Below are 63,694 nucleotides of genomic sequence, written 5' to 3'. Positions count from 1 at the left end.
CAGAAAGAAAGTGCATGTCTGGCTGATACAAAGCACATCACATTGTGAAAAAGAAGGCTCGAATAATAACTTGCCTTGGCTTTGGTGAGCCTTTTGGCCGACAAGCGTGTACGCTAATAAGGCTGTCTTCATATTCCTAACAGCTAACAATGCGTAGCCTACCGCAGAAGACACAGCTGGCCGGTCTCCATTAGTCATTGACTATTGTGTCCAATTACATGATTAGCTTTTGAAAATCCCTAAGCGAAGCGCGCCGCGTGGGGAGACGATGATGGGGCCCGCGCGCCAAGCTCGCGCAGAGAACGCGTTTTCATTCTGCTGGCTCCCATGGAAGCGGCGCGCGCCGTGCACCTATCAAATACCAAACAGATGGCCGTTACACAAACAAGCTCATTTATCTCAGAGCCAGCGGTGGGGAACAAACAAAGGTATTTTTACTTACTGTAGCAGCTTAAGACTGTCTCTTTTCATTCCCGCAGTGCAGACAGCTGGCTAGCAGAGCTTCCAAATTAACTCCGTGAAAGACAATCGTGTGTTTTCATTAAACCCTGAACAGCGAAATCTGTTTGAGATAAAAGAAACTAGATAAGGCGTGGACTTTCTTTTTTTCCTCCACATGTGCACTGGCGCATAGAATTTCAACAATCTCTCTGTCAAATAGGCCTAAGAACTAAGTCTGAGAGCTGTGAGCGCAAAACAGTGAATAATGAATTAGCCTACTACATTCAAAGGTAGGCCTATGTTTCCGGAGCAGATCACTGCAATATACCTTGAGACTATTTATGCCCATACAGCGAAACCTATTGGATTTTGATACACTGAAGAAGTGAGACAGTGGACAAAAATGCATTCGCTAGATTTGTCTAATTAAATTTAATATAATAGAGACAAGTGAGTCTTTCCAGGCCTGTCTCATTTTTGGATGTTGTGATGAACCACTTACTGTAAACCTGTTTTATGAAGAAGTGGGAAAGTGGAGTGGCCAGCACTGCCATCTTGTGGAGAAAAAAGAGCATGGCAAACTACATGAAGGAACAGGCCATTGCAGACCAGTCAACACAGTCTTATACTGCTTCAGTAAATGCTCAGGTGTAGGCCTATTGTAGTCTGGTTTGATTGGCTGATTTGTGTTGATGCTCCATTGGAAAACAAAACGCATGGCTCATTTTTAAAGTCCCTGCATATATAAGAATATCCACAAATCTCCATTTTGGATAGGATGCAACCATGTGAGTTGTTTTACTTTCATGAGGTGAAGTGAAAAGTAAAAGCTGAAGCTCACCTGGGACGACTCCCATTGTCATTGTGACACAGCACTCCACAGCAGGGCCGCTGACAGCTGTGTCTGTCCCTGGACAAAGACACATGAGGGGGCGCCAAACCCAATACATAAAATGCAATGTGGATCCAATTATGGGTCTCCCCATTTCCCTGGGCCAGGGACACGAGACCCCTTTGTCACACCCCCCCGTCGGCGTCCCTGCTCCATAGCACACACATGCACACTGCACACAACAAAATTGCATTTATGCCTCACCTGTGTAAGAGAGCACCCCCCAGTGACCCCGCCCCCCATCCCAAAGGAGCAGTGTGGCGGGATGGTACCAGTAGGCCTACTGGTTAATTACTTGCCGCACCAACCTGGCGGGTTGGGAGTCGAACCGGAAACCTTTTGGCTAAAAGCCTGATACCCTGTCCACAGCTAATGCCACTACTCTATGTATTACATTTTTGTTTTTACTGATTTACCTATGAACTAGGCCTATATTTATTGTTTACACACACCAATTACTAATTAATTTATGGGTGTTGGCTACTAAAAACACAAGTTGAAGGTAAAAAAAACTCGCACATCCAGGCGTCTGACCTGGGAGCAGGACCAAAAAGTATCCAGATAAAAAAGAAGAGAAGTCCGCTACAACCAGGATTTCATGCTCCCAATTATTTTTTTTATTTTACCGTGACGTTTCGGGTGCGTCACGGTAAAATAAACAAATAATTCGGAGCATGAAATCCTGGTTGTAGCAGCTACTAAAAATACGTCATTGACCCTTGCACTTCAATAGCATAGGCCAGTGTGTATGGGCATGGGCATATGCATGGGCAGCCATGGGTAAGCAGTTAGGGCATCAGACCAAAGGTTGCCGGTTCGACTCCAGACACACCAGGTTGGTGGGGGGAGTAATTAACCAGTGCTCTCCCCCATCCTCCTCCATGACTGAGGCCTCGGCCAGATGACACCGCAAAGCGATATTGTTTAAAACTGAGATGCAACCGTGTTGCAACCATACAGCATGTTTCAGTGAAAAGATCAGGTCCTACAACGACAGGCTTGCTTCAGACTAGGATAGGATAGGATAGGATGAGCCTTTATTGTCTCTTCTAGAGAGAAATTTGGTATGGGCACAGAGAGTCTAAGCGTTTACACAGAACACATATCAACACATTAGACAAACACAAAAAACACACTTAACATGCAGGACTGAACCACAAAACATGTAAACATGTAGCCTACATCCAAACATGCACATATACACACAATTATATCATACCATGACTCTTTCAACCACCCCCAACCACACACACTCCCCAATTCAATAGACCTAGAACATTTACACAAAAAATAATCCTGAGTATACAACCTTAGCAGCGTGGAACTAGGAAGACCCAGAACACCCCCCCACACACACACACACACCTACCTACTGTTGAGCAATCTAATAGACCAAGGAACCACTGAAAATTTAAACCTGTTTGTCTTGCAATTAGGTAGCCTATATCTTCTACCTGATGGTAACAGTTCATATTCACCATGCAAGATATGCTCCTGGTCCTCTGCGATTGTCTGTCCCTGCCTCATCACTGATTCATCAAATAAAACCTGAAGTGATGTGGGAGGGGGCATGCCCATAATTTTCCCTGCTCTTTTTATGAGGGTTTGTAGTTGGGCCTTCGATTTAACAGACAAGTTCCCAAACCATACTGTGATGCCATATCTAAAAATGGATTCAATTGATGCTCTGTAAAAAGCCATCATTATGTCTTTGTCGATCCCAAACACTCTCAGCCTTCTCAAAAAATGAAGACGCTGACTGATCCTTGAACATAAAAACTCAACCTGCTGGCCCCATTTTAGGTCAGAGTCAAATAAAATACCTAGGTATTTGAATGTGGCTACTTGTTCCACCGCCTCCCCATTCAATGTCACCACAGTATGATTTCCTATGGATTTTGGGTCAAAGATTATTTCTTTTGTTTTAGTCGCATTTAAGACCAGTTTATTAGAGTCACACCACCTCACCACCCTGTCTATTTCTTCCTGATAGCCAGAGATATCAGAGTCCTGCATTAAAAGGCTCAGAATTGCTGTGTCGTCTGAGAACTTAATTATAAAATTATTTTGATGGTAATTTCTAGATTCGTTAGTGTACAAAGTGAACAATAACGGGGAACTTACACAGCCTTGTGGGACTCCAATATTGATAGTCAAAGAGTCTGATAGTGTGGAGTTAAGCCTTACTTACACATTTCTTAATGTGAAGTTGTTGAGAAAAAAGGCCTTTCAGTTTCGCATTTCAGTGATTCCCACACCTTTTCAGCAGGGAGCCCCTTTTGGACCTAAGAATGTTTTTTGCAACCTGTGGATTTCCCAGTTTTATGCAATGTCCCTTTTGTCCGCAACCCCTCTTCAGTATCACCGCGACCCTCTGATCTGAAGACCTAGTCTAACCAGTAGGCCACGTGTGACGGAGGTCATCTTGCACCTGTTCACCCCCCTCGGGGATCGAACGTGCGACCTCGTCAACTACAACGGTTCGGTAATGGAGACACAGTACGATACCGCTGGGCCAAGAGACTAGTCCCAACGGCCCAACGGCCCAACGGCACGACTGTATGAGGCTATCGGAGGGAGGTTTTACCAACGTTCCACGCCAACTCTGTGCTAGTTAGCCTCCGTTACACACGGCTGCCCAAATATTACTGGCTAGCCTCGTAGTAATAACTAAGTAATAACAAATTTTGACATACAGTAACAACGCATGTGTTAGGACATGAAGTCCAATTATTTCAATGTATGTATTTCAATTGTAATGTATGTTCAGTAGGCTATGTTATCATATAGTGTATCATTGTGTACATAGCATAATCCTTAGGGTGGTGTAGTGTACTTCACTTCAGGCTATACTGTGTACAGCATGCTATCATGGCATAGTGTATTGTTGTGTACATAGCCTATTCCATAGGGTGGTGTAGTGCAAATGTATGCTCTTTCACTTCAGGCTGTACTGTGTCTTCTTAATCATGTTGTTTCTGTGTGGAGGCGCATGCGATCAGATCCTGTTGTGACTAGCCTGTATGTTGATACATGTCTACGGCAGTTAAATGCTCCCAATTGAGCAAACAGAGAAACAAAAGAGTGTATTTGCCCAGACAGCTGTCTTGACATCAGATAGACGCGATATTTACACTCAGTGTAACAGATCTGCTTGCAGAAAACAGATAATTTCATGTAGCACACACACACACACACATATACAGTAGGCTACAGGCTGAAACACATTCTCATATTCACCAGCTGCTGTTTATTACAGTAATGCGATGAATGAAGAGCTCAGGGGTTGATAGATATTGAATAGATATTGAGTTGGTGTTTGGCGTGTAGCCTGTCGGTGGGCTGGGTGCAGGGCCGTTTCAAGGTGTTTGCGGGGCCCTAGGCAAAGAGAGAGTTGGGGCCCTTCCCTTCAAGCTATGTAGGAGGGAACACCTCAAGAGAGATTTCGATTGCAGTGTGTCATTGCACTTTTTAACTATATTAGTTCTGTGTTTCTGTGCTCTATTCCTTGCTGTTTTTAATTGATCCATTTTTATTGTTAGAGCACTTTGAGCTACATTCCTTGTATGACAATGTCCTTTACAATAATTAAATAAAATTATAATTATTAAATTATTATTATTATTATTATTATAATTATAATAATTATTATTATTATTATTGCACTTTTTGTTCATTTAATGTAGGAAAGTGCTTTCATGTACATATAGTGGTGAATTCAGGTAAATTGGGCCACTTTGGGCCATTCGCTTACATGAAAAAAAAGTGGCCCAATTTACCTGAATTCACCATACATAACAGTCATTACCAGGGTGCCCCCTCCAGCTCGGGGCCCTTGGCAATTGCCTAGTTGCTTGTTTGGTTGTGACAGGCCCGGCTTCTGGGTGCACCTTCTGTGTAAACAGTTTGGCAAAGTGGGAAGACCAATTGAAAACCTGATATGCCCTGCCCTGACCTGAGCTGACTTGAGCTGAAATGAGATGATGCGTATGTTCTAATAGCCTCCAGTTAGAGAGAGGACCTATTACTCACCGATTACCCAGTAACACAACCCTCAAAGTCTTTAGTTGTCTTCAGGGACGCGACTCTCTTAACACGCACACACACACACAGACACACACACACACACACACACACACACACACACACACACACACACACACACACACACACACACACCTTATTTGGCCTTCTATTGTACACAGTTGCTCCACTTGTCGTTAACATAGGCTACTAATATAATTGTCTCCACGGGCACATGCCGAAACGAAAAGACCATGGCCTAAGCTTACATGATTGTGTATTATTATTATTATTATTATTATTATTATTATTATCATCATTATCATTATTACTACATTTTTGGCCTCTGAAATTTGGTCAAGATTATGCCAATGGGATGCTTTATCCTAAAAAATGAGCACAGGCAATGTAGGCCTATAAATGCCATCCACATTGTTCTTACTTTCACACCAGTAGAGATGATAATGTTGATGAGTGCTGCTGATGATTAACTTTTTGGACCCACCCTGCCCTGTCTGCAATTATTGCCCAACCGCACAACTGTAGGCCTATCTCTGGTCTGTCCTGTGGGGATGGGAGAACAAACTCATCATTCTCCTAAGCTGCAACATCAGCAGAAATGTGGAGTGGGTTTTCAAACCATTGCACAGTGTTCTTTGCACAGTGTCTTCTAAAAGGGTAATCGCTACATATAATGGCATTAATGGATAATAGTTTTGGAAAGTAGGCCTACCATAATTTGAATGTGTTTATTCTGTCAAAGTAGGCTAAGTCAAAGGTGGAGGACGGTGAGGACCGGTTCTAATTCCTTTATCTGGTTAATGATTGAAACACCCATTTATCAACTATATGATAATACGTGCCAACGCGCTTTGCATGGTGTAGCACCCTACCTTTCCTTATCAAATATTTTGTCCTGGAGCCAGAGAAAGGATCTCCAACAACAAACGCGCCAGCTCCAAAGAGAAACGCGTATTTCGTTGCAATCACAAAGAAGTTTGATCCTTCGCAGCTTCCGTCTTAGATTCCCTTTCCCCTTCCCTTTCCCACACTGGCTACATTCTTCAACTTTTGTTTCAAGTTTTACATTTGACGTTGTGCCTTGGTGGCTTTCTGCCTATATTGCATTATTTTTTCACTGTTACTGTATCTGTGTGTCCGTCGGCAGAATGTTCACGACCACGGGGTCACGGGGAATGTGTAAGTAAACTGTCCACCTTCCACCCTCTTTGACATGGACCCATGGCCATTGAAAAGCTGTCATGCCTCGACTTTGCATTGTCATTCATTCATTTCCACGCCTTCTTGGTATTAAACGAAATAGAGCAAAGCGATGTCCGTCTCGCGTCTGCTAGAATAACTAGACGGCTAAATGAAAAATTGAAAGTCAGTGTTGGAAAGTGGAAAGCATGACTAACGTGATAGGATAGGCTACTCCTCACTGACAGTCGCTGGATAGAAGAGCAAGCTAAATCGCCCAGCCAGTCATTCATTCTCACCCATCCTCAGGCCAAAAGCATCCACCCGTCACCCTGTCGTTTTGCGAAATGCCGCTTTCCTGTTCGTCATCATTTGCGTTATCGTGGAAATCAGCTTGAGTGCATTGTCATTTTCTGTCATAAACGTGTTAGCCTAGCACCGACAGCTAAACACAGAGTGCAAAATGACAACAACAGTGTTGGTGGACTAGTTCTACACTGAACTGAAACTAACGTGATTTCCGAAAATGCAGTGAACTGGCACAAAAAAGCTACATGCTCGAGACAACATGTCACGAGACACAACAGAAACGCCTACTACCCTGCTGTCTGCGAAGCACTATTGAATAAACATTGTCAACATATCAAATAGCCTTCATGCCACATTTCGTAGCCTATTCGTATTGTGGCTGGCATTTGACCCGTTTGTGTCAAAGTATCTATATGCCCTCAAGCAAGGAACTATCAGACACAGAATTATCAAAACAGATTACAGCCAGTCAATTAGTGTTGTTGATGTGATATTATATTGGTCTAGTGGTCTATTCTTCTGCTATTCTGCTTGTACGCCATGCACTGCTTGTGCCATTACACAAAAACTAGCACAAAAACACATTGCTATTGGGGTTGTAATGTATTGTCTGTATTGTCCAGATTTAAGGGGACCCTATTGAAAACGAGCTGTCACAAGAGACACTTTCTATGTGCATATAAATGAATCAAACAAGTGTGTGTGTGTGTGTGTGTGTGTGTGTGTGTGTGTGTGTTGTGTTTCCAGATAAAGCGCCCCTGTCCAAGAGTCTGCTGCTGGTGCCCTCTGCTCTGACCGTGCTGCTCACCCTGCTCCTCCCCCAGTACCAGGGCCTGTTCGAATACAACCTGGACGCCATCACAGACGACCACCAGGTGAGGCAAGGAAGGAAGGGGTGCACTTTTTTGGGGGACTTTTTGCCTTTATTTCAAGATAGGACAGTGAAGACTATTACAGGAAACGAGTGGGGAGAGAGAGAGATGAGGAAGGGTTGGCAAAGGACCGGGATTCCGGAATCAAACCTGGGTCAGCCGCACAGCAGACGGGTGCCCTACCGTTAGAGCCACGGTAGGGCCATGGATTGCACTTTGATGATGGGGTGAACGTCCGTTCGAAACCCTGTGTAACCCTGTTAAAAAACATCAAAAAACCTAACCTTACTTAACTTCTCTAGTTGTTGTTCTGTATATTTCCTGTACACTTTGTTTCCACGAGGGATGTCGTCTATTATTATGTCCTTGATTGTAAGTCGCTTTGGTTAAAAAGTGTCTGCCAAATGCAATGTAATGTAATGCCCTTCCATTTGTCAACAATGGTCTGAAAATGAGGACTCCATGCTCTTCTATTAGATGATTTACCACTACCTCAAGGTTAACTGACCCTGGCTACTACTAAGTCAGGTTTTCTGAATACCTCCCAGCACCTGTGTGACTGATGTGCGCGCATTCTCTGCCTTTCAAGAAATGAATGAGAGCATCCGTTACTGTCATAGGCCACTTAGTATAAGGCTCTTTTGAGTCAACTATTCTTATTCTTACTTGTTATATTTTTGCCTGTCATAGTCTGTGATGCACCCTCTCTAGCGTGTGTCTTAGCGTGTGGTTTGTTTTCTGATGTGGGTATTCAGTTCTTTTTTTTTGTGTTTTTGTTGATTTTGTCTTTCTGTGTCCTGTTTGAAGTGGCATGTGTGGTGTACCGTCTCGTCTTCTCTTCTGACTTAACTCATCTATGCAGAGTTGTTGAACTTGCTGTGCAGTGGGGGCTACAGTCTATGATTAACTTTGGTAAAATAGACTTTGCACTCACAGCACTTAATTAATTAATTTATTTAATCCTTTATTTAAGCAGGATTGTCCCATTGGGACTAAGTTTATCTTCTGCCAGGGAGTCCCTTTCAAAATGGCAGCCAACAAAAAGTTCCAGATGCAGAGAACACATTAACACATCATAAGGAAAATAAACAAAAACAAAAAAACATAGATAGTTTCTTTGATCCCAATTTGAGCATTTTAGGACAATGAGAGAGTGTGACAGTGAAATGAGTGGGGGAGAGGGAAGTATCAGCAGAGGACCTCGGGTGGGAATCGAACCCGGGTCGCCAGCGCAATGGAATGGCGTCTAAGCTCGTTGACCCACGTTTACCCTTTTAAGCCCAAGGCACCTGCAAAATATAAAGCCTAAATATCTCAGCCTCCGAAGCACATGAAATAAGTTGCATTTAAAAGCAGGGACCCTCATCTTGCATAAGAATGTGCTCTAACTAACATACCCACTTTTGTAATAAAAAAACTCCAATCTCAAGAGCCTGAATGCAAGAGCCTGAATGGCAGTGTCTATGACGCTCCTGGCGCCTGGGTCAGTGCAGCGCATGTACGCAGCATCAGGCTTAAATGGGTTAATGCTTTATTTGTGCTGTATTTTGTGTCTGCGTGCCCCGTCTCAGGTGTGGAGGATAGTGTGTGGGAGGGTCATCTGTTTGGACCTGAAGGACACCTTCTGCAGCGGCCTCCTCATCTACAACTTCCGAATATTCGAGAGGAGGTTCGGCTCCCGAAAGTTTGCCGTAAGCTTTCTTTTTTCTTTTATTTCTCACGTTGATGCAATTTCCTCTTTTCCAAGTGAGCCCTAGCCAAGAAAACAGTGAAGACACAAAACACACTATATATAGGACACACATTCAGACACACACATCTCACAAAAGACAGCATATCCACAACTAGCAAGGCATAAAAGATTAAGACATAAAAGATGCAGGACATAACCATGCAGATATAAACATGTGGGACATTACCAAAACATGCAAGCAAGACAAGCAGAGCTCAGCGAAATGGCATTGCATTTTCAACATTTGTAAGTGGATTTGCTACTCTGCCTTTTAGCCATATTTCCAATCTTACAGCTTCCCACTGAATGCACAAAGATGGCTTCACCTCTTTGTTCAGTAATACTTTTTCACTTTTAACATTAGTAATCTACTTTGGACAGGTGTTTCTCCCTTATGTTCCTTTTACTTCATAACCTTTATTTCACTGGGACAGCATTACCGTAGTAAAGATGTGGAATTTAAGTCATGTATAATGTGGAGGGACACTCCCCAGCATTAACAAAGTGTACATAATAATCTCTACTGCCCCCTACTGATGACTCTACATACTCCGCACATACCTACCTTATTTTATGTGACCTATAAAATGCGGCAATTAGTCTGTACTGTACATACTGCTTTTAATTTTTGCTATGCTGATCGGATGCTAAACTGTATTTCGCTACCATGTATTGTAAGTGTAATGACACTTAACTTAAGTTGAATCTAATCAAGGGAAGAATAGTTATGTGAGGTCTGAAGACGTTTACTGTTGTGACAATGAGACTACAGTCAGAGAATCGTATATATAGGGAGATAAAGCAGGCGGGTTCTTTTCCGGTATCCACTTTACGTCGGGTGAACGCCCCTTTAGGAGACCTTCGATTAGGAGACCTTCGGAGTCTTGAGGTTGAGAATAAATGGAGTCCTCTTAGCGCTGTAGATGGCGGTAGCGCACGTCTTGTGCAAACACCACGAAAAGAGAAGAAGAAGAAGGAGTGACAACGCCCCCTCAGGAGACCGAATTTTGAGCACACGCTTTTGCATTGAGTGGGCGTGTTTCGATTCCTCTTGTTATATATCCAACCTCTTTGCTACAGTCTCCTCTGTCCGCAGTGCTTCCTGCCTGGGATGTGCGTTCTCTACATTACGTAGCCCCTGAATGCGCACCATACCTCCTGTGGCACGCTGTAATAGACATTGAAAGTTAACTACTATGGTACTACACTACTATGACAGTGCACCGGATCTTTAGTAATACATTACGACTTGGTCATTGCCATTCTGGTAACAGCTAATTTATAAAGCCGTGTCTTAAGGGGTTAATATGTTATTACATTGCATTACATTACATATTTCATTAAATGATGTTAAACATTTCACTTCCTTAACATGTGTCTCCTGTCCGCAGTCCTTCCTGCTGGGTAAGTGGGTTCTGTACATTACATTACATTACATTAATAAAGTTACTCTAGCCTAGCGAAGCCAGCGGTCGCTAGGGGCGTCTAGATTTCTAGGCTAAAGTTACTCTGCTCTGGGGCAGTCGTGGCTCAGTGGTTAGAGCACTGGGCTTGCGACCCAAGGGTTCCCGGTTCAGTGCCCGACCGAACCACGTCCTAACCCCCACATTGCTCACCGGGCGCCGCTCAGCAAGCAGCCCACTGCTACGGACTAGTGTGTGTACTTCAATGTGATTCACTAGTCCAAATGGGATAAATGCAGAGAAAGAATTTCCCCTACCTAGGGGACCAAAATTGGCTCCAATCCAAATTGGCTCCAATTGGCTTCATTACCTCATTACATGTGTCTGCTGTCCACAGTCCTTCCTGCTGGGGACGTGCAGAGAGAGCAGAGAGAGAGAGAGGTTCCATTGGCCCATTGTTTCCGCGTTCTATTATTGCAAGAGGGATTGGGGGGGGATCCCCCTTTAGGCAGACCTAGGCAGACCTAAGGACTGTTCTATTCAATGCTAGGAGTATTATGACACGCCCCTTTAGGCAGACCGGAACCTGGTCATGTTAGGTGCCCATAGCAACCTATTACAGTGGCATATCTCTACATACTGAAAGAATCTCTGGTACGTGGGTTCTGTACATTACATTACATTACATTAATGAAGTTACTCTGCTCTACATGTGTCTGCTGTCCACAGTCCTTCCTGCTGGGGACGTGGGTTCTCGGTGCGGTCGTCGACTTCCTGTTGGTCCAGGCCCTCCACTTCCTGTTTGAACTGGAGGTGGACATGCTGCCCGCTGGCCTGTAAGTCACTTATTACATTATATTACACTACACTACATTACACTACATTGCATTACATTACACTACATTACACTACATTACACTACACTGCATTACATTACACTATATTACACTACACCACATTACATTACACTACACTACATTACACTACATTACACTACATTACATTACACTGCATTACACTACACTGCATTACACTACACTACTTTTCATTACATTACATTACACTACACTATATCAGTGAATTTCAATTTTTTTAGCAACACTCGAATGACTGGTTGCAGGCTACTATCTCGCATAAACATTCAGATTTTTTTTTTTTTTGCGAATCAATGAATTATGCTTTTTTTTTTTTTTTTTCACCACGGCTCCGCGACCCACATTTGGGTCGCAACCCACCAGTTGAGAAACACTGTTCTAAATGACCTTTTACCGGTCCAATTCAACCAGGTGATCATCCCACCAGCCACCGGGCTGAATTGGACAAGTCATTTGAATATGTGGCATTGGATTGTAAGTAATGAATTCATTTTGCCCATCACTGCATTTAACAAAGTTTTCAGTTACTGGGTCTTTTGTCTGGTCTTGCTATGCTCTTGTACTCATTTCGTACAGTGAACACTGTGTGGAGTGCTGTGTCATAATGTTGATGGGAGTTGGAGTGTCCCCAATTCAGCTTTCACACCTGAATTTCCTTCGGGATTAATACATTTCTCTCTACTCTACTCTACTCTACTTTCCAGCAGTCTAGTTTTTACCGTTTGGCTACGACAGGGCCACGAGACATATTGTTTAGGCTACCTCTATGGTCCAGGATTAAAAGCTCACCTCCCCCAATGTTCACGAGCCGCGTAGCCATTAATTAAGCTTAACAGACCAGAAAGTCAAACAAACCACTTTACAAACAGTAACCACCGCTGTGAAACTGAAACATGTTCAGGAAAAAAGAGACATAATTCACTGTGTTGGTTGATTTTGTTTCTGGCGATGCTATGATGACATGGCAAGTCTGTCTACTCTACACGCATAGCTGGCAGCTAGTTGACCATGCCGGCGTGAAAAAAACAAGCCTGTGCCTCTTATGCCCATGCCTCAAACTGGTGCTGTATGTTGCTGTAACGTGCCATTTCACCATCTGGCAACGTGCTAAGATGATTCACGAACCTCAACTGTTGCCTAAGGGGTTTGTTGCTTAAAACTTGAAAACAATAGCACAGTGTATTGAATATGCCTGAGTGATAATGATCAGCCTTGGTAGTAGTAGTAGTAGAGTTGAATAACTTTATTAATTACTAAGGAATTTAAAGTGTCTTGTCAGTTTAGTAACTAAGTGTTTCTCACCCTTTTTTGAACAAACACACCTTTGGCTTCATCATAAGCCTCTCAACGCCTTCTTGACCTCGTCATAAGCCTGCCAACGCCCCCTTTAGTATTAAAAAATAAAACGGACCAATGCCCCCCAATGGCAACTAAGCAACACCTCCTCTCAGCATGCCCCCCATGGTTCCACAATGCCACCTGGGGGGGTGTAGAGAGAGTTCAAGTCTAACATGGTAGACCGTCTACGTATTCTACGCACAATGGATGGCCAAGTCAGTCCAAATCAAGCTTATCGTCAAATACAATGGCATTGAAGTCAAAGTCCTGTTGCTAGTATTTCCCTTTTCCCCCCATATCAAGTCATCAAAAGTCCCAAGTCGGGACTTGAGTCGAGTTTTCATCTCTGATTCATAGATCCCTGAAGCTGATGTGAGTTTGGATGCAAAGTGTTATGGTGCCAGTTGTGTACCAATGGTCTGGTGGTGACCAAAGAGACACAAGGCGAATAAAGTTGGCATGTGAGATATGTCAGTGTCTTGAAAGATAGGTTTCAATCCTGCGGCTTTTGTGCTGTCACTACCAGGCGAAAGAAACCGTGATGAAATAAAATGGAATGCTGACCAATGAGAGAGGCTGGTTCCATAATCAGTTCCCTGACATAATGGGTTCATTCGACTTTTAGTATCTATTTTTGTGTCATTTCTAGTAAATACACTAGATGAAGGCTTGATAAAGTTTAGATTTAGATAAAGGATTGCAATAACCCTGGAAAAAGGAAATACTTAGTTTCAGCTGCTAATTTCCTCAAATCTGTGGGTAGTTTTGGGCAAACTCACTAGTTGGTCTGAAAATGATGTTGCAAGGTTGTCATCGTCAGCCACTGGTGGTAAACGTTTGGCAAGCCTCTGGTGTATGGCAACCTTACAAGCTGCACTAGCCTCGAGTGTTTACATTTTGATGAGCGTTAGGGTACTCGTCCGCTATGCGGCCGATCCGGGTTCGATTCCTGGCCAGGGTCCTTTGCCGGTACTTCCCCGTCTCTCTCTCCCCACTTGCTTCCTGTCATCTTCACTATGCTATCACAAATTAAGTCAAAAAGACCAAAAAAATATCTTTAAAAAAAACCAAGAGGGAATTATTTAGTGGTATTCATACAAGGAACTACTATATACAGAGTCCAAAGTCCAATAGATCACTAGGGCAAAAAAAAAGTGCCATAGTTAAGTGGGCTAAAGGGCGGATTATGCTTCTTACTTCTGCCACAGAGTGAGCTTGTCGCAGCCATGATGCAGTTAATTTTGGTTTATGCCCTGTTTTGAAGCACGGTCTGCGCGATGTCATTCCACGCTCAAACTGCCTTCAATACAAAGAGTAAACTAGACGTGTCGGTTGTTTTTTAGCATCACAGACTCGACGACAATGAAAATGAAACATTAAATCTTTATATCACGTGCATGTTTGATCGCACTGGCAGCCACAGTGGTAGTTTGGAACAAAGAAGTGGCTCATTTGTCGAGGACGAAGCGGAATGTTTCCTCGACCTCGGAACCACTGTTAAACTGTCCAAATAACTTCAGCGTCGTAACTTGCAAGCGCATGTGTTGTCTTTGGTTCGTGTAAATAAATCAAACAACAAAGCACGGGCAACTTATTTAATGAAGAGCTCACAGTCCGTAGACCGACGAAGGTTAGAACAAGGAAGTAGCGCTTGTTCTCGACTCGAGGACAGAGGGAGCAGGCTGGTCGAGAGGACCAATCAGAGACCTATTTTCGCACTTCACGCCGTCGCTCCCTGCGTCGAGACACAATTTTGGGGAGGTGCCCCAGAGTACCTGCGTGATGGGGGGGGGGCTTCACTCCGTTAACTGCGCGGCTCACTGCATCACGACGCAGGGACGCTGGACTGGAGGCATAAACCACCCTTAAGGCGTAAATGCAGGAACCAGGGTTCGAGTTTGACACAAAGGTAATTTACTGACCCTTCCCCATATCCCCCCGTCGGCTATTCAAACACAGACGTAAGAAGTACATTTGGCTGTTACGTGTTTATGTACCTGTATTTGCATGCAGAGAAGAGGCCTCAAGGTAAGATCAAAACATATTGACGCACGCACAGGAGAACATATTTGACTGCTAAGTGTGTGCTCTACAGACTGTTAAATACCCCTTTGTGTCTGTCTGCGAGCACCAAACAGGTTTGTTTACTTTCAGTTAAATGATGTAGTGTTTAGCTGACCCCTGGTCGCCCTTTCAGAAGACACTGTTTGCCTTCAACTGCTCTTTCTAGAAAATGACTTAACTGTTGTCTAGAAGTAGCATTAACAGACTTATAGAAAGGCTTAAAGAAGAGCAGAAAGGTTACAGTCAATTACATTCATGTAGTAGACAGATAGTAATGGGCAGGTGACGATGTGTGTCGTTATCGTTACCCGGGCGATGAGATGTGTTTATGCAGCAGGTGCGGGACAGACAGGGTTAGAACGAGCTCTAGGGATGGACAGCTGGTAGTCTTTTAAGAGCCTCGGATATGCTGGATTTAACTGCTCAGCATACAATAGGACAACATTTTCATCTCTCTCTTTCGTTCTCTTTCACAGTGCATTGCTCTCTATCTCTGTCCCTGTTCCTCTCTCCCTCTCTATTTCTGTTTCCTACTTTGTTTTTGTCTTTTTGTCTCTCAGTCTCAATTCATCTTTTTTGTATCATATTTTCTCCCTCTCTCTCTGTGGTCCTCAATAATATGTCATCCAAATATACATCAGCCCAGACATCAAGTTATCATTGTACAAGTTCAGGAACTGTGATGGTACATTAGTGGATGTGCATTCATTTATGAAACATTTAAGTTACTGTAGCTCAGAGGGATTGATCTACTACGGAAATATATTGACTTGTGCTGCTGATATGCTGAGTTGACATTATCAGCAAATGGCTGATCAATGGAGGAGAAAGCCAACGCACACCAGAAGTTTCGAGGTGTACACTCTTGTCCATCCAATGCTGAATTTTATTGAACAAGCAAAGTTTCAGCCTGTGTGGCCCTTCTCAAGTTTTTCTTGTCCGAAATGTTGTTTGGACAAGAGTGTGCGGTATCTTCCCTTCTGAAGTCATCAATTTATACTTTGAGCAATGTTTTTTTTTAAGGTTAAAGGTTTCTGTTTCAAATCGGCTAAACCCCAAAAAGTGTGACTGTGGTTATTCTGGTGTTGTTTGTGTTCATCGTCACTACTTGTGCGTATGTGTGCTTGTTCCTCCAGTTCCTTTTTCTGCTTCTCAAAGTAGGCTTCTGGCTAGTTCGCAACAGGAGAAGTTGTTATGCAATGGAAATGAGGATACTTTCACAATACCTTGGTACTGTAGCACCAAAACATATAGTTTGGTTTTGCAGCAGTGTTTTGTACCTGTGCATTTGACAGGACTGTATTATGCCCCAGTGGCAACAGTTAGTACTGCCATTATGATTAATATGAGGCTGAACGAGCATCGTTGTGACTGGTACAACATCTGTCACTCTTTCGTTGAAACACACATTCCTCTTCAAAATAACACAACTTTTATCACGCTAACTTGAAATGTAGCATAACATGTTCGCTGGGAGGGAAGCCGGCACTCATCTGTAGTGGGGAGTATTCCAAGAACATGATTAAGTGATAAACCTGGCTAAGTTAACCTGAATAAAGTGGCAAACTTGCTAATAGATAGGCCACGTGTCATTTAGTTGAGAAAATGAGGACTCCAGGCTCTCCTCATTTTCTCAACTAAACTAAACTCAACTAAACTTCTTAACTTAAAAATTAGATGATTTACCACTACTTCAAGTTTAATTTAACCAGGATTACTACTTACAGTAGTCAGATTCTTGGCATAGTGCCCTGTGTACTGTGTGTGTAGCCTATCTGTTTGCATCAGTACTGTTGTAATTTTTAAAACGAATTTGACGCAGTCATTGCACGAGCGTCATCAATCCAAGATGGCCTCCTGGTAAGAGGACAAAAGATTGCGCAGCTACCCTGGGGCATGACTCAGTGTTACCAAGACTCAATGAGCCCACAGCATTTTCACAACCACATACTGTTTTAAAATCATAATAACAACCTGCTTCAGTATGAGTTGGGAGGAATAAACCCCTTTTTTTAATCATTCAAGCTTGTCAACAAAAAACGGAGTGCTTATCAGCACAACAGGGCAAGTAAGCTACAGTATAAAATCAAACACGTGTAACAGTAAAGCTTATTGGAATTGAAATAGCAGCCTAACAAAACCAACAAATGTTTTTATATAAATATGTAACTTAATGTTGAAAAAAAAAACACATTTTGTTTAAAGCTCAGATGGGCACAGTACTGTGACATGCAAACGCTGATGCCGAAACATATCCCCAGTAACAACACGTCCAAATCATATTCCCAGTAACAACAGTGTATGACCACGCTTTCAACATATGCAGAAATCATATTCCCAATATCAGCATTCCAGGGGATATGACCACCAGGCCTTCAACAAGTGTATATAAAATAAGGTTTTGAGATATTCTAACTCCATGTAACACCATACAAGACAGAGACAGACTAACCACGTGCCAGTAAGAGAAGTGAGACCTTCTGAATCATTTCAGAACTCCAATATAATGTTGAGGAACCACATGCATTTAGGGATGTCTGGAAAATGCATTTGCAATGGAGGGATCAGTCAGGAAAACCAGTTCTAAATTAAGAAAATGTAATCTGAATCAAAAATGTTAGTCTCCTACGACGCGTTCAACAAGTCACATGTTTACATGTTTACAAGTCAGAAAACCAATTTTGGATTTAAAATGAGCAGCATTAAGAAGCTGCTGTGACGTTTTCAGCATGTTTACACAGTAAAAACTGCAGTGTTAATGCAACACTAACAGAGTCTATTTAACACCTTCTAGAGTTTATTTGGTCCCAAAACACTCTCTAAGTGTTGAATTAACACTGCATTTTTCAGCATGTTTAGTAAAAGGAATTCTGAATGCTCTTCTTCTACAAATTGGTGAACTCCAACCTGTAGGTGCTCTTGAAGTGTGAAGACTACAGTCCTTTCATTTAAATAAGGCCAACTTCAGGCAACTCCTCAGTGCAACAAGGACTTTCCACATGAATAAAAACCTGCATTTTTATTGAAACGGAAAGTCCTTGTTACACTGTTGAGTTGGCCTTAACACGCTTTAAGTCACATGTGTGCTTATCGTTTGGAAAAAAAGCTGTGTGCAGGTGTCTGCTGTTTTGTCCAAGGTGCCATTGCTGTGTGTCGGCTGACTTTTTGAGGAAGTATGATTTCTTCTCTTTCCTGTGAACGTTATCTGTCACATCGGTCACACTGACCTTCCCTATCCCTTTTGACGAGGCGAAAAACACATTACTTGTCTGTAAAGTGTTGTCCTTCTCCATTCTGAAATGTTGGCCTACACACAAAATGTTGTTCTTAAAATGTTTGACTAAGCACACATTACTTGTCTGCAAAGTGTGCGTTCTTTCGAAGACAAAGCGAAAAACACTTTACCTGTCTGTAAAGCTTTCTCTATTCTAAAGTGTTGTTCTTGAAATGTTTGGCCTTTTAAAAGAAATGCTCAAATACTCAACATGTAAACACATTTTGTAATATGAAAAGATCTATGTACAAACCCATGTATTCACAAAACCTTATGGTGCACGTGGCCAAGCCACTACAGCAGTTAGAATTTGTCTTTTCGTTTACCCTGTTGCATTTCAAGTTTACGGAATATACAGGCGTTAGACATTCTGTTTCATTTTCACAGACTTGCATAGCTTTTTATTTTTTTGACTGTTAGCCTTAAAGTCCTTGACAGCATGCCATCCTGTCCTTTAAGTCTCTTGAGGTTCTTGCGTAGATTTTGTAACATATTGTTCCCTGGCAGAACCTACAGTGCTACCGTATTCTTGTGGTAATTAGAAAGTTGCAGGTTCAAGCCCTGCTCTATCTGACCCCCATCAATGTGTACTTGAGCAAGATCACTTACTTCACCCCAAATTGCTCCTGGTGGCAGGGTTGCTACCTTGCTTGGAAGCAACGGCCACCAGTGTGTGAGTGTGAGTGTGAATGGGTGAATGTGAGGCAAGCGATGTCCTTTAAAACGTTTTGAGTGCTCGAAGGAGTAAAAAAAAAGCAATATATAAACTCCTCTGATTGGCTGAACGGGAAGCTTGTAGAGTCTTTTATCCAACACGGTAGAACAGTCAGTGACACCACCCTGAGAAATATTGTCCTGCTGTGAAACGACTTCGCATGTTCTGCAACGGCCACAGTAGAAGACGAAATGAAAGAACCCTACAAGTTCAGCCTCCATTAGACAAAAAACACTTGCCAAAGAGTCGTCGTCATTGTCAAGGCTCCCAAAATTGTTTGGGTTGATTTGCATGTTTTTCCTCGAATCCTCTTTGAGTCATGGTGTTGCCATGGTTGCCATGGTGTTGCCATGACTCCTCTTTACCCCTTGGCACTGTTCAGTCGCACGCGGACACTACCAGCTGCTTCGCTTCTGTTTGCAGTTAGAGATCTCTGGTGATATTCAAAATGGACAGTCATGGGTAAGCGGTTAGGGCGTCAGACTTGTAGCCCAAAGCCAGCTTTGACTCACGTCCTGCCAGGTTGGTGCGGGGAGTAATTAACCAGTGCCCTCCTCCATGACTGAGTTACCCTGAGCATGGTACCGTCCTGCCGCACTGCTCCCTCTCGGGCGCCATTGGGGACTGCCCCCTTGCATGGGTGAGGCATAAATGCAATTTCGTTGTGTGCAGTGTGCAGTGTTCTCTTGTGAACTGTGGAGTGCTGTGTCATCGTGACAATGGAAGTTGAAGTTTCCCAGCTGGGCTTTCAAAATCATATTCTATTACAGAGCAGGCCTGTTATGTCTCTGTTATGTCCTGGAATTTAGCGGAGGCTTCACTGCTGCTTTGATATAAAAAAAAGTCAGAAGTCCGAGATTTCTCTCAAAGAACCCACTGACAAAGCCTACTTCAGCGTTAGGCTAGGCTGCCCCCATGGCTGGAAGTTGTAACTGCGCACTTGATGCAGTTTACCGTGAGGGCCCCTACCGTTTGGCCGCAGGCAGGCACGTGAGCATTCTGAACTCTGGCAACGACGGTATGTATGTATGTCGAGTCCTATTTTGAGTCATCACATCACGACGACTCCTCTTTTCCCTTGGCGCTGTTCAGCCGCACGCGGACGCTGTACCTGCTGTCTCGGTTCTGCAGGGAGTTGGAGCTCTCTGGCGACGAGTAGATGCTCTTGGAGAACACGTTGCGCTTCAGCACCGTCATGATCTTGCGCTTGTAGCCCTGGCAGGCGAAGAAGTAGACGAAGGGGTCCAGGCAGGAGTTTAGGTTCATCAGGCACACCGTGACGTGCAGGGACACCTGGTACGACCAAAAGGTTGTAGGTTTAGGCTTGGAAAGTGGTGGGGACATTACAATACAATGGCAAATTAAATTGTTCGGGTATGCTATTTTCGCATTATAGTTGTGGAAAAAGGGGTGGGGACAAGCTTAAAAGTTTATCTCAAAAGTGATATGGACATATCCATGATGAAGGGCATGCTGCCCGAAATGTCACATTAAAAAAAGAGCAACGGGAGCTTGGTATCGCAGACTTTTCTTTCAGTTTTTCATGGACATATCCATCCCTATCCACACCTGAAATTACACCCTTACCAGATTTGCTATGAGAGAGACTGATGATTTCCAGCCCAAAAAATGCTCAAAACCCGCCTGGAAGCAAGAAATCCCGCCCCATTTTGAACTAATTTCTACTGATGTCTATGGTCATAATTAGGCAGAAAAACCCTCCCAAACGCCTTTTTTTTACCCCCCGTGAAACCACCTAATCTAGTAACACCGTCCCTCACCTGGAAGGACCGCAGCTGGTCGCAGCCGGGCTGGTAGATGAGCTTGCGTATCATGTACTGCAGTATGTCCAGGTGGTACGGCGTGAAGCACACCAGGAACACCAGCACCACCGCCGCCGTCACGCCCATCGCCTTCTGGCCGCGGCCCGAGCGCTCCGACAGCTGGTTGCCGCGGGTGACGCTGCGCAGCTTACGCCACAGCACGGAGTAGCAGACGAGGATGGTGACGGTGGGCACCACGTAGCCGAGGCTCACGGCGCCGATCAGCGTGTAGGGCAGGCTGGCGCCCGCCGCGGCCTCCAGGCTCGGGTACTCCATACAGGAAATGTGGCCGTCCGCTTCCTGCCGCGTCATCTGCATGGTCAGCAAGGGCAGCGTCTGGCCGCCCACCAGCAACCACACGCCCAGGCAGATCCAGCGCACCGTGCCCACCTGTACGCACAGCAGGTTTTTTAAAAGAAAGCACTATATTAGATATTTTTATATAAGGTCACACCTTTTAAAGGTTTTAAACTTTTAGTGGGGTCGTAGGCATGTGCATTTTTTCTCAGTCATTTCAAATTTGTGTTAAAGTTTGGTTTTCACTCCCAGGTTGAAGTTTAGGGTCTATAGAACAATTTGAGTTCGAGTGTCAAACACACAGATAACAAAATGGCCTGCGGGGGGCACTCTAAAATATATAAACTGCTATTACCTTTTATTAGTTTAACCAAATTTAACATATTAGGTATGCATGGATTCAGCATTAAGAGGAGGAGCTGGTGAGCTAAGTATTTGGTTACCAGATTAAAGACACACTATGTCATAAACACACTTTTAGTCCATGGACAGCAAAATTCAGGGGTTTTTTTTAAGATAAAGGGTGGAAATGCCCTCCAAGTTGTAATGAAGCATCATTTATTGTTACAAGTTATTGTAAATTGAGCCTGGTATATCATTCAACTTGATTTGTTCAGAATATCCCTGAAGCACAAAGATACCTAGGATACTTATATGTAAATATGGTTGCATAAAGCCTATGTGATATTTAGGACCCAACTTGCAACTTTGAGTTTATGAATTTAGGATCACGAGTATCAACTTTTTTCGATGAAGTCATATTCTATTCACACATAAAATCACAAATAAACGTTATATCTGGAAGAAAATAAATCAATAATAACAATAATAATAATAATAATAATAATAAGACTGCATTTCTTGGAGAGACGATGCTATTGGTATGCTTGCGGATTATGCATACACACACACAGAGCTGTTGTATACACACACAGAAACACGAGGGAAAGAGATAGAGGTGTGTGTGTGTCTGTGTGTGTGTGTGTGTGTGTATGTGTGTATGTGTGTGCGTGTGTCTCTGTGTGTGAGAGAGAGAGATGTGTGTGTGTGTGTGTGTGTGTGTGTGTGTGTGTGTGTGTGTGTGTGTGTGTGTGTGTGTGTGTGTGTGTGTGTGTGTGTGTGTGTGTGTGCATGTATGGAGATGCTTCAGGTGCCTTTCAGCAATGGGTGGGTAGGGAGAGGTAAGGGTGGGATTCGAACCTGCAACCCTCTGACAGACCAACACCCTACCCAGTAGGCCACTGCCACTTACTGACAGCAGAGGTCTAAAGTTCTACAAGGCTGCATGTGTGTGTGTGTGTGTATGACTGAAGATTCTAAAGGTGACAGTTTGGCAGTCAATAGCTGAGTAATATGTGCAGCCTTATTTTTACGCTGTCATATCTCCAAAAGTGTTGCAAGTTGTCAGATGATATTGACACACAAATGGCACAAACCTGCTCTTCATGTCAAAGCTGAGATCACTTTTCTTGGCCAAATGGTTCAGTCAAAAAATGGACATATTCAGGCCTATGCGCTGAGCTGTTCACACATTTTTTTTGTAAGTGAATGGGGTCACATCATAGGGATTTTAAAACTGCTCTCTTTGAAACATTTTTAAGAGTTGGCTTATGATCTTCACACAGTTTGTATTCAGAGCCAATACCTCTCTGACAATGCCTTTACCTAGTTGATACAAAAACCCCAGGACAGGTCACCTCTCACTCTAACTGCCACAGTTTGTGACATTATCATCTTGACCATTCTACCATTCATTTCAATGAGGGGGAAAACAGAGAGAAAACTGAGGAAAAACAAGTCTGGTGAACGAATGAAAGGGGGTAGGCCAGCGAAAAATACTCCACCCTGAGACATTTTCGAGCCGTTCGTTTTGGCACTCGAACCGTGTCTCTATCTCAAACACTGCAACGATTCAAAGCCGCCGTACTAATGAATGACGATTCCCATATGCCGAGGTGAATGGAAAAATGTAGAATAATAATAAACTGTTGATGAACAATTAATATGCTTTCCCGCAAGCATTCTAAATAAACTGTTGGAGTAGAATTTGTATGCTTGCTGTGGGCAAGCAGATTCCTTTGGCAAGCATACTAAATAATACTATAGTACTATTTCATACATGGTAGACACAATCATCTGCTCTGGGAACTGTCCATTTGTTACCAGCGTAGTTGACAGGAATGAAAACCGTTCTTATTATCTGCATTTGCCAGAAATGCCTGCCAATCTGGTAACAAATGAACAGTTCCCAGATTTGGACTACACTACCAAAGCAATGCAGTTGCCAAAGATGTTTTCCATCTAGGTGAAGTGCAGCTGTTTTTGTACTTGTACAAATAGACCTGCCAGATCTCGGTGCAAGTGCATGAAGGCAGAGTTAAAGTGCACACGTCTGTGCAAGTGCACATACAATTTCTAAGACTGACCACTGACTGTTTTTGCATGTGTTCTCTGTCATAGTTATTGTAGAGTGGAGTATTGGAATAAATGTTAGCCCTAATGGTCTTCTGTTTACTTTTTGAATGCAAGAAAAAATGATGTTCCCCATAGTATTTATCATCATCATCATCATCATCATCATCATCATCATCACTATTACTATTATTCTTATTCTTATTCTTATTCTTATTCTTATTATTATTATTGATTTACTTTCTTCCAGATATAAAGTGTTTAAGTTGTGAATAAAATGATGGCTTGATTGAAAAAAAGCTGGTACTCATGATAAACTCAAAGTTGCAAGTTGGGTCCTAAATATCACATAGGCTTTATGCAGCTATATTTGTTTATATGTATCCTAAGTATATGTGTGCTTCAGGGATATTCTGAACAAAGTTAAGTGATAACCCAGGCTTTATTTACAATAAATTATAACAATAAATTATGTTTCATTGCAACTTGGAGGGCATTTCCACCCTTTATCTTAAAAAAGCCCGGATTTAGCTGTCCATTGGCTAAAAGTGTGTTTATTACATAGTTTGTCTTTAATCTGGTAACCAACTATTTAGCCCACCGGTTTCTCCTCTTCATGCTGAATCCATACATACCTCATATGTTAAATTTGGTTGAACTAATCAAAAGTTATAGCAGTTTATATATTTTAGAGCGCCCCCCGCAGGCCATTTTGTTATCTGTGTGTTTGACACTCGAACTCAAATTGTTCTATAGACCCTAAACTTCAACTTGGAAGTGAAAACCAAACTTTAACATCAATTTGAAATGACTGAGCCTATTACGACCCCACTACTATATTAGGTATTTTTTAAGATATTTTTTTGGTATTTTATGGCTTTATTGATGATGGGACAGTTTGAGAGGTGGACAGGAAGTGAATGGGTACATTGGGTATTTTTAATAAGGCCCCACCTTTTGAAGGTTTTAAAACTTTTTAAAGTTTACTGATGTGAACCAACAACACTTAGGCACTAGTGGAAGATCCCACTGTTGGATAGAAACGTTGCTTTTTGTAAAATGAAATAAAGCTCATGACACTAAAAATCAAAACAAACAAACAAACAAACAAACCCACCTGCCGCAGCTTCACCAGGTGACGGGGACCCACCACCGCCACCATGCGGTCCAGTGCCAGGCACGTCATGAAGTTGACGCCTGCATACGTGTTGATGTAGAACAGCAGACCCGTCACCTTGAAGTAGGGAAAAGAAGATTATATTCTATATATGTTGTTTCGTCAAATATTTTCTTAATTCTTCTGAATAGAGTCAGTCTCTGGTTTCGTTGCAAAACAGTGTAACCACCATTTTTGACTTTTGCACTGTATTATTGGAAATTATTATATGGTGTGACGTCATCGGTCTAATGCTCCATTCATTTCAACGGGGCTCCCCAACGTTCGCACGTCTGTTATTTTTCGATAACGGACGGGTTGGTCTATAACAGACCGCTGTCAATGGCAACAAGACTTTTCACTGCTAAAGCGACTTTTCAACAAGACGCTAATCAGCTGCTGTGATAGACAACACCTGTTGTCCTGGCTACCTAGCTGTTGCCTAGCGGTGTTCCACAACGGTACTGTTTTGTTTTGCGCAGCAACAGTCTTTTGACATTAAAAACTATAATAGACTTAACATTAAATAGGCCTAAAGAAATGTCCCCGCCATGTGTGAATCATTTAAGTATATCCATATAATAAGCGGGTTAACTTTCGGCGAGTCGGTCGCTTTGTGGAATAGCAGCACTTCAGAGTCTAAAGATTCTCTCTGTCGTGCTGCTATTCCACGGTAGCGACCTTCTCGCCGAACGTTAACCCTTACTTAACATACTTTTTAAATCCATATAAAATGCATCTCTCTCTCTCTCTCTCGCTCTCGCTCTCTGTCTCTCTCTCGCTCTTTCTCTTTCTCTTTCTCTTTCTCTTACTCTCTCTCTCTCTCTCTCTCTCTCTCTCTCTCTCTCTCGCTCTCTCTCTCTCTCTCGCTCTCTCTCTCTGTCTCTCTCTGTCTCTGTCTCGTGCTCTCTCTGTCTCTCTCTCTCTCTCTACCCCCCCCCCCCCCACACACACACACAAACACACCCACACACACCCCTCCCTTACCTTGCATGCGACCTCTCCGAGCGGCCAGTGAAAGCCCATCCCGTAGTACAGTCCTCTGAGAGGCAGCGAGAGCGCGAACAGGACGTCGGAGGCCGCCAGGTTGGCCGAGTAGGTGGTGGTGGCGTTCATCTTCACGCGGCTCGTCCAGATCACGTGCAGTGCCAGGCTGTTGCCTAGGAGACCCAGGGCGAACACCACCGCGTAGTGCACGGGCATCAGGACGCGTGCCACGCTGCGGTGGTCGTACAGCCCCGTACAGTTCGCGCCCCCGTCACCGTCAGTCACGTCGCCCCCGGCAACTGCAGCCATGGCGGCCATGGCAGCCATGACGTCGTCGGTGGAGCTGTCGTTCCCCACGGCCTCGAGCATTTTGTGGGGTGGTGTGGTGTGGAGTGGAGTGGTGTGGTGTGCGTACGCGGTCGGGAGGAACAGGAAAGGGGCCCTTGTTCTTTTTACGGATCTACGGAAAAGAGAGAACACAAGACCAACTTAGAGTCAGAGAGAGAGAGAGAGAGAGAGAGAGAGAGAGAGTTCACACCTTTCCCACACTGTTATGAAATAGTTTGTAGGACAGCGTGTCGTGCCACGTGTGTGCCTCTGTGTGCCGTTTGTTTTTCTAATGTACATCCTGTACTCAGAAGTCAGTGTTTTCTTTTTTTGGGGGGTAGGGGGGTAATGCATGCAAGCAAATGAGCAGACAAGCTAGCCGAGCTCGCACAATCAACCAAACCACAAGGCTGAGATGTGCAGCACTGGCAGGGAAGTCCTTCTCACGCACCCACACCAGACAAGTCTTCAAGTGCACAGTGTTCTCAAAGCCGCCTTTTTTTCTTTTTGGGTAGGGGGCACATTCAAGCAAGCAAATAAGCTGCCCGCCGTGACCTAGTGGTTAAGGAGGTTGATGGTCTGCAGATCAGAGGGGTGGGGTGTACAGGTTCGAATATCACCCTTTACCTCTCCCTACTCCTCCATCTCAAGTGCCCTTGAGCAAGGCATCTACAGTAACCCTAGTGTATCTGGGGACTGTAACCAATACCCTGTAAATAACTGTTTGTCGCTTTGGATAAAAGTGTCAGCTTAGTGTAATGCACAAGAGGGCAAGCTGTCTAGCACAACCAACCACAAGGCTGAGATGTGCACTGGCAGAGAAGTCCTTCTCACGCACCACACCAGACAAGTCCTCAAGTGCACAGTGTTCTCAAAGCCTTCTTATTTTCAGGTAGGGAGCATATTCATGCAAGCAAATAAGCTGGCCACCTTGGAGTGGTCGTTAAGGAGATTGATGGTCTTCAGATCAGAGGGATGGGGCTCTTATCTCTGGGGACTGTAACCAATACCCTGTAAATAACTGTAAATCGCTTTGGATTAAATGTGATGCATAGGATGGCAAGCTAGCTTACACAACCAAACCACATTGCTGAGAATAATGCTGCCCTACAAAGTCAAAGTGCAGTAACTACGCCAACACTGAAACAGAGGAAAACACTTTCAAAGTATTGAAATTGGGTTGGATATTGTAGTTACTGCAAATGTGTCATATCAATATCTCTAAAACGGGACACATTTGGACCATAAGGCTTTGTCACAAGATAAAGGAGGTTTTATTAAGACCATTTTCAGTCTAAAGTACAATTTTGATAAAATATGTAGTTACTATGCTTTGCCTTTGTAGGGCTGAGATGTGCACTGGCAGGGAAGTGCTTGTCACACACCACACTAGTCTTCAAGTGCACAGTGTTCAAAGACTGAAAGTAATACTGAACCATTTTTTTGGAAATAATCTCATATAACACCAAATGATTGAGTTTTAACTTTCTCCTATACTTCCTGCCGTTCTCTGAGTATGGCAGTGCACATTTTACCTCCAAGATAGCAGTTAACATTGAGTCCTATGAGACCAGCTGGCGGCTAGATACACTGTAGTCTCATAGGATTCAATGTTAACTGCTAACTTGGAGGTAACATTTGAACTGCCATACTCAGAGAACGGTTGAAAGTACAAGAGAAAGGTAAACTTCAATCATTTAACTCAAGGAGAGATGTAATATGAGTTTATTTCCAAAAATGGTGCAGTACCACTTTAAGTTTACGGGACCAAAAAAAAAGCCCATGTAAATGTTTAGTCAGCAAAATAGCGCCTCTGTGTTCTTCAGAAGACTTGCTACTGATTTTGTCTGGGCAAGCAAGCAGAGGAAACTGTCATCTAAAATCTAACCTCACAATCACACACCATCAGGGAAACACCCTGATGTGGCATCTAAGCTAGTGTTTCTCAACGGGAGCTCTACAGGGGGCGTTGAAGACCCCTTTGGGGGCCATACTAGAGAGCATGACGTCTGAGAGGGGGCCACAGTCACAAATGGAGTTGAAAAGGTGCTGTCAAAGTGAATGGAAACTCTTACATCATTTTAGACCGTTGTATAATAATCATACAGCATAATCAATAACAGTATACTGAGTTTAGATTACACCTTCTTTATCTTGTGATGAAGCCTTTTGGTCCAAATGTGTCCTGTTTCAGAAATATTGCTATGTCAAATTTGCAGTAACTACAATATCAAACCTAATACCAAGGCTCTGAGGCATTTTTCTCAGTTTCAATGTTGGCGTAGTTACTGCACTTTGCTTTTGTGTGGCAGTATACAGAAAGTTATTATTATTGGGCTCCGCTGTTTTCATAATCTTTAACCTCATGATGTTAGATGGGGGATGTTGGCATGCTTATGATGAGGTTAGAGGAGCATTTCTTCAAAAAGGTTGAGAACCAATGATCTAAGCTGATGCCTACCTGTATACTATACATGATGATCATGCAACACTTGTTTACGATGATTTTTATGAAAGCTACCAACACAGGACATATTTAGAGTAACTTTTTTCATTAACAGCATGATTTTTTGAAAATATGACATAACTTGACTCAGACAGAGAAAATCATTTGATATTAATGATTTGTTTGTGGTGATGTTGTTTCATGCAGTTGAATGTACGTCTTTCAAAAAGGTATCTTCTACAGATTTTCTATTGCCTAATCTAAGAATGCAAAACGTTTTTCCCTCCAACATGCGTGTTGTACCCTATTAGTTGAGGCATGGTTACCCAACACACACATGGAAGCACACCAAGTTCAGCATTTCCACATTGATAGCAGTCACAAGAGCACTAACATTCATAACTGAAATTCTTACGATGAAAATAAGCACACACACAAAAGGAACGAACAAAGGCAAAGAAAGCAAACAAAACCCCCAAAACAATAGAAGTTTCTTAAAACTTTGCTATTTTGACCACCCTTGTTTGTTTGGAATAATAATAACCATCAAATAATAACCATCAAAGGCAACACACCACTAACACACCAACACACCACAATGAGACAACATAGCACTAGCATAAACACTTTAAAGTACTCACCTATAGTTTGAGCAGGTCTGGTCCCTTGAGCGCTAGGTATGTATTCATGCGTCTTGTACTTCAGAGGCAGTGCATGGTGTATGGAGGTGCGCTGTGCGCGGAGCTGGTAGTTGATAGATGATTGTTGCGCGGGCGAGGCGGGGCAGGCGCTCCTGAAAACACGCAGCAGCTCTCTGCTGGCCGTTAGCCACGTGTCTGTCAGTGTGACGAGTGTACTCTCAAAAAGAAGAAGTCTGATGGGGAGCTGGGCGCGAAGGAGCTATTGAGGTAGCGCCGCGGCAACAGACATTGACATCATTTCCTTTGCCAACCACCCCCCCAGCCCCCTTCCTCAATATATCTGCTTTTATGCCTTTTTCTTTCTATCTCTGTTTTTCTTTGTTTGTTTGTCTGTCGGTCTGTCTCTCTCTCTCTCTCTCTCTCTCTCTCTCTCTCTCTCTCTCTCTCTCTCTCTCTCTCTCTCTCTCTCTCTCTCTCTCTCTCAGTCCCCCTTCTCATCAATTTGTTTGTGTGGTTCTCTCTCTCTCCTGTGCGGTCTTTCTTTTTCTCTGTCTGTCTCTCTCAGCCTCTGTCTATGTTTTTCCCTCTCTGTCTGTGCCTCTCTCTCACTGTTTCTCTCTCTGTCTCTGCCTTTCTCCCTCTCTCCAGCTCTGTCTCTTTCTCTCTCTCTGCATCTGTCCTGCTCTCTTCTCTCTCTCTCTCTCTCTCTGCCTCTCTCTCTCTGTCTCTCCCTCTCTCTCTCTTCCTCTCTCCTCTCTCTTCTACTCTCTCTTCCTCTCTCCTGCTCTCTTCTCTCTCTCTCTGTGTCTCTCCCTCTCTCTCTCTCTTCCTCTCTCCTCTCTCTTCTACTCTCTCTTCCTCTCTCCTGCTCTCTTCTCTCGCTCTCTCTCTCTTTGTCTGTGTGCCTATCCCACTTCTTGTTTACGACCAGAGTGTTCTGCACTTGTGTTCTGTGCTTGTGTAGTGTGGTGTAGGTGTAGGCGTCAAGGAACTGCTAAAAGACCTTCAGGCTTGACGTGAAAAGTCAGATTTTTTGTGCTGCTGTCTTGACTTGTGTGAACCTGATAAAGGGGCCCTCTCTGCTGGATCTCTCCTTTTGTCTGCTGCTGCGCTCGCTGAGTCAGATACGCATGGCATACGCGGTACTACACTGAGCCTGACCTGCAGCCTGGAACAAGTTGTGACTAACAACTCTATATTTATTAGACTTTAGTGTGTGTGTGTGAGTGTGTGTGTATGTGTGTGTGTGTGTGTGTGTGTGTGTGATGAAAGAAGGGGCTGATTTTGGAACAATTCTGCTGCCATAGCCCCAATAGGTTATATTGGTGATGATGATGATGATGATTGTGTGTGTGTCTGTGTCTGTGTCTGTGTCTGTGTCTGTTTCCGTCTGTGTGTGTGTGATGAGAGAATGGAGGCATTTTGGAACAATTCTGCTGCCATAGCCCCAATAGGTTATATTGGTGATGTGTGTGTGTGTGTGTGTGTGTGTGTGTGTGTGTGTGTGTGTGTGTGTGTGTGTGTGTGTGTGTGTGTGTGTGTGTGTGTGTGTGTGTGTGTGTGTGTGTGATGAGAGAAGGGGGGTATTTTGGAACAATTCTGCTGCCATAGCCCCAATAGGTTATATTGGTGATGTGTGTGTGTGTGTGTGTGTATGGGGGGGCATTTTGGTGCATTCCCGCTGCTCTCGCCCCAGTGCTGGTGATGCTGATGACGATGGTACTGACTGACTGACCACATGCTCAGCGCCTGTTCCCTCCATGCGTGTTGCCAGATTGGGCATTTTCCCACCCAATTGGGCTGCTAAGGATGGCTGTCTGGGGGTAAATACGGGAAAAAGGGTATTGAAGTTGGTTTTTGTACAAATTTATGGCCATAGAAATCAGTAGGATTTAGTTCAAATTTAACCCCTCTCCAGGTAGGTTTTGAGCATTCAAATTTTTGGACTGGAAATCATTAGTCTCATCTGGCAACCTTGTCCTCCATGCGAAAGGAGAACTGTATCCGTTGTTGCTATCCTGTCATCTTATGCAGGAGTTCCCCTAATGCAAATCAGTAGTGGCTGCTCTGCTGCTACTGCTGCTACTGCTACTGCCTCTTGTCCTAGTCTGGCTAGACTAGTGGTTCTCAAAAGCCTTGAAAGCCTTTGAATAAACTCAGTGCACCCTTCTTGACCTCATTGTAAGACCGCCAATGCCCCTTTGACCTCATAATTAATAAGCCTACCAGCGCCCTCATTATTAGTATTAAAAAAATAAATTAGACAACCCCCCGCCTATTTGCAACTGAGTGCCTACATCTTTCCTCTTCAACTGCCCCCAACATCCCTCCTTGGGGGGCTGTAGAGCCCCCGTTGAGAACCGCAAGGCCAGACAGTCGGCCGAGATGGTGAGGTCTTAAGGGAGTTAAGAGCACACAGCACAGGGAGAGTGCGTGTGGAGGCTTGAGCAAACATTTAAGACGAGTTCTACCACTTTGCCACTCGTAACCGTCTACCGCAAAGCATTTACTGGATTTATCACCTAGCAAACAAAGAAAAAAAAAACTCAAATGCACCAAAGCGAAGCTCTGTCTGTCTTTCACTGCAGCCCTGGGGCACCTTTCCTCAAACCATTTTTGTGTCTGCAGTTTCCTCAAACCAAAGATATAAAGTTTGATTGATTATATAAATAAAAATATGCATGATGATGTTCATACGGCATTATTAATCTTTGTCATGAAGAGGTCTGTGGTCAACCTCTTTTCCTGCACTTCACCAGTGGTATGAGCTACGCCACTGTGAAGCAATGGCACAGAAGCAGTCAGCTTTTTTGCCCTTCGAAATAAGCTTATTTAATGTATTTATTCATTTCATTAATGTCATGCTTTTCAATGTATAGCCTGTATTGGCCATGAAATAGCCACAGCTGCTTAAGTGGTTATAAATATAAACTAGTTACTCGTATTGGTCCATCACTGTTACTTGTCCTGTCTTGCACTTTGATGTCAGTCTGTAAATGTCAGTCCTGTGTATGTCTATGTCCTTTCATGGTATAGAGAGAGAAACGTTATTTCAATTTCCTTGTATGACCTGTGCACATGAAGAAACTAACAATAAAAGCTGACTTGACTTGACTTGAAATGAAAACAAACATACAAACTTTGTCCCTTCGATTATGGCACAATCTTGTTTATTAATGACACTGAAGCAGTCAGCTCTTTTGGCCCTTCGATTACGGCACAGTGATGTTTATCTGCAGAAGACTAAGCTGCCAGGAAGGTAAGATAGCATCCATGTAGCGTGCTTGAGCTGAGGGGTTGCATCATTTGACATTTCTTGTTGCAGGGAAGTATTATGAGTGAGTTGTTTGTGTGTGTATGTCTGGATTTTGGGCTTGTGTGACGAGTTTCGTGTGCTTTGATCTCGTCTCAGGTTCTCTGTCTCCTTAGTCTGCATGACCCCTGTACTGCCTTACACTACCAAGCCATTGGCCTAAGCAAACATGTACGGCTACTTGTATAGCAAATGGGTGTGTTTGTGTCTGTCTGTCTACTTGGCCGGTGTGTGTGTGTGTGTGTGTGTGTGTGTGTGGTGTATGTGTATGTGTGTGTGTGTGTGTGTGTGTGTGTGTGTGTGTGTGTGTGTGTGTGTGTGTGTGTGTGTGGTGTATGTGTATGTGTGTATTTACATCATGTATGCATGTCCGTGTGTGTTCCTGGTGTTCCTGTCTACCTGCCCCCTGCCTGTGTGTGTGTGTGCGCGTGAGTGTGTGTGTAGTGTTTTACACACACACACACACACACACACACACACACACACACACACACACACACACACACACACACACACACACAAGCACATACACATGCACACACACACACACACACACACACACACACACACACACACACACACACACACACACAAGCACATACACATGCACACACACACACACACACACACACACACACACACACACACACACACACACACACACACACACACACACACACACACACGTCGTGTCCTGTTGATCCAGGGGATTGGCGTAGGGAAATGCCTAAGGGAAGGGGTGGGGTGGAGATGGATTTTCAACATGTGTAGTTAAGGTTTGACTTTCAGATCAGTGGAGACTTGAAAGACCTTCAACCGTCAGCACTTACTGTATATCTGAAAGCTTTGCATTTTTGCATTTATTTTATCTTTCTATTTGCCTATGCACATCCAACATCAGCCTGATTCTACATCAGACTACTCTAGGCAGTTGTAGCTCCTCTTAGAGTATAACTTATTGAATGGCAAAATACTTCCTAACTGCGTGTAACTGTGACATCAGAGCAAAACATTTGTGGTGTAGATAAGAGTAATTTGTTTTCTTATATTTTGCAAGTGACTTACAACTTACTTACATGCAATGTACACTTAAATGTGGTGATAACAAAATTCTCTGTACCTACCTCTGTAAGTCATTAATAGTTATGACTTACACATCATTTCTTTGTCAAATAAATTCCAATTTTTCGTACCTTATCACACAATCTGCTTGTTCAGGATCTACATTTGCAAGCTTGTTTTATTGGGGCTTTGCATTAGTTCCTGCCAAACGATGCTGTAAAAAGTGTTGTTTACTAGTTGTATTGAGTAGATCCTAAATACACACGGCGGCAGTTGTCACCTTGGCAACGGTGGCTGGCTGGCTGCCAAACAGAGAGACATGTAACTACTAGCGGAAATGTTTTCGCACGCATGCTGTACTGTATGTATGAGTGAAAGTATGTGTCTGAGTTTCAGTATGTTCTGTCTGTTCCCTTTATTTATCTTCCTATATGTCTGTAAAGGTCGTCATTCATCATCCATGGTCATGGTGTCCATAGGAGTTCAAGTTCAGAGTTCAACTTCAAAGTTTTTCTTTGTGTCCCAAAAAGATGCCAATGTTGTGTCACAATGGTGTTGTCAGCCTGTCATGAAAAATGTCAGCAAACATAATTGTATGTATTGTTTTTTTTTTCTTTCTTTTGTCTCTGTCTCTCTCTTCCTTGCTCTCTCCCTCCTTCTCCGTCCTTCCCCATCTCTCTCTTCTCTCTTGTGCACTCTTTCTTGCACTCAATCTCTCTTTCTCTCTCTCTCTTTCTCTCTTTCTCCCTCCCCCCCCCCCCTCTCTCTTCCCCCCCTCTCCTCTCCCTCTCCTCTCTCTCCCCCTCCTCTCTCTCCACCTCTCCCCTTCTCTCTCTCTCTCTCCCCCCTCCCTCTCTCCCCTCCCTCTCCAGGCTGGGTCCAGTCTTCTCTCTCTTCGTGCCTTTCTTCAGCTCCATCCCGCGGGTGCCCGTTACCCAGCTGCTGGGCCACATCTCCATCACCAACAAGTCACTCGTCTACATCGTAGGGCTTCAGGTGAGACATTACATTTACATAACATTACATGACATTACATTACATTTAATAACAATTACACTTAGGTGATGACATGAAATATGACATGTTTTGTAAAGCAATCTTAGAAGTTACATTAAGGTCAATGATCTCCTGGTCTACATCGTAGGCCTGCAGGTGAGACGTTACATCACACACTTAGGTGATCGATAGGTGTAGGGACAGGTTAGGGTGGGATTCGAACCTGCAACCCTCTGATCTTAAGACCACCTCCCGAACCATCAGGCCACTGCAGCTCAGTAGGGTCAATAATCTCCTTGTCTACATCGTGGGCCAGGGCTTGGCGCTAACTTTTTTGCTCACCGGCCACTACGGCTAGTGGTTTTCCTGAGATACTAGCCATTTAGCCTTTCTGCTAGCCAGAGTGTGTTGTCAGTTTTTTTTTTTTTTTTTTAGAATATTCTTGCATTTAATGCAAACAATCGATGCAATTACTGATTTGTCACCCCAAAAGAATAAATTACCTGTCAAAGTGGTTAGTGAGACTGAAACTGTTACTAGCCCCAGTCAAGTTTTACCAGCATTTGGCTGGTTGGCAGGTGCCAGTGTCGAGCCCTGTCGTGGGCCTCCAGGTGAGACATTAAATGATGGGAGGTGTAGGGACAGGTAAGGTTGGGATTCGAACCTGCAAACCTTTGATCTTAAGATCACCTCCTTAACCTGCATCACTCTCTGGCCCCTCAAAGTGCTGCATGGAGACACTTGTTATTACAGTTATTATTTACAGGGTATTGGCTACAGCCCTTGGAGCAGTGTAGGGTTAGGTGCCTTGCTCATGGGCACTTCAGCCCTGGAAGGAGGTGTAGGGAGAGGCGAGGGTGGGATTCGAACCTGCAACCCTCTGATCTCAAGACCACCTCCCTAACCATTAGGTTACGATTGCTTCGTGCCCCCCATGGAAAAGACTACACTGCCCTATAGAGCTGCACTATGTGACTTCATGCAACTAATGCCACACAGTCACTGTATACCACTAATAGCCTGCTCACTGGAAACTCTCTCAATGGCTACGTTTACATGATGGTTTTATTTTCTGAATTAAATAGTTCTGTCGAGTTTACTTTGCACTTTCATTTAATTCTGAATTGTGAAGTGTTTACATGATGTTTTCAAAGCGGAATTAAGTTTTATTCGGGATTAACCCTTTGAGGAGTAAGGATTTTCCCCCAGTTCTAGAATTTTGCCTGAGCATTCTATAGCTCCCATAGAAATCCTGCAGAAGGTTTGTGACATCACAATGACAACTCAAAATTCTAAACACATATACGTGATGGTACTCCTCAAAGGATTAAATTGAGTTAATTCTGAATTCAGTGTCCCATGTAATCAAGGTCAATGACTAGTTTGTTTTATAAGAGACATGTTTCAAACCATATGTACATCTTCAGATACTATAGGACTGCTATGCTTTCAAGAGGAACATTGTGGTTTGTCTGAAATGTCAATCTCAACGTGGGTTGAAGTGTCAAGTAAATAAGCCAGTGAGTCATTCTGAGAGTTTTCAATGTGCGGATGTATATTTCCAACTCCTTTGGTACTCCTACTCGTCCTCCACATGACCTCTGTGAGGTGCAGGATCGGATTAACCCACAGGCTAGATATGGCTGCAGCCTAGGGCCCCCCACACAGGCTAGATATGGCTGCAGCCTAGGGCCCCCCACACAGGCTAGATATGGCTGCAGCCTAGGGCCCCCCACACAGGCTAGATATGGCTGCAGCCTAGGGCCACACCACACAGGCTAGATATGGCTGCAGTGTAGGGCCCCCCACACAGGCTAGATATGGCTGCAGTGTAGGGGCCCCCACCTGCCAGGGGGTCCCCGATTGTCCAGAAGTTAAAAAGTGCAGAATTGTGACAAGATGCAATATTGGAAAATGTACCTTTAATGTACTGTAAACTCAAATCTCAAGAGCCTGAATGCAGCGTGTACAGTATGTCGCTACAGGTGTCTTGGTCAAAGTAGGTTTAAAGGTTTAAATGGGTTATATTAAATAGAGCCTGTCATTTTGAAACTGTCTAGGTGTTTTGTCGCAAAATGTGCTTTCCAGTGGGGCCCACAGCAACCTGTAGCCTAGGGGCCCCTTTGCCATCTTAATCCGGCCCTGTGGGGGCCCACAGCAACCTGTAGCCTAGGGGCCCCGGGCCATCTTAATCCGGCCCTGTGGGGGCCCACTGCAACCTGTAGCCTAGGGGCCCCAGGCCATCTTAATCCTTCCCTGTGGGGGCCCACTGCAACCTGTAGCCTAGGGGCCCCGGGCCATCTTAATCCGGCCCTGTGGGGGCCCACAGCAACCTGTAGCCTGGGGGCCCCTGGCCATCTTAATCCGGCCCTGTGGGGGCCCACAGCAACCTGTAGCCTGGGGGCCCCTGGCCATCTTAATCCGGCCCTGTGGGGGCCCACAGCAACCTGTAGCCTAGGGGCCCCGGGCCCTCTGCAAGGCGGGACATGCATGTGTCTGTTTTGACTAACTTTGCTTGTTCAGTTCACCGTACATTTGACTGGCTTCCTCAGAAAGGCCCCTCTTGAACACTGGCAGTGCTAAAAATGGCACTTGTCTCTGAATGGATTATTGCACTGTAGACACAACACAACATTCCTCCTGGAGTAATCTATTGAAATACTAAGAGGAGGAGGGAGCAAGAACTGTGGAAGATTCTTTTGTGTGATATGATTGGTTTTGATATTGTTTATTGACACAGCATAAGGTTAAAATAGAAGGTTGCTTATGTACAGTATAATCTCTAGGCCCTGTAGGCATCACAAACGGTCCATATAAAACAACCTGAACGGCTGTGATGGAAATGCACTCATCAGATTTCTTTTTTCATTTTTAATCGCCTCACATCACAGACATTTCGGACTTACACCCTTCTTCAGTGTGAAATGGCGATTTCACATTGAAGAAGGGTGTAAGCCCAAAACGTCTGTGATGTGAGGCGATTAAAAATGAAAAAAGAAATCTGATGAGTGCTTCTTTATTCACTTTCTTTTGAGATTTGAGTTCATTCATTGACGAAGTTAAGCACCCAGTGTAAAGTATAAGAAGACAAGGTGTTGAGCGCGCTTCCTGATCTTTCTATGTGATGGAAATGCAACCACACATGCCGCAAATAGTAGTGAAATCATAACGCAGCCTATTTGTAGCTCAGCAGTAGTTCAGCAGTCACTTACGTCACAACCAAATGGCAGCGATTGGTTAAATCGAAAAGGTACAAGCCTTGGAACGAAGTGGAACGAACAGATCCTAATACTCCGAGGTCAGACCGTTTTTCCACGAAGTGAAATGAGGCTAGCGGGTGCAGACAGGTTAGCCTGTGGTTTTACTGTGTTGTTGCTGTTGCTACTGATGTTCAGTGTTGCCAGATTGGGTTTCTTAGGATGGGCGTCTGCGGGTAGAAAGTGGTGAAAAAAAGGCATTTGGGCAGGTTTTTCTGCAAATTTAGGGGTCATGGAAATCAGTAGAATTTAATTCAAATTGGGTGGAATTTAATGCTTCCGGGCGGGTTTCTAGCTTTTTTGGGGGGCTGGAAATCATCAGTCTTATCTGGCAACCCTCTCTGCCATTTCTAGGGTGCTGTGAGTTGGAGAGGCCAACGTGTGCTGATGGTAAACCATAACCTCAGCAGTGTAGAGTAGCGACACAAACACACACACAGGAAGGTTGCCACGGTTACGTAAACCGAGATGGAGGGAAGAGAGTGTGTGTGTCAAAGGTCAAAGATGAGCTTGTGATGCTGTTGTAGACCAGACAAGACAAGTCTGGAAGTTTGGGGTCTTTTTTCTTTCTTTCATTTTTCTGTCATTGTTTGATCTCATGTTCTGTATTTGTCTTTCACGTCGAAACCACGTCACAAACCACGCACTGAAACAAAAAAGAGGGGAAAGCAGTAGTGTTGTCTGTTGACGCACATGACGAGACGAGAGGTATTAAACATCCAGTTCCCCCTTCTGCCTTCACTTTTTCCTCTTCACCACGTTTGTTTGTTCCCTCTCGTTGCTCTCGCTGTAATGAGAGTCTACTTAACATGTATCGTGACAAACATGTGCTTTGATGAGAGTCTACTGAACTTTGTCACACATCATGATGTCGTGACAAACATGTGCTTTGAGAGCCAGCTCAGCTTGTGGCATAACGTTGAGGTGTGAAGTCAACAGTCCTCGCTCGCGTGTGTTGTTGTGTATCCACAGGAGGTGTCTGAAGAAGCACACTAGAAGTAGAAGTCAAATCATGATGCAAACAGAGCTGATGGTATTCAGGCTCAGGGCCCGATTTCAGACTTGAGTTTGTTTGAAATTAATCAATAAAATATTGTCTGCATTGAGAATAATTAGTCATTAGGTTTTTCTTATCTCAAAAAGTGTTTAAAGGGACACTGTGTGAGATTTTTAGTTGTTTATTTCCAGAATTCATGCTACCCATTCAATAATGTTACCTTTTTCATGAATACTTATCACCACCATCAAATTCTAAGTATTCATTATGACTGGAAAAAATATATTTTTCATATATGAAAAGGGGGATCTTCTCCATGGTCCGCCATTTTGAATTTCCAGAAATAGCCGTTTTTAGCTGCAAAAATGACTGTACTTGGGCCATACTATAAAATATTCATTTATTACTTAGTAAACTTTCATGGAAAGATAAAAGAAACACATTTTCAATGAGCAACATAGTTGCAGTACCTTTTTTGACCATTTCCTGCACAGTGTCCCTTTAAGGTTAATTCTCTGGGGTTTCCTCTATCAGTCCTGTGCAAGTCCTGTGCAAGTCCAGCCCTACTACATTAGCCTGGCTGCGCCCTCCTACAGTTGTGAAAGTCTATGATAATCACCCTAGTATTACATAGTTATTACAGCAGTTATTCCACTGTACCTAGTGAGGATTTAACGTTTCTTCTACTTATACCTCTATTTTGCACTTGATACATATTTATTGCTTTTACTTTTTCAGTGGGAGTTTCCCAGGTGGGCTTTCACCTCAGTATCCTGTAATTGCACTCTCACTTTCTGTCACCTCTCTCGCTCTCTCTCTCTCTCTCTCTCTCTCTCTCTCTCTATATATATATATATATATCTTCCCCTCTCTATCTCTCTCTCTCTCTCTCTCTCTCTCTCTCTCTCTCTCCCCCTTCTCTCTTCACTCTTTCCTTCTCTCTCTCCACAGCTGCTGACCTCCAGTCCCTTCATGTGGGTGATCGCACTCAGTGGCCTGGTGAGTCAACTCACTACTGTCTATCTGTCTGTCTCTATAAACACAAACACACACACACACACACACACACACACACACACACACACACACACGTATGCACACACACTGACAGGCCCAAGTCACTACTGTCTATCTGTCTGTGCGAACACACACACACACACACACGCACACACACACATACAAACATGCACACACATACACACATGCACACACATATGCACACACACACATGCACAAACACACACACACGCGCACACACACACACACACACACACACACACACACACACACACACACACACACACACACACACACACACACTCAGTGACCGGCACAACTCACCATACTCTCTGTCTGTCTGTCTGTCTGTGTCTCTATGATAACGCTTCATGTGAAGAATGAAAAGTTGATAGTGGACCTTTGCATACACACAACACTCTCGTCTGTAAATGTCACAAAAGTTTCGTCGAATGACTGATGCTTTGTTTATCTCCTTGTATATCGCAGAGGTAGTCAAATTGCAGTGATGACCGTTTCAGAAGTAGTAGGCTACGCAGAGAGCACGTCTCGCATGCCTGCAGTTGAGGCAATGCTGTAGCATTCAGCATCCCCTGACACTATGGGTGAATTCCGTTATCCAATCTCCTGTCCTCCCTTATGCTTGTGGCCTCGGGATGACGTCGATAGATTGAATTGAATGCGGTTTTGCATGCTCCCGGCATGTTACAGGCCCGTAGCCAGGGGGGGTTCGAGGGGTTCGTTCGAACCCCCCCCCCAGCCCCCCACCCCCACTTGAACCCCCCAACTACGTTGCATCCCCCGACTTTGACTGGAAGGCCATTTCACCCCCCTCACTAAAATGAGCCTTTGAAATAAAATAGTAAACGTTCGCCTGTTAAAGTAAGGAAATTAGAAATTAAGGACAGCAACAACAGACTCGCGACAAACTTATAATGAATAAAATATGTCTAAATTAAAAGATTTTTAGTGTGCTCGTGTATTTGGGAAACATTGGAGTAGGCAGCCAAATGAAATCCGCTTTCGAGGGAAAAAAGATCCCCCCCACCACAATGCTGGCTACGGGCCTGTGTTAGGTTGTCTTCTGAGCAGTTTGAACTTATTTCAGTGCTCACCATCTTTCAGTCAACCTTTAGATAGTGTTATAAAACGTTTAGTTTGCGTTTAATTGCACGCATAAAGGTAATATGGGAATTCCCAGGCTCGTTGTGACTGTTGGTGGCAGCAGTTTAGGTCTTGGTGGAAATTGGGGGGAAATCCTGTTGATTAGAATATAACTGTGATAGGGATTTCCTAGTTTCATGAATCAAATGATTCAAATGAACGTAAAAGTGAAAGAGGTATAATAGAATTAAACGTGTTATGAAATAGTCTAATGTTGTCCTGAGCAGAATTGGATTAAACAAGCGTCAGTTGAAGAGGACGAAACACTGCACTCATGAGCACAATTTATTGTACCACCATGTCCACAAGCAGACGCGTTTCGTCCCTTATGGCCGGCCGCACATTGGCTCCAACAGCACTGCGGCGCACTTTGCTTCCGACATAATTTGGACCCCCAAACCAAATTTCACACGAACATAGCATTGATAGTCAATGGGCGGCGCCGACAAAATAGAACTTGTCTCTAATTGCTATCCGACATCGGCGAATGTCCGCGGACATCGGCGCCAGTGTGTGGGGTTCTATTGAAAACAATGAAATCAAACTTTTGCCCAGCAGTGCTCAGCACTTTGTCGGAGCCAGTGTGCAAAGCCCTAAGGGGCAATACATACCAAGGCGGAACGGAACGGTCGCTGGACGAACGCGGACTTTCTGCTTAGTTTCGGACGGCGTGTTTTTCTCTGCCTTTCACACTGACAGCGTCAGCGTGCGCGGCCAGTCCTGTTAAAAAAAAAACCCACAGCTAAAGCTAGCGTGCTACTTTGCCATTCTTTTGAATGAGACACCGCCAGTTGCCGGCGTGAAAAATACGCTCGAGTTCTATTTCCAAATGGAGCGCGGCGCGGAGCCGCCTGTTGGTGTGTAAGGACAGATATGTTTCAATGTATTTTCACCGACGCCGGTAAAAAGCGCGGGCGTTCCGCGACGCTTTACCGCCCTGGTGTGTAAGACCCCTAAGTCATCATCAACGCATAGTGTCTTAAGGGCCGAACACGTCTGCCTGTGGACATGGTGGTACAGTCAATAATGAGATTCAGCTCGTGAGTGGGGTTTTTCATCCTCTTTTTTACTCGCACCTCTGCTTTTTCACTTTTTTTCACAAGTTTTTTGCTTCACTGCAGAAGTTGAGCGCACGCGTCACTAGACTTGTAAACAAGCCTCAACCAGTAACACCTAGTGATGTACCAATCTGGAATCCTACGCCATGTTTTAATATATTATTCTCATCGCCTCAAGAAAGGTTTGGTTAAGCCACCAGCATTTGTCAGCTTTTGCCAAAAAAGCACTACAGGAATCGGCATGTTCTGACAAAAGATCTATGATTCATGAAGCACTCATCCATAAGACACATCTATAAAACTGCTCTGAAGTCTACTGAAGTGATTGTTGTCTCTGACTGGTACAGTTTATTAAGTGCAAGACTGGGCAACAGCAGATATACATAGAACATATATTAAGAACGTTGTTTCACACGAAAGACGTTCACAAAGACGCATTTTACAACAAATAAACTCTGCAAGTTTGGGAGAGGTAAGGAGCCGCTGCAGACTACGTGCACCGCTTTCGGTCTCTGACTGGTACAGTTTCGTGTGATACCGATTGTTTTATTTTCCGTGAACTTATACTGTATAGTATATAGTCTTCAGTTAAATAGTAGAATGTAAATGTTGCTTGTGTCCGTCTTTGTGTCTGTACATCTGTCTGTCCATCCGTCTCTGCAGCTGTCAGGCGTGAAAATGAGAAAATCACAAATTTTTTTGTTTCTCCATTTCACTAATCTAATCTAATGTGTATCCCCACAGCTTTCGGGTGTGTTGTACCAGTGTAACTTGCTGTGTGTGTGTGTGTGTGTGTGTGTGTGTGTGTGTGTGTGTGTGTGTGTGTGTGCGTGTGCGTGTGTGTGTGTGTGTGTGTCCGCAGCTGTCAGGCGTGCTGTACCAGTGTAACGTGTGTGTGTGTGTGTGTGTGTGTGTGTGTGTGTGTGTGTGTGTGTGTGTGTGTGTGTGTGTGTGTGTGTGTGTGTGTGTGTGTGTGTGTGTGTGTGTATCTCCATCTCCGCAGCTATCGGGCATGCTGTACCAGTGTAACGTGGTGTGTGTGTGTGTGTGTGTGTGTGTGTGTGTGTCTCCTTCTCCGCAGCTATCGGGCGTACTGTACCAGTGTAACGTGCTGTGGGTGCGGCGCGTGCTGGCGGTGCCGGGGTGGCTGGGCCGGGCCGGGTCGCTGGTTCTGGAGCCCCTGCTGGAGGGCAGCGAGCCCACGGCGGAGGCCCCCCTGGGCATGGGAGCCACGCTGGACGTCCAGCGCCAACAGAGGATGGACCTCCTCGACCAGCAGATGCTGCTCTCACAACTGTCTCAGCTACGCAGGAACAACGCAGCACAGCAACAACAGGTTAGATACTCACCACCATGTGCAATATGCTTAGATACTCACCACCACCATATAATATTCAGCTACACAGGAGCAACGCAGCACAGCAGCAACAGGTCAGATACTTATAATATACAGTATACACAGGAGCAACGCAGCACAAAACCAACAGGTCAGATACTCACCTCATACAGTATAATATTCAGCTACGCAGGAACAACACAGCACAGCAGCAACAGGTTAGATACTATTATATACAGTATGCAATGCTTTATAATATGCAATGGATTAGTGATGGCTCTCACAGCTGGCTCAGCTACGCAGGAGCAACACAGCACAACACCAACAGGTCAGATACTCACCACCTCCAGTATACGCAGGAACAACGCAGCACAGCAGCAACAGGTTAGACCCTCACCTCATACAGTATAATATTCAGCTACGCAGGAACAACACAGCACAGCACCAACAGGTCAGATACTTAAAATATGCAATATGCAATATGCTTAGATACTCACCACCACCATATAATATTCAGCTACGCAGGAACAACACAGCAGCACAGCAGCAACAGGTTAGATACTAAAATATGCAGTATGCTTAGATACTCACCACCAACATATAATATTCAGCTACGCAGGAACAACACAGCAGCACAGCACCAACAGGTTAGATACTTATAATATGCATTATAATATGCTTACTAGATTAGTTATGTCTCTCATAGCTACTGCTCTCACAGCTGGCCCAGCTACGCAGCAACAACGCGGCCGCAGCACAGCCCCAACAGGTCAGACAGACCCTCACCACCATGCAATATGCAATATACAATACAATAATCAATTTATAATGTGATGGCTCTCACAGCTGGCTCAGCTACGCAGGAACAACACAGCACAGCACCAATAGTTTAGATACTCACCTCATACAGTATACTATTCAGCTACTCAGGAACAACACAGCACAGCACCAACAGGTTAGGTACTTATAATATGCATTATAATATGCAATGCTTTAGTTATGTCTTCTCCTAGCTGGCCTAGCTACACAGGAGCAATGCAGCAGCAACGCACCAACAGGTTAGATACTCAACACCATTGAATAGTACATTACAGTAGAGAAGAGTATAGCACAGCATCAACAGGTTAGATACTTATAATATGTAATATGCAATGCATTACAATATGCATTAGTGATGTGTCTCACAGCTGTCTCAGTTACACAGGAACAACGCCGCGGCACAGCACCAACAGGTAGAGTAGAGCAGTGTTTCTCAACCAGGGTGCCGGGGCACCCTGGGGTGCCACAGGCCCCCCTCAGGGGTGCCGCGGAAACATGGCTGATAAATTAATTATGTAATTGAATACATATTTGTCTAAATTAATAAAATATTGCTTAGTCAGTTGAGTCCTTCATCTGCCATTCATATGCCATGTTACAGCTTGTTGCTTTGGGGTGCCTTGAAAATGTCCAGTAATTGAAAGGGTGCCTCGCCTAAAAAAAGGTTGAGAAACACTGGAGTAGAACAGTACATACAGTACAGTGACCAACCACCAAGCAATATGCAATGCTTTAGTGATGGCTCTCCTAGCTGTCTCAGCTACACAGGAACAACGCAGCAGCACAGCACCAACAGTTCAGACAGTCGCCACCATGCAATATGCAATATGCAATGCATTACAATATGCAATGCATTAGTGATGGCTCTACCAATTTGTAGTTTAGATCGCACTTTTAGTTATGTCTCTCATAGCTACTGCTCTCACAGCTGGCCCAGCTACGCAGCAACAACGCAACAGCAGCAGCTCAGCAACAACAGGTCAGATACTCACCACCATGCAATATGCAATACAATAATACACCATTTATATCGCACTTTTAGTGATGGGTCTCCCACCTGCTGCTCTCACAACTAAGTACATCTCTGGCTAAAATATTTAAATATCATTAATATGGTCCTGTCTCACATCAGGATGCGTTGCATAATCTCAGTTATTGTTGTTTGGTAGCGAACACCCAAATATGTTACACACACAATCCAGATTAAAGGTAGGGTTGGAGATCTTTGAAAAACGGTTCCTGTGAGCTATATTTTTGAAAATACACAGCCCGCCTCTCCCTTCAGCCCTCCCCTCAAAGCCACGCCTTCAAAACACATGAACGCGCATGCAGTCTGTCAAGTGTTCGGATTATCCCGGGAACCCACGAGAGCTCACGAGGCGGGGGGGCGGGCTAAGCCACGACAAAGCGACTAGCCAAGCTAACTTCCAGCCATGGCACTGTCTCCGGCTACGGTAAGAATGTTCAACATCACAATAAACGCACAGGCCGTCATGGTTGCCATTTCAAGAAATATTGATGACAGTAGATGCATACTAGATTAGTTATTGAACTTGACTTGATACGTGTTACTTAGATATCTCATTCTAACTTCCTAACACTGATGACAGATGCTATACTGTCATCCCTAGACAGTAGTTCTAGCCAGTAGCTACAGTACTGACACATGGATTTATTTTGACAGATGTGTACCGCAGTATACATTTTACTATTGTATTTATATATACCCGACACCACAATCCGTAGTGTTTTAGGCTATGACTTCAGATTTCACTTGGGTTGTCGCACGCGCAGACACGGACAGAGGGAGTAAAGAAAAACAACCGAACTGATCAACGCTAATGAAATTGTTTTGGCTGACGATATTTTCATATGCTTTAGACCAGTGTTTCCCAACCTTTTTTGTCTTACGTACCCCCTAAGCATCTTAGTTGTGCCATGAGTACCCCCTAATTTATGTTCTATATCGCTTTCTCTGTCCTAATATGACTTCTCCATTCATTTGTTATAATAATAAGCATTTTCCAAGTACCCCCTGCAGTGTGCTCGCGTACCCCTAGTGGTACACGTACCCCTGGTTGGGAAACACTGCTTTAGACCTTCCACGACCACGAGAGCTCCAGCTCTGACTTTCCTGGCCCATCACAATCATAACGACCTAACAGCCCAGTAGGACCGATGGCCAGAGATGGAGGAGGAGGAAGATAGACGCAGCAGAGGTCGGGGGTATTGATTAGGGAGACTCCAACAGAATTGACGCCCTGCTAACTGTAAGGATGTACATTCATCCCTCAATAACATTGTCCTGCTGTATTCCTCCAGATGTGTAAGTATTGTAATGGATGTTATCACAACGGATGTACTCTATATCGCTACACGAGTACACCTGTTGTGATAACCATTACAATATTTCTACTCCTATGAGTAGTAGTGTGATATTACATGGTTGTAGGTACACAACACCAGTGGTAGTTCAAGTACATCCATAAAAGCCCATCTACTTCATACATCTGTGTAACCCCTGGCACAACACCAGTTTGTAAGAAATTGACTGAAAACGTTGTATGCATATAATTGGCACATCTTTATTTATATACACAATAATGATTGCTTATGTCCATATTGGTCTTATTGTCAATAGAGTTATTTAGTCCCCATCATCAAATAGAAAATGCACTACATAAAACGTATTTATTGCTTTGCAGGCCTTGACTCAATCATTGAATTTGAAGCAATCCCATCGGTTACTGCAGCGTGCCCTGACCCGTGACCCCAGTTTGATGTTCGACCTGGCACATGACATCTGGTCCTCAGTCACAGCCCAGTAGCACAACCAACCTGGCGCCTCTGCGCAATCTGTAAGGAGATGCCCATGAACATTGAAAGGAAATGCTGTGGTGTTCTCAGTTTTGATAAGACTTTGGGCTGATGTAGGACCAGGTGAGAGAAACGGTCTCTTCAGGCATGCAGCCTACAGACAGTATGGGGCACTTGAACAGGGCTGACGTTGTAATACACAGTACAATACCCAGGATTAGCCAGGGTTACCCTGCTCCACTAGAGCAATATAAAAGGTTTATACAGAGTACGGTATAAAACACACAAACCGCCAGTGTGCAGACTTTTATTATTTTTCATTATCTGTAGGAGCATTCATCTGTACATCTCACCTTTTTGGTTTGGAACCACGTTTGTCTTGTTACCATTTTTTTTTTTCATACATAGAAAATAAATGCAACCTGTCAAATGTTCTTCTGATTGTGGTCTTGTGGAATATATAAATTATGTAACCATGCATTTTCAGTCAGAGAATGAATAAAAAAAAAGCCACACAGTCAAATTGTGTCCACCAATATTTACTGTCATTGAAATGTATGGACAATTTAAACAATGCATTACACATGACACCAGATACATTACTTTATACTATATTTACAGTTGTCATTACCACACAAAAACTCTGGGAAGGTGGGTAAGTGCAGCAACTGTGAAGGGCCTAGTTTGAGGTTGGAGGCGTCTGTGCTGTAAAAAGATAAACAGAATTAGAAATCACATATCTGACAGTAGCTCCAGTGACATTTTAAATGTAAGTAACCTGGGTTGTTGGGGCAGGGACACCAAAAATAACTCCTTTATCTGGGCTCACCTGGTTGTGAGTGTCTGCGGTCAGCCATCCCTCTTAGGGTAGAAAGTCTTCTGCGCAGGACGGTGCCCTGAAGGTTGACGTTCACAGTATGCAGCCTTCATGTCCTGGAACTTTTATTGTGCAATTTTCCATATCTGTAACAAGCAATGTGTTAGACTATATTAGGGCTTCATTACATCAAATTACACAGCAGGGTTTTACAGGGTGTTGGCTACAGTCCCAGGACCTAAGTGGACTTGTGTGCCTTGCTCAAGTGCACTTCAGCTGTGGATGGAGGTGTAGGTAGGGAGAGGTAAGGATGGGATTTCAACCTGCTTCTCTCTGATCTTAGGACCACCTTTCACCATCAGGTGATGGCTGGCTGCTACCTCAATTTTCATTCATGGCCCTAGTTATGTTCTGTAATCAGCATTGTTTTGACCTTACACAAATAAATGTAAATGCATTCTGCACCATGGTGGGCTGTGAAGACCTTTGAGAATATTTGCAGAACTACATACTGAATTGAGCCATCCGCCTTTCTCTTGGTTGGTGTGTTGAGATGGTGACTGCAGTCCAGGCTTCTTGGATTGGAGGAGAAAAGCTGTGGCTTTTACTGGCATAAGTATGTGGTTGTGGAAGGACCCTCTCGGCTGTTGACCTGAGGGAAAAAAGAGCACAAATTGCATATTAGCACAGAGCCCATGCTTAGACCATAGACAGATAAATCATCTGGCACAATCTGCATGCAACCAACAGAACCTAGAAAGAGAAAGATTAGCAGCAATACACAAAGGGGACAAGTATACAAAAACATGCAAAGTGTTCTGATAAGGTGCATGGAGGTAGTCTGTGTTGATTCCAGCAACCTCAAAGACTGAAAAGTGTCCCAGTGTGTTGAATTGAAAACATGGCGCGTGCGCGCGCACACATAGGAATATCATAATTTAGTGCAGTGTTTCTCAACTGGGGTGCCGGGGCACCCTGGGGTGCCGTAGGGCCCCCTCAGGGGTGCCGCGGAAACGTGGCTGATAAATACATTATATAACATAAAACATATTTGTCAAAATTGATAAGTTAATGTTAGTCAGTGGAATCTTTGATCTGCCATTTACGCACAATAAAGTAAATATTGGTCACCCCAGCTGCAACTTTGAACGTAGGTCGTGCTACTAGGTTGTGTGTCTCCAAATGTGTTACATTCTAAGCTTGTGTGGTATCGGATGTGATACTATATGGCTACTTGGTTTGGGGTGCCTTGAAATTTTCCATGAATTGAAAGGGTGCCTCGCCTAAAAAAAAGGTTGAGAAACACTGATTTAGTGTATCAATTTCAACTACAGGATCTGTTCGCTTTTGTCAGATAGAACCTTTGTTTTTCAAAGGCAGATCATTCCAAAAAGGATAGTAGTATCTGCAACTGGACGAAATTACACCCACAAACATGAATTAAAATAAACTACCAGTGTGCGGTGATTCATTCTTCATTTACTTGGCAGCCTTGATATGTTGTGAAACAGGAGCAAGGAACAGCTATGGAAAACACCACACCTTGGAATGGACAAAGCAGAACATTTCAATATAACCAGGGTAAAACAAATAATGTACCGGCATCTCCATGTGATCATTCAGTGTAGCCATCACAATAAAGATCTGCCGTGTAGCCGTCATTGTCATTAGGTGGTATTTATCAAATGCAAAACTACCGTCTTCTCAAAAACGACATCAGCGAGTTAACAACATTACACCCACAATCATGTAAACATTTGAAAACCCAAGGCAATCTATTTTGCAATGCTGGAGCGGCGAACAGGTTGTGCTTGTGCTTGCTACTATTACCAGAGTCATACAACAGAGACGTACCAAAGCAAAACATGCAAACGATATATTTTTGTAAACCACTAGAAAGACATGGGCGTTGCTGGTCAAAGTAATGTGTGCGTAAACATGGTAGGTTACTTACTACGGGGTGGATCCGTATTTAGCAACTGAACGCGGATGGAGAAGGGGTGCTTCCGTCCTCCTCCCAGCTGGTTTGTCTGGCTCGTTCGCACAACTAGCAGCAAAAACACACAAGAGTAACCGTCTGAGTTACACATAGCAATTCTGAAAACGTGTTCATGTGCACAGAATAAATGCCACAGGGGGGAAAACACAAAAAAATAAAGCGATTGAGGTAGCAGCTATGTTAAGCAAGGTAGCAGCTAGATATGTTGGAGCTTGAGCTAATCCTCTGACCCCTCTCAATGGATACTTGCTTAAAAAAAGACACCAGTGTCCTAAACCAATTCACAAAATATTATACAGACAAATATATTATCTCACCTCTCGATTATAAATATGGTCACCAAAGCGTATTTGAAGCCGCTGCCGTAGCCGACATCTGTGTCCAAGAGTGTCAGGTCCCATTTCAAATTTTCAGCCCGTGTTGGAGTCTGGTCTTGCGAGTCCGATGATAATCCAAGGGAGTATGTTAACCTGACATGGTTAGTCTAGTGTTCCAAAAGCCAAAGTTCTTCCTGTAGCTCTGCAAAAGCCACAAAAGTTTCCAAGTAGCTCAGCCTGCTGCTAACTCTCGTTACCTTGCTACTAGCCGAGTGATGATGATGAGCCTTGTCGCGTGTGCATGAATGATGGGGGCGGGGTCGGTCAAGTTCACGAGTCGGTGAACGCGCAGGGAGGAGGGGTGAGTGCTGGCGGTTGATGGACGTGTCAGAAACCAATAGAAGTGATGATGAGTATTACTTCTATTGGTTGCCGTTTTCTTCTGACTACGCCCTCTACACTGGACCAAAAGATTTCGTTTTTTTTCCAAACACTCTATTTCAATGGGTGCTATGGCGTCATGAGGAGTTTTTCAGATGATATGGTAAAATATGTGCCAGAAAAACATCTCCTATCCCACCTTTAAAGAGGCTGGGATAGGGAGAATTTTGTCATTTCAGTTTCCAACTCAGTTTCAAGGGAGAAAGATTAAAAAAATGGGTGTAACATAGTCAAATATTTGTAAGTTATACTTGTAGATATTATGGTGTCAGAGACCCCAAGGCCTTGGTGGAGGTCTGCACTCTCTGAGCGCTTCTGTTGTTGGTGAGTTGTTTTGTCCGTTATACAAATGTGTCACTGCACCTGCACCTGTGAGTTGGTTGGGTGGTAAAGCTGTGAAAGTGCTATGCCATTGTGACCTCTACTCCTCTGCGTTTACGTTGTTGTTGTTTCGTCCGTTATATAAGAAGGCTACAGTTCCCTTTTTCAGGGGCCCAACGTTTTTAACCAGCACACAGTCCGCCACACACACACACGTGTCCACACACGCACATAACTCTCGTGTATACATCCACCCACACGTGTACACTACACACATGCGCACACACACACACACACACACTCACTTTCATTGGTTAGATGGCATAGAACGGAAACCTGCATTTGACAGCTGTGACTCAGTAGCGAAGAGCCACACTCTACTAGGGTCGTGTTTTTTAACCAGGGGTGCAGGTCACACATTGGCAATGAGAATATCACAAAATATCTCAAGTAAATAATAGAAGTCGGCAACACTGTTAATGCTCCCAGTGATTTATTTGCACAATGTTTTGGACCTTGGTCCTTTTTCAGCATTAACAGTGTTGCAGTTACTTCATTTTGTCCAGCACCTGTACTGCAGATGTGCGCGCATTCTCTACAATTAATCAATATCACAAAATATACCAGGGGATGCGCCACAGACTCCAAGGGGTGAACGTAGTTTTGTTTGTGTTGAGGTTGTGATAAAAAAAAATCTGCTTGTGAACATTATAATTAGGCCAAATCAAAACCAAATTGAAGCCTGTTCTGGTCCCCATGTAAAGGTATTGATGATTATTGTCTCAAGCAAAAATCATCATAGTTCATCTCCTAAATATTTGTTTAGTGCGTATTGTCTTGTCAAACGCTTCGGCCCAAACCATCTTCAGCCATCTTGTCACCACAAGCGTAACCTTTCGGGACCCACTAGTTTGACGCCCTCTCGGTACTTCCGTGGTACCTCATATGGTAATCAGCATTTCAAACAAGCGATTTGAGTTTAGGGTTAGGTTTAGGTTTAGGTTTAGGTTTAGGTTTAGGTTTAGGGTTAAGGTTAGGGTTAGGGTCGTATGACGTAAGCGCTAAGTACCGAAAGGGCGTCAAATTAGTGAGTCCCTTAACCTTTCATCCATATGATGTAAGCTACCGTATTATATTGCACTGCCAGTAATATATCCACTGTAACACGTTCACTTCACGCACATGTTAATGGTATAAGGTTAGCAGTTGCAGATTTCTCACAGATATGGACCTTTGTTGTTATCAACAAGCTGTCAACAGGAAGGGTTTGGGGTGGTGTGGTACAACGACGAGATGGACAGAGATAATGTGATGATGCCCTTTCTCTGACATGTTTGCATGGGATTGCTTTGTGTGTGCAGTGCTAGGGTGTTTGTTTGTGCTTCATGTGCTGTACAGTAAGGTAAAGGTATAGCTATTAAACCAGTTGTACCAACCAAAGTTATAAACCGATAAACCTGGGACATCATAAACCCAGAACCTCCATTTACCATTTACCACCTTTGGACACAGTACACAAGCAAACACGCAAAGTAATTATCTCCTCCGAGAGAGCTTCCCTACATAACATAACTGACTCTAATCATGGGTACTAACCTGCACTACATTTCATAGGTACTCCTCTATTTTTTTCTGCTCTCTATGTGTTCAACATTACTTTACATTACTGCTGTACTCTGTAGTGAGTCCTCACTCTGTACTTGCTTGGATGTCCTCCTTGTAAGTCACTTTGGTCAAAAGTGTCTAATGTTTTTATTAATTTATAATCAACTATTTTCTAAATAAATAAACATTTCAACATTAAAGTTGGTTATGTAATGTAATGTAAAAAGTCATTAAATAGCTAAAGCGGAACCCCTACATCATGACAAATGTAGGACCTCTCTGTACAACATGAACACAGATGCACACAGAGATCCACAGCATGCGTTTAAAAAAAAAAAACAGCATGTAGGACAAATAGACACCACAAACAGGATCTGCCGTTTCATTTGAACACCCTGCTGTGCCTACTCATCTGTGTCAGAAGGTGACTTCACTTATGACATCAGAGTACTTCAGAAAGTCCACCAGATGTTGTCAAGTTTTGAAGTTTGGTTTTTGTTACTATGTTGTTGTGGAAACCAGAAAAAAACATCAAAGGTCATGTGGTGGTGATGCCCCATCCACTTTAAGTAGCTGCACATACACACACACACACACTAGGTGTGCTTACACGCACGCACTCACACACGCACACACGCACACACGCACACACACACACACACACACACACACACACACACACACACACACACACACTCAAAGGTGGTGGTGGTGATACTGACGCCCCATTGGCTGCAAGTTTGGTAGCTGCAAGGTGTACACACACACACACACACACACACACACACACACACACACACACACACACACACACGCACACACACACACACAGGGTGTTTTCAGCATCCTCTGGCACTGCTACTGCAAGTGCAGCTCCACTTGGGGCCTATAGCAAGAAGCTGGTTCAGGAGTAAAGCAGGTTAAGTTCAGAGGTAAATCATCTAATAGAAGAACCTGGATATATCCTTTTCGTAAGAGGTAAATCACATAATAGAAGAGCCTGGAGTCCTCATTTTCTTAAGAAGATAACAAGGACTCCAGGCTCTTCTATTAGATGATTTACCTCTTAACTTGACCTGGTTTACTCCTGAACCACCTTAATTAGAGGTGCACCGAAATGAAAATTTGTGGCCGAAACCGAAACCGTAAAATAATTAATCACTTGGCCGAATACCGAAACAGAAACCGAATATTACAATTCAGTTAAAAGTCATCAAAAGTTAGATTTTTCACTATTTTTAAATATTGCTTAAATCGACGGCTTACAATAAATGTTAAGACATGTTTTTGAAAGAAAATAAATGTGTATTTGAAGTCTTCAAATGTTAGAGTAGATCTGAAATTAGTTAAATTAATGCCCATTTTCAATTCATTTTCTATTCAGCCTCCGATTCGGCCATTCAGTTGGTTTCGGCCGAAAACCGAAAGTGTCTTTTTTTTGCGTTTTTGGCCGAATATTTTCTGCGGCCGAATTTTCGGTGCACCTCTAACCTTAATAGTACAGGCCCCTGGGGCCTCATGTACAATGCTGAAATGTACAATGCCTGAAAAGTTACTTAGTGCATAGCTTTTTTTCTGTGCATAAGCAAGTTTTGCACATGAGGCCCCATGTCTGCTGATGCTTCACTAACGCGCTTTGCAGAGGTGTCAAAACTGTGGTTCAAAATCACACCGTGCCTCCTGTTTCCTCCAAACACGAGTGACTTCTCTGAATAACTGGCCTGGCTGTTTTTGTACACTCATTGTAATCAGGGGCCTTTACTAAGACACTGGATCGGGAGTAAAGCAGGTTAAGTTAAGAGGTAAATCATCTAATAGAAGAGCCTGGAGTCCACATTTTTTAAGACTCCATGCTCTCCTGTTAGATGATTTGCCTCTGAAACTTAAACTGGTTTACTCCTGAGCCATCTTCTTAGTATAGGCCCTAGCTGATTATCAGCTGATTGGATCAACCCTGTGGCAGAATTTTTACTGTCTGAACCGAGCATTGACACTTGTGCATACTGCACATTTGGCGCTGTTTTGACATTTTGAAGCCATGTCTCCGTTGTGGAAAACAAAACACAAAAACTGAACACATCAAAGGTGGTGGTGGTGATGCCACATTGGCTCTAGCTGCAAGGTGTGCTGACACACACGCACGCACGCACGCACGCACGCACGCATGCATGCGCGCGCACACACACACATCAAAGGTGGTGGTGATGGTGGTGATGCCCCATTGGCTCTAAGTTACTGTAGGTAGTTGCAAGGTGTGTGGTGGTGGTTCCTGGCACTGCTACTGCAAGGGCAACTCCAGCAGTTTTATAGCCTAGAAATCTAGACGCCCCTAGCGACCGCAAATTGAATTTGCTTTTTGCTGTACAGGTCTGGCTCGCTAGGCTAGCAATTTTGCTGATGTGTCAGTAACTTACTGTGTGTGCAGAGGTGTCAAAATGCTGCTTCAAAATCACACCATGCCGCCTGTTTTTCTCCAAACACGAGGGACTTCTGAGGAACTAGTCTACCTGTCTTGAACACTCATTGTAATCTGGGGCCTTTACTAAGAAGCTGGCTCAGGGGTTAACTAGGTTAAGAGGTAAATCATCTAATAGAAGAATCTGGAGTCTGCATTTTTTAAGGAAATGAAGACTCCATGTTCTTCTATTAGATGATTTACCTCTTAACTTAAACTGGTTTAGTCCTGAACCAGCTTGTTAGTAAAGGCCTCAGCTGATTAAGATCTGGTTTGATCAAATCAACCCTGTGGTTTTTACTGTCTGACCTCGGCATTGACACCTGGGCATAACGCACATTTGGCGCCGTTTTGAAGATTTGAAGCCATGTTTCTGTTGTGTTGCTATGAAAAACAAAACAAAAAACAAAACACATCAAAGGTGGTGTTGGTGGTGATGCCCCATTGGCTCCAAGTTAGGTAGCTGCAAGGTGTGCTGTCACACACACACACACACACACACACACACACACACACACACACACACACACACACACACACACACACACACACACACACACACACACACACACATCAAAGGTGGTGGTGGCGGTGCCCCATTGGCTCTAAGTTCCTGTAGGTAGCTGCAACGTGTGTGTTGGTGGTTCCTGGCACTGCTACTGCGAGGGCAACTCCAGCAATTTTGCTGATGTGTCAGTAACATACTGTGTGTGCAGAGGTGTCAAAATGCTGCTTCAAAATCACACCATGCCACCTGTTTTTCTCCAAACACGAGGGACTTCTCTGAGTGACTGGTCCACCTGTCTTGAACACTCGTTACGATCATCTGATTCAGAGCTGTTTGGATCAAAGCAACACTGTGGCAGAGGTTTTTACTGTCAGAACTCGGCATTGACACTTGTGCATAAACACCCAGTTGCCACTGTTTTGATGTTTTGAAGCTATGTTTTTGTTGTGCTGCTATGGAAAGGTTAAAAAATGAAACACATCAAAACTCGGGTTTAAAATCAATTTGTGCCACCTGTTTTCTCCAAACACGAGTGACTGACCTGAGTAATTGATCTAGCTGTCTTGAGCACTCATAATGATCATCTGATTCAGATGTGGCAGAGGTTTTTCCTTTCTGAACCCGGCATTGACACCTCTGCAAACCGTGCAGTGGAGGCACTGAGGTCTGTGCAAGTAACGCCTGGTGTGCAATTCTCGCCCACAGTGCAGAGTGGCAATGCTCGGTTTTTATTTGCGCCAGTTAGCTAGACAAGAGGTGCAAGAAGGTGCAACGAGTGACTGCTAGTCTTTCTTTCCTCAAAATGTTTTTATTTGGTGATGCATGACTGCCTGGTGAGTCTCATGGCTGGCTGGAGGGGGGGGGGGTGTCAGGCAGGCAGACAGGCAGGCAGGCAGACAGACAGACTGGGTCATCAAGAAGCACCGACTTCCAATACATGTATTTAAGTTATACAATAGAGATATAGGAGACACCCTATTTGACCTTGTTTTGATGACTTTAGTGGTGAAAAACACAAGGGCTTCTGGCAGAATGCTTCCCTCCCTTTTCTGAGTAACTCTGTGTAGCAAGACGTCTCCTATATAATGGCCCTGAGTCATCACTGAGGCTGCTGTGCATCTGTCCACAGTCCATACCAGTTGAACTCCATTGGAGAGAGTTTACTAATGGGCTCATTTTATACCAAATCAGTAGAGCTAAGCTAGAACAATACACCCGGGTCAAAGACGTCCAAAAAGGAATTGTCATTCAGTGTAACGGATACCTTCTGCTGACTGTAACTGTAACAAAACCAAGATTTTTAAATTGTTTCAAGTGAATGGATGACAGGCGAGGCTTTCATGAATTCACTGGAAAATAAATAAATAAAAGAGTCATGTTTTTTACAGTTACAGTCAGCAGAAGGTATCCGTTACACTGAATGACAATTCCTTTTTGGACGTCTTTGACCCACCCATCTCACCCAATTCGGTTGGCATCACGATTTTTGATCTATGGTTCAATACATTCCACAATTTTTCAAAATGTGTCCATTCAAATTCATTCATTTTCTAGAATAGGTTACAAAAGGCTAATAATAATTCTTAAAGTTTTAGCATGATAATGATGGCTACCATCCTACACAGTGCACCTTTTAAAAAAACAAAAACAAAAAAATATGTATTGTCAATGCTCAAAACAGGTGAAACGTGCTTCTAAATTCGCTTTTGAAATTGAGGTTGCTTCTGCAGTTCAAATCAGACATAAGAAAGACAGACACCACTTTCAGCCTGTGAGGGGAGAACAAGATAATTTCTGAGAGGGAGTTGCATCATATTTAATCACTTACATGCTCTGTTGTGTGTTTGAACATGTAGCCTTGCTGTAGTTTTGGCTGTGGCACTTACCGTATCGAGCCTTTGTTCTTTATCCATGTCGACTCTTGACTAGAGTTGTGCAACTAGTGACTTTTTGAACTCCCATTGATTGACTCATCATGTGTTCATATGTGTGGGGGATGGGAATGGGATGGAGCTGTGTTTTTGTAGCTTCTCACAGAGACAGAAGAGAATGATGAACAGAAAAGGAAGGTATTAACAAATATTTATGACTCCCTAAAAGTTCATTGTAGAACATTCACATAGATTTGTATAAAACCTTTTAAATAAAGTACACTACAGCATGTTGGTTTAATCATAGTTTTTAGAACGAAACACTAGTGTGTAAAAATCACAAAAGGTCTATCACATCACAGTTCTAAAACGTTACAATTTCATCAACAGTTTTTGGGAAAACACTTTTTTTTGGACGCAAGTTTAAAGTTAAAACCCTTGCAAGTTAAAGAGTTTTCTTTAGGCAAAGCTCTGGAACCAGTGTTGTGATATCTCCACAGCAACGGTAGCTGTAGCTGTGTTGCTACTCCATCATTCCCAGTGATATCTGTGTAATTTCTACCCCTCTAGGGTGTGAGAAAGTTCATATCCAGCTTGAGGTTTTGTGGCATTTTCACAGTAAGCCTCCAGCCTCCCACTAATGTGTTCTAATGAAATTCCCGTGGACAGTTTTCATTTCCTTGTTCAGGAGGTATTGTTTGGATGTGTGAAAGCAGACAGGAAGGTATTGGTAAAGAGAGATGGGTGATGGGGTAGGGTTGGGAAATTACCCAGGCCAGATTCGAACCCTGGACCCCACAGTCAAGGCCTGTTGCCTGTATGTGGTTAGGTGCATTATTAGGGGTGTAAATCACGGAACATGGCGCTATTCCAACATGCCACTATTCCGACATTGATGTCTATTGTCGGAATACCGGCACGTTTCCCACCGAGATATGCCATGCCTGTGGTTTGTGCTACATTACTCAGCTTTTATCAGTTTAGGGAGAGGGCATGCAGTTATCCTAACCCCAACCCTAACCCTACGGCCTGTCTGATGTCGGAATAGCAGTATGTCGGAATAGCGGTGGCCCCCTCCTAATTCACAGCCTCCATAACGATACGATTCGATCAATTTCTTAAGGCAGCGATTCGATTACTTTCAATACTAGCGAATGCCCCACAATACTATACAATTCAATTCGGTTTTACCTATTACTTTTCCACTTCTACAATGTTATAGAGCTAGGGCACTGGGCAGTGGCCAGTGAATCGATTATTTTCGATACTTATGAATGCCCCACGTTACAATAGGATTCGATTCGATTCTGTTCGATTGTTGGGACTGTGCAGACTGTGGGAACACACCAGAAGTGCAAAAAGCTACTACAAAGAGTTGCTGGACTGTTTTCATAGCAAGAGCGACATGAGCGATAAAAGCTGAGCATCGATTGTATATCGCTGCGACAGTATGTGATAGTACGACAGTTGACAGTTAAAAAGCAGAATGCAAGCATTCCGACATTCCATTTGGCTGTGGCGGCTGTCGCCGAACCGCATCATCATAACTCATTACCATAATACTCGCTGAAGTTCAACTACAAACTGTCACTCAAATCACCTCTTGTTGCCCAAATTGCTTTAGGGGTCTTACACACCAGGGCGGTAAAGCGTCGCGGAAAGGCCGCGTTTTTTACCGGCGTCGGTGAAAATACATTGAAGCATACCTGTCCTTACACACCAACCGGCGATAGTCGAGCGTCAGCATTTGGAAAATAGAACTCCAGCGTATTTTTCACGCCGACGACTGGCGGTGTCTCATTCAAATGAATGGCAAAGTAGCACGCTAGCTTTAGCTGGGTTTTGAACAGGACTGGCCGCGCACGCCGACGCTGTCAGTGTGCAAGGCAGAGAAAAACACACCGGCCGAAACTAATCAGAAGGGCTGCGTTCGTCCCGCGACCGTTCCGTTCTGCTTTGGCATGTTTTGCCCCCTTAGTCTCTCCTCTCTCCAGCTCTTCAAAGTCATCCCCATTGTCCCTTGTGGTGTGTTTGTGCCATGAGTCTGGTAGCAGGAAGTATGCATATGTGATTGCAAGACACCAAGCAAGCTGCTATGGTTTCTTAGAAACAGTTCACACCTTTGTCTGATACCATCTTTGTCGCATTTGCACGAAACAGGACATTACACCACTGATAACGCCAAGCTTTGATATGTTGGTAGACATGTATTGGTACATCTGAATGTTGATAGACATATTGCACCAATGATGAAAATGAAATGAACTGAAATGAACAGCAGATGAATGTCAGTTACTCAACATTTACTTCTTCACTGGAGTCTGTAAGTGTGTTGAGAGTTTTGACACATTCTGAGCCTAAATGTGTCTCAAACATCTTTATATAACAAAATTATCTGGCAGTATGGGTATGAATGTGAATCAAATCTCTTTTTTTTGTGTGGCAAACTGATTTTTAAAAAATTAAATGCATTTTTTCCCTTTAAAAGGTATCCCAGAGTTAATAGCGATTACAGTACACTACATTTCCCCTGAAGTCTTGCAACTCCCCAAATGTGCGCAAACGCTAATGTGCAAAAAAACACAGACTGCTGGGTACTGGGCCACTTTACTCATGTAGTGTTTGTGTGTGCGTGTTTGTGTGTGCCTGCGTGCCTGTGTGCGTGTATCTAACCACCACAGGGGGGTCTGCTAAACTGGAGCCGTCTCTTCCCGACGCTGCGGCAGCGAGGTCGTAACGCCGCCCCTCCCCCGCCCCCCGCGGCAGCCGGCCCCCAGGCCAGACGACCTGAACCCATCATCCCCTCCGCACCCCCCGCAGAAAACGCCCCCGTCACAGAGGAACAGGTGAGATCACCCGTTGGTGCAGGGCTATAAAAGTGTGTATGTGTGTGTGTCTGTCTGTCTCTGTGTCCTGTGTCTGTGTCTGTGTCTGTGTCTGTCTGTCTGTGTGTCTGTCTGTCTGTGTCCCAGAAAACACCCCAACCACATAGGAACAGGTATCTCTTGGCCTATAAGTGTGTCTGTCTGTCTGTCTGTCTGTCTCTCTGTCTGTCTCTCTGTCTCTCTGTGTCCCAGAAACACCCACTGTACAGGAACAGGTGAGAGCTCACCTGTCTATAAGTCAGTTCTACAAGTGTGTGTGTTTGTGCGCAGTAACAGTGCAAGTGCAAGTGTATAAGCAAACAGTTTTAAGTGAGTGAGTGTGTGTTTGTGTCTGTCTGTCTGTGTCTGCGTTTGTGTCTGTGTGTCTCATCATCACTGTGTTTGTCTTGATTAAATTTAATTAAAGGTTTGTGTGTTTTTCCTCTCTCTACCACCCTCCCTCTCCTTCTCTCTCTCTCTTCATCACCCCCCCCCCCCTTTATCTCTCTCAGGTTGCCAGGTTAATGGAGATGGGCTTCTCCAGAATGGATGCGCAGGAGGCCCTGAGGGCATCCAACAACGACATCAACATGGCAACCAACTTCCTCCTCCAGCACTGAGGGATTGTGGGTAAGGCTAGCTAGACAGGCAAGGAAGAAGAAAAGAGCCAGAATGACTGAAAGAAAGTCAAGAGTGAAAGAAAGAAAGAAAGATGCAAAGGAAGATAGAAAAGAAAAGAAACAAAGGAAAGGAAGAGTCAGAATGAATGAGAGAAAGTAAAGTAAAAAACGTGTCTGTCAGAAAGACAGTGTAATAAATAAATAATAAAGAATGTGTACGAAAGGGCAAACAAAGAAAAGAAAGAGAACAAACAAACAAACAAAGAAACAAAAGAAAGGAAGAAATGAGTAAGTAAGTGGGAGGCCAGACACAGTTTAAATTAAAAAAAGACAGAGGAAAGGATGTGTGACCGGCCCTTAGTCAAGCGTGCTGCTACTACACAGGGGGGTAGGTACTGTAAGGCTGTAGCAGCTCAAACATACAGCACAGGAGGCTCTGCTGGCTGCAATAGGAGCCTGTGGAGAGGGCACCGTGATGCTTCGCACTGGCACTGGAGCGCAGAGCAGTGCAGACGTGCAGCCGCTGCCAAAAGAAGAGGCTGCGCTCAAGGACGCCACCTGCTGGAAGCTGGAGGAAACGTCACAAAGCCAAGCAGCGCAAAAAAAAAACAGGGAGGGAAAACTTGAGAAAGCAGCGTTTCTCAGGGCTTGTGTTATCTCTTGCGCAATTTCTCCCCCTCTCTCTCATACACACACGTTTTCCCATGCGAGATGCTTCTCTCATCTTTGTATCTCAGTTGATTAGCTATGGTAGGTCTAGACTGAATACTGACAAAACAATTTAAGGACTTTGTTTCCATTACAAAATTGGACACTTGCAGAAGAAATATGTGTGGACAGCAGCACTGTAATGAAACCGGTGATATGTCAAGTGTTTTGTCCATGGAAGAAGCTTAAAAGTGTTTATTTTATTTTTTATTTTATCTGATGAACAGCAAATGCATTCAATGTGAAGTCAAGCATTTCTGTGTAGACATTAATTATGTGTATATTTTGTGTAATGTGTATATAGGAAAGAAATATGTCTCTATGGATTAATTGATTGATTTGTACAAACGCTGTCTGGTCTGTTGTCGTGTCTGGAATCATCACTATACATCGTCATGTTGTACAAATTAATTTCACTGTGGACTTGAACAGTCATGCTGTCTGGTGGCTCACCTGAAAACCTGCCTGATGCCGTGTACAGACCTGGAGCGAACGAAGCGACGGAAGTCATTATTTCTCTATGGAGGGCACGCGACCTGCGCTACCAAAGCGAATTCGCCAGGAGCGAAGCTTCTTGCGCCACCAGAGCGAATTTTGACGATTAAACTAAATCTAATCGCAGTTGAATTCGCTCTGACGCTGTTCGGCGACAACCAATTGGAACGTTCATATCTCCGAATGTCCCAGGCTGTCAAGCCAGAGCCGTTATGTGATTAGCTGAATCAAACATGTCAATGCTGCGTCTCGAGCGAATTCAGCAAATTCAAGGCGAAACTTCTTCTGCTACCAACGCTACCAGGCAGCGTAGTTCGCTCTTGGTCTGGACACGGCATAATGTACCCCACACTCCTAACTGATCTCACTGAGGTCCAGTCTCTCAGCTTGGTTGCTCTGTTTTAGTTTAAATCATTTTGTTGTTTCATTGGCCTTATTGGAAGTACTATACAGTGTAAAGGTTAAAGAAAAGTTCTCCATAGAACTTTCAGTTTGAAGAAACCCCTTGAAGTTGTAAAGGCAGAGAGAACACCAGAAGAATGGAATCTTTCCATCTCTGCCCGAGAGAAACCCTTCGAGTGCCACTGTAGAAGAACTAAGGAACCTTGGGGTCCTTCTCAGAACTTCTAAAAGTTCTAAACATTCTCCAGAGACTTCTAAGGTTTTCTCTGAGAACTTCCACCATTCAAATGTGTCCACTGTCCTGTACATGCCACTGAGTATGTTTCTCTCCCTTCGCCAAAATGTTTCCTCCATTTCGGGTTGTCTTGATGCACCAGTTGCTTAATCAACCCGGCAGTGAGTCGGCGTGTAAAAACACGCAAAAACATTTCCCCCCTTTTCCCCTCCTGTTCAGGTGTGTACTGCACTTGGGTGTTGATTTTACTCATCTGTCTACAGTACTTAACAACTGGCAGTTAACACAGTGTGCTCTGCATTGCATTGCGCTGCAAGCAGGCAAGCGATTATCGGATACTGTAGCTGTACATGACAAGTACACTCTCCCTCAGTGAGGTGTGTGGGCCTCATCTCATTATCTAACCTCCCCTTTTACTTGTGGCCTTGCGTTTTGTTGACGCCCCGTCTCCTTGGTAGAAAACAATAAAGTTTCCCCACTGTCAGCCTAGCCACAACAACTTTTGTTGTTTCCCCATTCAACATCCTGATTGCAAATGAGAAAAGCACCTTTTAATTGTGCTTTTGCAAGATATTGAAAAAAACTTCTACCGTCAATGACGTCTTGCCTCTCATTGTGTTGTGAGGCCACAAGCACGAGGAGAGAACAGAGGGTTACATATTGAAATGGGCCCATAATGTCACTGGTTAACTCTGAGTGGTCCATATACGGTAGCATCACTTGGTGAGATATACTGTACGTATGCACAGGTGTCAAAAGTAGAAGTGAAGGTAAATTCATGTGACTACCACATAATATTACGTAGTTGTTACACCAGTTATTACACTTTACTTAATGAGCTAAATACTGTACACGGCAACAGTTGACCTGCTAATCATGTGACTTGGGTCATGTGACCAACCTGATTGTTTTAAAAAGTGGCATACATGTGACCTGCTCTTGATACGCCCTGAAGAAGGCCATAAGGGCCGAA

The 63,694-nt window shown here is 43.8% G+C and overlaps 2 protein-coding genes and 2 long non-coding RNA genes across 4 annotated transcripts; 2 read left to right on the top strand and 2 right to left on the bottom strand.

Annotated features, from left to right (window-relative positions):
* The first annotated feature begins 6,398 nt into the window (after nt 1-6,398).
* ubac2 (UBA domain containing 2) lies at nt 6,399-61,938 on the top strand. Its single transcript, XM_063212410.1, has 9 exons — nt 6,399-6,556; nt 7,613-7,740; nt 9,309-9,428; nt 11,602-11,708; nt 34,475-34,598; nt 39,804-39,851; nt 43,173-43,427; nt 60,079-60,243; nt 60,774-61,938. Exons 1-9 carry the CDS (start codon nt 6,526-6,528, stop codon nt 60,879-60,881), a joined length of 1,086 nt encoding a protein of 361 aa, XP_063068480.1. The 5' UTR covers nt 6,399-6,525; the 3' UTR covers nt 60,882-61,938.
* Nucleotides 18,301-26,312, bottom strand: gpr183b (G protein-coupled receptor 183b). Its single transcript, XM_063212409.1, has 4 exons — nt 25,814-26,312; nt 24,788-24,904; nt 20,920-21,351; nt 18,301-20,431 (listed from the first exon to the last, which is right to left on the bottom strand). The coding sequence occupies exons 1-4, from the start codon at nt 26,180-26,182 to the stop codon at nt 20,195-20,197; spliced, it is 1,155 nt and encodes a 384-aa protein (XP_063068479.1). The 5' UTR covers nt 26,183-26,312; the 3' UTR covers nt 18,301-20,194.
* Nucleotides 45,470-46,770, top strand: LOC134459910 (uncharacterized). Its single transcript, XR_010036899.1, has 2 exons — nt 45,470-45,700; nt 46,344-46,770. It is a non-coding gene; the product is annotated as an uncharacterized LOC134459910 (long non-coding RNA).
* On the bottom strand, nt 47,642-49,145 carry LOC134459909 (uncharacterized). The gene is made up of 3 exons (XR_010036898.1): nt 48,393-49,145; nt 47,893-48,026; nt 47,642-47,768 (listed from the first exon to the last, which is right to left on the bottom strand). It is a non-coding gene; the product is annotated as an uncharacterized LOC134459909 (long non-coding RNA).
* Nucleotides 61,939-63,694: the final 1,756 nt, after the last annotated feature.

This window comes from Engraulis encrasicolus, chromosome 12 (assembly GCF_034702125.1).
Source record: "Engraulis encrasicolus isolate BLACKSEA-1 chromosome 12, IST_EnEncr_1.0, whole genome shotgun sequence".
NCBI lineage: Eukaryota > Metazoa > Chordata > Actinopteri > Clupeiformes > Engraulidae > Engraulis > Engraulis encrasicolus.
This window is presented reverse-complemented; position numbering and strand designations above follow the sequence as displayed.

What these genes read in the sequence shown, in the direction of transcription:
- ubac2 (XM_063212410.1), top strand. Translation starts at nt 6,526, where the DNA reads ATGTTCACGACCACGGGGTCACGGGGAATGT. An exon ending in CCATCACAGACGACCACCAG is followed by an intron (nt 7,741 to 9,308) that starts GTGAGGCAAGGA and finishes GCCCCGTCTCAG; the next exon opens with GTGTGGAGGATAGTGTGTGG. An exon ending in TGATCGCACTCAGTGGCCTG is followed by an intron (nt 39,852 to 43,172) that starts GTGAGTCAACTC and finishes CCTTCTCCGCAG; the next exon opens with CTATCGGGCGTACTGTACCA.
- gpr183b (XM_063212409.1), bottom strand. Translation starts at nt 26,182, where the DNA reads ATGCTCGAGGCCGTGGGGAACGACAGCTCCACCGACGACGTCATGGCT. An exon ending in TCGGAGAGGTCGCATGCAAG is followed by an intron (nt 24,905 to 25,813) that starts GTAAGGGAGGGG and finishes CCCTACTTCAAG; the next exon opens with GTGACGGGTCTGCTGTTCTA. An exon ending in ACCTGGTGAAGCTGCGGCAG is followed by an intron (nt 21,352 to 24,787) that starts GTGGGTTTGTTT and finishes CTGTGCGTACAG; the next exon opens with GTGGGCACGGTGCGCTGGAT.